Here is a 72,089-nt window from a genome sequence, read left to right as displayed (position 1 = left end):
GCATCAGGATTGTCTGGGAGCGCCCAGCCAGGGCACTCCAAGGCAGACTGGGAGCCTGTGTAGGCTCTCTCTGCTGGGCTGGAGAGAGCCCTGTGCACATATGTGTTTGGCCGGCCAGAGACAGCAGGCCAAACACACATGCGCTCTGAGGTGAGTGCACAGTGCACTACCCTCAGCTCATCACCCCCAATGCCAGCCCCTTTCACATGGAAAGGGTAATAAACAGAGTTTATTATCCTTTCGATGTAAACGGATTTGCAATGGTTGCTGCTGGTGGGGGGGGGCAACGCTTTAAATATTACATGTAGGATGGTGAGAGCAGGCAGAGCTTTTTATTGTGGACTTGGTTTTGCAACGGTGGGTGTGAAAATTGCTGCATCACAGTGTGTGGATTTCAGTGGATTTGAGGGCCAACTTTGAGGTCTGGCTAATGTTCTTGAAAGGCTGTAATGGTGTCACAATGTCGTCAGTGGACAAGGATTTTGAATAATTGGTTTGGATCTACTCAGGGTCAGAATGTTTTGGCCTATTCTGGGGAGGCCTGTAGTGTGCCAAAAAGTGGCTCTGAAATGGAAAGAGGAAAGTAGAAGCATTGCATTTTTTGAGTTCTTCCCTTTGCTAGTGGCGCCTGTGGTATGTGGACAGAAGTTGGCAAATAAGACTGTTACTTTTCATGTGGACAACAAGAAGGTAGTGGACTTGGTGAATGGCCAAAGAGTGAAGAACAAAAAGCTGTTGAAGCTACAGTAGAGGGTCATGTGAGGCTGCTTGATGTGTAACATTGTATTTAGACTCAACCATGTGCCAGGTGTGGACAATAACATCACAGATGATTTGTCTCATTCATAGTGGCAGAGATACCATTGTTTGGCACCCAGAGCGGTTCTGCTGAAAACTCAGTTACCACCGGAGGTTTGGGGTCTAGCAGGCTGAGGGGATAGTTGCTAGGCAAAAGGACGTGGTGAGGTTATGGATAACATTGATAGAGGAATGTCAGCCACCACTGTATTAGGAAAACCAGCAGGAATATGCTTCTTTTTTTTTTTTTTTTTTTTTTTTATTGGAAGGAAACATATAACACTGATATTCTTGAATCATTTTACAATAGATACTTAAAATACTTTTTCAAAAAACAAAACATTGGGTGTAAAGACAAAAGAAAGACGTCACCCTATTAGCTCTTACATAATACAAAAAACACAACTTGACCACCCCTCCACACTTATCTGGAAAAAAAAGCCCATTAATTCGGAAGGGGGTGGCTCTGAGCGTTATTGGCCTGAATCCAAGCCTGGAATGGGGCCCATATTGCCTTCCCTTTCCTCCTAGCCTGTTTCCCCTTTCGTTCATACAGTGCCTTCTCCAAGTGATATACAGACAACAACCTAGCCAACCATTGTTGCCAAGACGGCGGTCGTAAATCCAACCATGATGTTGTTATACAAATTCGAAACACTGCCATGGCTACAAAGATAAATGCTCTATGCGGTTCAGCTATTTCGCCATCAGTTCCAAAGACCATGATCTCTGGTGTTAGAGCAAAATCATATCCCAAAACCTCCTTCAATACCAATTGAATACCTTCCCTTGAGGCCTTTAGTTCCCCACATATAGCCATCATATGTATAATGTCTGCCCCAAACATCCCACATCTTGGACAGTTTATTCCTGACACACATCCCCATTTTGCGAGGTGGGCTGGTGTATGGTACAGATCAAACATAGTCTTGTAGTGTTGCACTTGCAGAGAGGATGATAATAGAATAGTAAATAGAATAGTACACCCCAGTTCAAGTGACCTCATAAAGTTATTACTCACATCTGCCAGCTTCTTGCTCCACCTTTCCTTATTCTTTTCTAGATCATCTAATTGTTCTTCCAATAAAAAGGGATAAATTGACCTAATAGTTATACTGGGATTAGCCAAAATATCATTCATCAATTGATTACTTTTGAATCCCAGGGTCCCCCCTGTTTTTTTCCCTAAAAAATCCCTTATCTGCAGATATTTGAAGAAGTCCCTTTTCTCTAAACCATATTGTTCCTGAAGATCTCGAAACAACTTGACCCCTGAACTATCAAAAAAGTTGCCTAACCTGGTTATACCTAAAGTGTTCCATTTTGCCATATATTTATCATGAAATACTTCGGGGAGCGATGCGTTCTTCTCGATCATGGTATAATGATTATATATACCGAGACCTTGCTTCTTGTACCATAATCGCCAATGTTTATGAGCCGCACCCAAAACTTTATACCTAGTTTTCTTATAATATCCAGGCTCATGATACATTACCAAACACCCATTGGCTGCTGCTCCTATCTGCAACTCATAAATATTGGGGAGGTTCGCTTTTATAGCCCCTTCTTTATTAGACCCCCATAACGGGCGCATGTACTGAAATGCTGCTGCCATTTGATATAGTTTTATATTTGGTAAGGACATCCAACCCCTTTCCCGAGGGAGAGACATGAATTTGCTTGATCTCCTACATTTACCATATGCCCATACAAATCTCATGATTACTCTATCGATCTCTTTAAATTTTAAATTAGTAAATTCTAGTGGTATAGAACGAAATAGATACAACAGCTTAGGTAAGAGAATCATCTTTACCATATTACATCGTCCTACAATAGTTAAATGCAGGTTGTTCCATCTGTTCATATCTTCTCTAGCTTTTGCAAGCATAGGATCTAAATTTAAATTAACAACTTCATCTACCTTTGGTGCAATATTAATACCTAAATATACTGCATGGTCCACCCTCCGTGTATCTTTAGTATTTGTGTATTGATTCGCCAGCAGTTGTGTTTTGGTTCCATTTAGCAAGTATCCAGAAAACCTTCCAAATTTTTTCGTCACTACTTCAATCTCTCTTAGTGCTGAGTCAGGAGAGGGGGTTAATATGGCTATATCATCTGCATATGCCAAGACTTTAGTATCCCATCCCTGCCTATGAATTGGTGGAATCTTACTGTTTCCCTCCAGCTGTCTCAACAAAGGATCTATATAAACAGCAAAAAGGAGGGGGGAGCATGGGCATCCCTGCCTAGTGCCTCTCCTAATTGAAATACTCTCGGATTGTCCTCCCATGAGTTGTACTCTCACAGCCGGGGATCTATATAATGCCCTTACTGCTATGATAAATCTCCTCCCTAGCCCATAATGCTCCATGACGTACCACAGATACTTCCAATTCACCCGATCGAATGCCTTCTCTGCATCCAAGAAAGCAGCCGCCATTGGCTCTTTTGCCACCTCTGTGGAGTCAAAAAGTGCTAAGACTCTCTGGATATGATTAGTTGTATCTCTTCCTGGAACAAACCCATGCTGCCACGGAGAAACCATCTTCTTAATCACCAGTGATAATCGAACTGCCAGGATCTTTGAGTATAATTTAGCATCATTATTCATTAATGTGATCGGGCGATATGAGGCTGGATTCAATGGTGATTTTCCTTTCTTCTGAAACACCACTATATTAGCCAGATCCCAAGATGGGGGGGTTTTCCCTCCATTCTGTATCTGGCTAAACAACTCCAGAATGAGCAGAAGTAATGATAATTTAAAAGTTTTATAAAATTCTAAAGGGATCGCATCAGGGCCAGTGGCTTTCCCTGTGGGTAGGTTATTCATTGCCATTTCTATTTCGGAAATATCTATCTGTTTTCCCAGGGATAACCTGTCACTCTTATCTAGTTTCTCCCTCTTAATGAGATATAAAAATTCAGAGATATCTTTATCCGAGTAAACAGATGTTTCATCATACAATTCTTGATAATATCCATGAAACACTTTCCTGATTCCACCCACTTCTGATACTATCTGTCCTTGTCGGTCGGTGATCTCCCGAATAACCCCAGCCGCTATTTTCTGGGTTGTCCGTGTTGCTAACAGCCGCCCCACTTTTTCACCAAACTCAAACCCTTGTGCATGTTGTGTTAAATATTTATCTGCTATTCTTTGGGCTGTGACCTCATTAACAGCTGCTTTTACTATGGCGACTTTTTCCTGTGCTTTCCTTATATCCACTCCAGTTTCTATAGCTATAGCCAGTTGTCTTTCTGCAGACCACACTTTTGCTTGGGCATCTATTATTTTCTCTCGAGCATCCTTCTGCCTTTTAATACTAAAACTAAATGTTTCTCCACGAATGCCTGCTTTGAGGGTGTCCCAAACTATCTCTACTGAGGCTGACCCTTGATTAAACCCCAAAAATTCAGTTATCCACTTGCTCATGTGCTCACAGTATCCTGGATCTTTTAGAAGTCCCCTTTCGAATGTCCATCTACTAATTCTGGATTCTAACCCAGCCAGCTCCACATCCAAGACTATGGGGTTATGATCTGACACCATCCGTGGATATAACTCGATCCTGGCTTGTTTTAGAAATATAGGAGAAATTAAAAAATAATCGAGTCGCGCTAATTTCGTATGAGGAGCCGAATAATAAGTATATCCGGGGTCGGGTTTACGCAATTTTAGCCAGGCATCCACTCGCCCTAGCTCTTGCTGTATAGCGCCCATTCCTTATATACCCGAGGTTTGCGCCCCTGATACTTCTTAGTCGTAGATGTTAATAGATCCTGTAGTCCCTCCCATGATCCGTTAAAGTTAAAATCACCACACATGATATAAGGGGGGGCCCAGCCTGTTAATTCGATAGCGAGAGTATCAAGAACTATGGGGTCATCCGTGACTAGCCCATATATGGAACATAATGTAAAGCTATTATGACCGTGACTACATTCCACTATTACCCATCTTCCACCTGTATCCGCCTTCTGCCGAGTAAATTTTAATTTAGTAGTCCGATCTAGGATTGCCACTCCTTTTGTTCTAGTTTCTTGTTTGGACCAAGCAACTACATTCATACCAAGTGAGCCGAGGATCCCAGAATTTTTGTGTTCCACATGTGTTTCTTGTAGGCAAAAAATATCTGCCTTAAAAGTTTTTAATTCTTCTGCAACTCTCCTTCTTTTACGGGGATTGTTCAGTCCACATATATTTATGGACACAATTCTAAGTCTAGCCATAGCCCGTTCTTACTGAGATTTCCAATCTTTTCTCTTTGAGATCCCTCAGTTTAGCATATGTAACTGCATTATCTCTTAACTTTTCTTTCCTTCCTTTTCCACCTTTTCGACCCTTATCTCTCACCTCCATTAGTTGTTTCCTTTCCATTTTCTCCCCATGATTTGCCCCTGCCCCTCCCCCCCCACCCCCTCCTCCTTGCCCCTGCCCATCCCCCCTCCTCCCCCCAGGGCCAGTCTACCCTTCACCCTTCCCCAAGCACCTCCCTCCCTTCCTATGACTGGCCCCCCAGCCTGTTGAGCAATCAGACCCTTAGTGGCCTGTATGTTGGTGTCGTGTATGCTTCAACCTGCCCACCCACCGGTATACCAAGCACCACCCTACTGTGTTTCCTTATATTTCTATACTCTATTATTGAGCCCCCATTAGATATTCTTTGGCCTTGATTTCTGAGGTAAAAACTTTTACTTTTCCGTTCATTATTGTTTTAAGCCTGGCAGGAGCCAATAAATAGGCTTCTCCCCCTTTCTCCGAGAATAGCTTAATAAGCTGTCGGAGCCGCCACCGTCGCTCTACCGTGGCGTGACAAAAATCGGGGCGGGTAAAAAAGGTTACCCTGTCAAAAGAATGTGGGGTATTAGGGGGAGTTTTGTCCGATATTGCCTGTCTTAATAAATAATTCCCAAAATATACCAAAATCGCTCTTGGGTATTTAGCATTTCCCCTTTGACCCCCCTCCCGTCGTATTGTCGGGAACCGATGGACCCGCTGCAGCTCGTTTCCCCAGTCCTTGTCCCCCAGTTCTTCAAAAGCCCCACGCAGAAGATTGACCATATATGCCTGTATATTGTTTCCTTCTAATCCTTCTGGTATACCCAGAAATCATAAATTGTTCCTTCTTTGTCTATTTTCCAAATCTTCCATCTTCCACATCACATCTGCCATTTGCCCATCTCTTGCCGCACTCTGCTCCTTGAGAGTATCCATATCCTCCTCGACTGCCACTATCCGATCTTCCATAGAGCTTAGTTTAGCTTCGATTTCAGTACATGACTTTGCTACTTTACGAACCGACCCCTGGAGTTTCTTTGTTGCGATCCTCACACGCCGGCTTTCTATCCTGGGTTCCGTTTGTAGTTCTTTGATAGAGTTGTATATTGACTGCAGGATCCCTGCTTCAGTGCCTTTCTCATGGTTATTAGCCGAATCACCAATATCTCCAGCAGAGGCTCCCATATTCCTCTCATTCCTGTTGTTTACGGAGCCCTGGTTGCCCGAGGTTGATGTGTCTGCTAAGCTGATGCCAGAATAATCCCACCTCAGGGTCCTACCGCTCATTGATGTTGCATTTTCATGACTTTCTTGAGAGTCGGAATGTGGTTTGGCAGATCTCCGTTGCCGGATTTGCCGTACTGTAAATTCACAATTTAGAGATTTGTTGTCAGCCCCATATGACTCACTCTCATCAGAATCGCTATGGCTGTGATCTGCACTGCTGAGGTCGGATTCTTCAGTCAAGGAGTAAAACTTATCACTGTTATCTTTACCCCAGTCCGTAAGCAAAGAGATTTTATCCTGTCTTTTGGGGCTCACTGTAGGATTGATAGAGCCATCAATTTTTACTGCAGATCCTGTTATGCTTATGGTTTCTTCTTCCCTTTGTTCACCCCGATGCTTGCTTCGGTCTGATTGTTGACTTTGAAGCTGCCCATTTCCGGGAGGGCAATACACCTTCTCTCTTACTGCCCTATTGATGTCTTGAGTGTCTGACAAGTTATCTATGTATTGTGTAGGTTTAACAGGAAGGTCTTTATTTTCCAAAGATGGCTCATTGTCGCAAGTGTGTAGAGGAGTGGTTTCTTTTCCTGGCACATTACTTTCAGGGGAGGGGGTTACGAGTGTGAAAGGACTGTCCTGCCCTCCTTCTGAGAGAAAAGCCGTGATAGTAGATTGACTTTTACTTTTCAGATTTATTTCTAGTGGGGGGGCGACATTATCATTCGTCTTGGCATCTTTCGACAGTCCTGAAGTATTCTTCCCGACTGCTTTACCAGTTGTTGAAGCCAGGCGTTTACTTAGCCCGGCTGTCTCTCCTTTATCCTTACCAATACGTGTCATTTTAGCACCCTCGCTTTTATCACCATAATTCCTAATAGTTTTGGGCGCCATACTTATTGTGTGAGGTAACAGTCGGATAAATCTTATTAAACCTACTGCCACAGCCAGTACATCCGATATTGTTTGTTCAATCAAACTCCTCGGTGGCCATAGAAGAGTAGGTAGATGCCAAGATGTATTGCTATACACATCCGGGAGCATTGATACCTCCCAGGGTTCCTCTTTCCCCCTACAGGTGGCCCCTCCCCTCTATTCTGTAACGATAAAAGGAACGAAGGGGGGAACAGATAAAGTTAGCATTTTCAGAGACTGCTAGTCAATAACATTTTTTTCCCCCCCCCGTATTTGAGATATTTCCCAGCTTCCATCTACTGAATGTCGTTCTGTCAATGATCAAAGGGACACCAGGTTCCTTAGCTTTTTCCTCCTCAAAAGAAAGTCAAAGTGAAATTTATTATCCTGCTTTCCTGAGTAGCCACAAGTCTTTGATTCACTAGTATGCCCCCCCCATACCTCCTTACCAGCATGGGTGTTCTTCGTTATATCTCCAGTGTTGCCTGATTCGGCATTCTCTGCTGTAGGGGGGGGGTCTTCCATGCGAGGTGCGTGAGGTTACAGACTGCTAAGATGGTTTATCACCCTGCACCCAGCTTCTACTTCTATTGTCATGTAGGAGAAGGAAGCAATACACCTATGCCTCCCCTATGCTGGCCCTCGGGCTCCCTCTGCGATGTCCGTCGTGAAGAAAGAGGTAGGCGGCAACGGCCGTGGCGTAAATCCTCTGGCGGGCTCCCTCTCCGATGCCCGCCGTAATAGAAAAGCGGCGGCAGCGATAGGAGTCACAGCGCGCGGCGGACGCACAGTTGTAGCTCCACGATGTCGATCCTCGTGTTCCCGCCGTGAAAAGGGAGGCGGCAGCAACAACAGCCGTGGCGTTGAGCCTCAGGCAGGCCCTACACACGGGCCGCCGTGGCAGAAGAGGCAGCGGCAGCAGCGGCCACGGTAGCGGCGGTTAGAGTCCCAGCGCTTAGTTTCCGGTGGGTGTGGCTTGTGGGTCTCACCACTACGCCGACACCATGTTGCTCTGGGAGCAATCCAGGAATATGCTTCTATGGAAATTATTTTTTTGGTGTATGTGACTTTGACAGAAGAGATGGGTAAGAGGATTTTAACAGGTTGGTCATCAGAACTTAAGAGAGGCCAGTTCAGGAGAGAACCCGTATCAATGGAAAAGCTGGTGTTGTTGATCACAGGTTTGGCAAGTTGTTGTTATTCCACGTTTGAAGGTTTACTATTCAAATTCTGCATGTCTTTTACGGCCTTTAGGTATTCAGAGCCACTGGGTAGAAGCAAAGATGGAGGTATAAGAGTTGAGCACATTGAAGCAACTGAACGGTCGGTAAGACTTCTTCTGGCAAGATCAAAGACAGACCAGACTGGGAAATGGGCAAAGATTTTGTTCCACAGGATTGGGGGACCAGTGTGCCCAGTGGAAGCTTGACATGAATTTATGGCAGCGGTGAGGGGGCAACAGATGAACTAGTCTTTCTACTTCTTTCTGGATCCAGGCTGGCAGAAGCACAGTTTCTGGGGGTAATGAGGAAGATACTAGGTCGAATGGAGGAGAACCCAGCAAATTTTGGAACACAGTCTTTCGGGATGAGTGTAGCATCAGCAGCTGCCAGGTTGGGGTTTTTACTACAGGAAGTGAGGAAATTCGGTAGATGGTCCTTGGATTGCTGTTTACACTACATCAGAAATTATGAGTTCTTCAACTTTCTTTTATTCTATGTTGCATGGCAGGACCGGTCCTGGTGGCATTTTCCATTTGGATTGTGGGACGTTCATTCATAAAACAGGCAACTAAGCAAGCAGAGAAGAGGCCTTGTGGAAGTAACCTGGGTTTTCATTATGACAACATAAATATTGAATTGTGGGTAGTGGTGGTATGAAATGGGGTCAATTGCTTCCCTGTCTGTCAGACTTGATGACGGTACAACCGTGTCCAGATGTTTTGGTTGTGCATTTAGGAGAAAATGACTTGGTGCAATTATAGGGCTTGAGACTACCAAAAGAAATTAAGATGAAATTGGGTTTGATTAGGACCTCATGGTCAGGTACATTTCTGGACAGCATTGATTCCTAGAAGGGTCTGGTGTGGCAGTAAAATATTCAGCAATGGAGAAAGCAAGGAGAAAGGTAAATAGAGACATGCAGCATTTCTGTAAGGCAAGGGGAGTAGGTTGGATAGAACACAAAGACATTAGAAAAGAAGATTTTATGTTTTTTAGGCAGGATGCAGATCACCTCTCTTTTATGAGGAATGATCTATACTTATTGGAAGTCACAGAAAGGTTAGTCATGGCAATGTCAAAGAAGAGATGGTGCTGAAAAGCTGTCCTGGGTCAGCCAAGTTTAAGCTGTGTTGGTTTTATCACACTGAAGGCTGTTTTGGTGACTGCCATAGAACTATTAATAATAAACTATCACTGAAAGTCCATAAGCATTAGTGGGGGAGGGGGGGGCAGGAAAATCTTTTTGTCAGGGTATTTTTTTAGTGGCAGAAATAGAGAAGCTCACGACAGGCCAGAAGGGTTGGGAGTCTTGCAGGTAGTCATGGCAGCAGGAATAGAGGGACGCAATGGTTGGGTTGATGGTTAAGAACAGCAAATGGAAGGAAAGGGGATGGCAAGGAATGAATGTTTGGATGATGGCTTGCAGACTGTTATTGGGGTTTATGGGTGGGTGGGTCAGGAAAATGTTTATATTAGGAAGACAGGTTTTGGAAAATGTTTGCATTGTTAAAAGTTCACAATCTGCATGCCTGTCCTTATAAAGCGGGCTTTTACTCTCACTTTGGTCTGGCTATTCTGCGACTTCTCACCCAATGTCTAATCTAATCAAAATATTGCAGCAGCGCAAAAAATGTAGAGAGTGTGCTGCTGCAGCCCATGATAAGTTGCCAATGCCATACTTGACAGTGAATAACCCCGACCCTTTGTATTACCATGACATATGATTCCGTGTCATGGTTTGGTGCATATTATCAATATAACGAAACACTATGTTATCCGTTCTGACTACACCATCTGTCACCATGGCTAATATCTGTGCATAAGTGGGTATTTCTAAGAATATCCGCATCCCTGGCTTACTGTTCTCCATTTTCTAACAGCCAATAACTCACTGTACGAGTTTCTTTTTGTCGTGGGTGACCGTTTGAAGCCACAGAGGGCAAACAACTTTTGAGAGGGTGAGTACATTTTGCAGGGCGAGGCCATTGAATTCTTATGAACGTTTTTGTCTTGGGAGTATAAAAAAGATTGTGAGACGAGGATTGACGGTCACAGCTGAAAGGAAACAATACGTTCCCAGCCCCGCACACCCAGGCCCTGCTTTGCGAAAGCTTGAGGAAGTGCATGTATTGTATAGAGTGACTAGCGAAGCGGACGGTTGCTTGGGAGACACGCACCTGGGTGTGATTGATACTATGTCCTACTGTTACGTGAGTATCAGCACAAACTCATTTTCACTTTTAAAATATACGATTAGCATGTTATTGAGTCAGTGAAAATGTGCTTTAAATGTATTTTAAAAACGATTCTATGACGTCATCATTTCCACTCAATTATAAGCCTAAGGGCTCCTTTAGGTGAGTAAAACATACATGTGCTTGACTGTAGATGAAAGTACTTTGAACTACACTTTCCATAGTTCTCAGTGTAGTCTGTAGTTGATGGTGGTGTATTGATCACTGATTAACAATACGACCCCAGGAGCACCAAGAAACATACAATGATCAGTAACCTCTGAGGTATGCACGGCTGCAGATTATAGCATACTGGTTATCAAAGTGGAGACTCCCTGAAACAATTGCTACCAAGGTAAAAGCATGGTATGTATTACAGGCTTTTCAGATGTAGGCACTTCAAGGTCAGTGCAATCTAGCACTCCCTTCCTTGTACCTAGCACTAAGTTGGTTCACTGCGCACACATTCTTTCTTGGTTGTCTGTATCCTCCCATTTACCCGCACGCACTGTCCTCTTTTGGTTGCCTGTATGTACTTCTCTCCCTTGAGTGTGTCATGTTTACCTGGGCTCCCTACTCTTCTTTTATCTGCTGTAGACACAACTTTCTATTGTTTTTTTCTTGTCTGCACCACTCCCACTAACCTGCATACTCAGCTCTCCATTGTTTGCATCTGCGCACAACTCTCTGTTGGTGACCAGGGCTCGTATAATGACAGGCTCTCCTCCCCTGGTGCACAGCTGAGCATCTGTTTTTATGCATCTGCAGTGCTCAATGGAAATTCATTTACCCCAATGTTTTTCCAAGTTTGTGCATCATTTTTGACAGCTCAAAAACAGAAAGTGAAAATCTTGCTCAGTGTTTCACAGCTGTACTGCCAGAAAATGAAGCTCTAGCTTGGAGAAATATCATGTTAAATACAGTCACGGGTCGTGCTAACTGAAAGGGGTGGGGCGGCGTTCGTGCGAGCAGGGGGGGATAATTAAGTTTAATAAAAAAAAAAAAAACACTTACCCTTCACTCCTGCGCCACACTGCTCCTCTGCCTCCTCCAGTCTCACCGGTGCTGCAGGTACAGGCTCCCAGCCAGCCCTGCACCAATCCTGACGCTGCTTAGAGTAGCGTCAGAATTGCTGGGACGACCTCCCAGGCAGACTGGGAGGCTGTGCAGGCTCTCTCTGTGCGCATGTGTGTTTGGCCGGCCCGAGACGACTGGCCAAACATACATGAACTCTGCAGGGGAGTGCTGAGCACTCCCCCCAGTGCACGTCACCCCCGTGGTCCTGACCCCTTTTCCCAAAAAACGATCATAAACACAGTTTATGATTGTTCTTTGGGAAAAGATTTACAGCTGCCGCTGCAGGCGGAGTGGGGGGAAACGCTCCACATTTGATGACGCTTGATGAAAAGTTGCATCAAATCTAGTTTATTATTGTCCAATCTGTGTTGGTAACAGACTAAATTCCACCACTTTATAAGAGTGACCTTAGTTGAAGATTTCCAATTAGACGTAATAGCAGAAATTGCTATAGAGATCAAAGGATCTACCAGTTTTTAAGTAGTTCGCTTGAATTCCAGATTTGATGTAAGCTACCCAGAAATAACACATCATATGAAAAAGGGAGATGAATCTGGGTAATAGCTCCAATGCTAGACCATATTGAAGACCAGTAAGAAGACAGTGCTGGGCAAGAGAAGAATATGTTAAAAGATGTGCCCTGTTGGGTATGGCAATGCCCGCAATTGTTGTGAGGTTTAAGTTTACGTTTAAAAAGACGAATGGGGGTGTATAAAGAGTCTCTTATAAAACAAATATAAGGTTTAAGTAGGACTGGCTGTGCGTGCTGTCGAATGTATTTTATTCCAAAGTCTTTCCCATAGAGTGGTTGGCTATAAGACACCCAAATCTGATTCCCACATTGTCTTGATATGTATTTTGACCCTGGTTGGATCAGACATTCTCAAACGTTTACATAAATATGCTGCTTTGGGGTGAGTACAAGATGCAATTGGGTGAGGATAGGAACTATGATTAGAAACGTTGTTGAAGACCGTCTTGAGCCATAATACACAGGCCGACAGAAAGGCCCAACCCGCCCATCAAATAATGAACCACTAGTCCGCCGTCAGTTATGGGGCGGGAACTACCGCCACGCAAAGCCAGGCGGAAATGAACCAAATATAAGGAAACACTCACCGGAGGCCCACACAATGCGCCGAAGCAGACATGGACAGAGAGCTACAGATCATGCCAGCCCTGCTACTTGTGATATACCTCCACGACCGAGACCGCTGACAAAGACGACAACGGTAAGTACTGCAACCTACGATACAAGGGAGGAAAGAGCACAGTTACATACCCACCCTCTCCACCCACCCTGCAATGCTCCCACAACCCTTCACAGCAGCACAAGCCATACACCCCACAGCAAGAGGTACTTACCCGACACAAGGCAAATCCAACCTGGCCTTAGTACATACAAATGCCCCACACCCACAAACAATGAAACGAGAGACCAGGGTTCAAGAGTGTGCCGCCACACATAAATATTTATTTCAGCTCACAGAGCTAACTATTCACAACAAGGCCAATGGCCAGTCCATGGTGCCAGACGTGTTTGGGCTACAATGGCCCCAACCTGACTCCCAAAAGTGCACAGCAGTGCTCCACCTAATGGGGCAACAATGGGGCATCCAGGCACCTCAGGGAATAGGGGCAGGGTGTGGTGGGGGTGGGGATTTGCGACGGGTGCGGGGCTTGGACTTGCATTCGGAAGGTGTAGGGGGTTTGGGTTTGGCCTTGGAAGGTTTGGGTGTGTGCTTCTCCGGGTGGAGCCAGATGGACTTGGCTCTGCACGGGGCTTCTTCCTCTCTGGGGAAGGGAAACGGGAATGTGAAGAGTGGACAGGGGCATGCTGTCAAGTGGAAGGAGTGGAAAGGGCAAGGAGGTGCGCATGCTTAGGGACAAGACGGGGTGAGCCAGTGGGTTGTAAGAGGTCAGCATGGGAGAGTTAAAGTTTTTTGGGAGCAATTGGGTTGGGCCTGGAGGAGGGCGTGGGAGTGGAGGCAGAGGGTGTGGACGTAAGTGGTGTAGGGGTGCGTGTTGTGGGTGCAGGTGACTGGACAGTATGCTGAGGTGTGGTGGATGTGTGATGGTTGGGTGTCATGGTGTGTTTGTGTGTTTGTGAAGGAGGGGGAGTGGACACAGTGGGAGAAGACAGGCTGCCAGTGTGGATGTATGTTCTGTGGGTGTCTGCAAGTCTGCTGAGTGTGCTGCAAGTGTTAACTACAGTAGTTGTGGTGAGTGCAGGTGTGGTGTCTGGGGTGCATGTTTGGATGTCTCCTATTGTGGTGAGTGCAGGAATAGGGTCAGCAACAGTGACTGAAGGTGCAGTGCCTGGGGGTGTGCATGTAGAGGGGACAGACAGGGAGGCGGAAGAGGTGGGCACACTTGGGGAAGTGGATGTTGCTCTGTGTGCATGTGTATGTTGGCTGCGTGAACGCTTGTGGTGGGGGTTGTGGTGCTTGTGGTTAGAAGTGTGCTTTTTGTGTGTTGAGGCGCTTGATTGCGTGTCAGATTGTGTGCTTTAGACGGGTGAAGGGAGTGGGGTGCTGGAAGGGGTAGATGAGGTTGGAGGGGGGACGGATTGACCAGGGAAACTGGCTGCCGTCAAAGAGGAGGCCAGAACTTGCAAAAATCACTGTAGGCCAGACACAGCACCATGAATTCCATCCATATAAGGCATTTGTTGGCTTCATCTCTGATGCTAGCCCCTGGATGGCATTGACGATGCTTGTCTGCCCTACAGAGATGGTTCTCAGGAGGTCAATAGCCTCCTCTGTGAGGGCAGCAGGGCTGACTGGGGCAGGGGAGGAGGTGCTTGGGGCGAAGGAGACGCCCACCCTTCTGGGTGAGCGGGCACGGGCAACTCGGTGGGGAGCAAATGGGAGGGCGGTGATGGCATGGGTGTGGCGGAAGATGATACTGTAGGGGTGTTCCCACTACGGTCTGCCACCGCCAGGGAGCCCCGTATCAGAGGAGGTATCGGAGTCACTACCTCCAGTGGTAGTTGTCTCTCCCGTGGTACTCCCCTTGCCCTCCAACCCACTGGCCCCCTTGGCGTCGCATGACTCTGCCTCCGAGGATCTGTGGGCCCCTCCATCCCCACTCGCCGGTGCCTCAGATCCCTCACCAGATGATGCTGATGTACATAAACAACACAAGAGAACAGGGATGGGGAGACAAAACAGGAGAGACACTTGTAAATAGCTGAAAGGAGTGAACATAGTGGCCAGACATACACCCACCCAGAAGACCCCCTCAACAAGCAGCCCCTTCCACTGTGCCCATGGCCATGCCCCTGACTAGTGACCAGAACACTGCTCTACACCCATCCCCTGAACTACCTAAGGACTCGACGTGTAGGAGGCCTGACCCAAACACCCCTATACACTATGGGGGCCAGCATGTAGATGGCCTTCAGTCAGAGTCCCTGCAACTAAGCAGCATAAACCCTAATGCACACACAGACATCCTTCAAGGGTTAGGATTGTGATATGTGTACTCACCTCCTTCTGACTGCTGTGCAGCCTTCAAGCGCCCCTCCAGGTCTGGGTACACTACTGCCAGGATGCGTAGCATGAGGGGGGTCAGTGCCCAACGGGCACCCCTTCCACTTTGGGAGGACTTCCCCAGCTGGGTCCCACAGATTTTTCACGCCCAGCGCCGAAGGTCCTCCCACCTCTTCCTGCAGTTGGTGCTCTGCCGGTTGTAGACCCCCAGGGTCCACACCTCCTTGGCGATGGCATGCCATATTGCCCTCTTCTGGTGGGCGCTGACCTAAAAGGGAGTCACAGAAACAGAGGTCAGGCACTTGGAAATTATGTACAGCTGGCTATACGGCCACTATGGGAAGACAAGTACTAACAGACTTACAGAACATACGCACTCAGCATGGCATGAACCATGGCCCATGGAGGGTCAGAGGTGCACACATATGTACATCCAACACCATGCATTACCCAAACCCCCAACTTACCTGTACCTCTGGCCATCCGTAGAGCTTAGCGTACAGGGCAGGACCTTGTCCACTAGCCTCTCCAATTCCTCCTGGGTGAAGGCCAGGGCCCTTTCCCCTGCAACACGAGCCACTTCCATGACCAGACGCAGGAAACATCAGTACACTCAGTGGAGTACCTGCTTGCACGAGATCAGGCAGTCAAGTGAAGTTGTGGTGACAAATTTGCATACGTACTGCGGCGGTGTGCACCGTCACCACCAGCGATGATCATGATACACCAGGATTCCCCATTAGCATCCCTGTTAACCAATGACTGTGCAAACAACGGTAAACACCGCCCTACGCTGTTACGTCAACCGCTAGCGGTATGAGGTCACTTCCACAACTACAGTTCTGGAATACAGGGGGCAGACATTTTGGCCTTAACTACGCATTAATAAAAATGATATCTGCATAATACAGGCCCTATTGTTCACCGAACACACCTATGCATGTGACCATTAACAATACCACACATAACAAACCCTGTTCACTCATTATGGTTGTAGGAGGCTGGACTGGCTTGTAGTGAGTACCAAGGGGTACTTGCACCTTGCACCAGGCCCAGTTATCCCTTATTAGTGTATAGGGTGTCTAGCAGCTTAGGCTGATAGATAATGGTAGCTTAGCAAAGCAGCTCAGGCTGAACTAGGAGACGTGTGAAGCTACTACAGTACCACTTAGTGTCATATGCACAATATCATAAGAAAACACAATACACAGTTATACTAAAAATAAAGGTACTTTATTTTTATGACAATATGCCAAAGTATCTTAGAGTGTACCCTCAGTAAGAGGATAGGAAATATACACAAGATATATATACACAATAGCAAAAATATGCAGTATAGTCTTAGAAAACAGTGCAAACAATGTATAATTACAATAGGATGCAATGGGGAAACATAGGGATAGGGGCAACACAAACCATATACTCCAAAAGTGGAATGTGAACCACGAATGGACCCCAAACCTATGTGACCTTGTAGAGGGTCGCTGGGACTATTAGAAAATAGTGAGAGTTAGAAAAATAACCCTCCCCAAGACCCTGAAAAGTGAGTGCAAAGTGCACCAAAGTTCCCCTAAGGACAAAATAGTCGTGTTAGAGGGAGAATGCAAGGAAAACACAAATCAGCAATGCAACAACGATGGATTCCTGTCTGAAGGTACCTGTGGAACAAGGGGACCAAGTCCAAAAGTCACAAGCAGCTCGGAGATGGGCAGATGCCCAAGAAATGCCAGCGGTTGGTGCAAAGAAGCTCTTACTAGGCTGAAGAACTGTGAATACTGCAGGAACGACAAGGGCTAGAGACTTCCCCTTTGGAGGATGGATCCCCCACGCCTTGGAGAGTCGTGCAGAAGTGTTTTCCCGCCGGATGGACGCCAACAAGCCTTGCTACACGCAAATCGTGCGTTTGGCGTTTTTGGACGCTGCTGGGGCCCAGGAGGGACCAGGAGGTCGCAAATTGGACCTGCAGAGAGAGGGGACGTCGAGCAAGACAAGGAGCCCTCACTGAAGCAGGTAGCACCCGGAGAAGTGCCAGAAACAGGCACTACGAGGATGCGTGAAACGGTGCTCGCCGAAGTTGCACAAAGGAGTCCCACGTCGCCGGAGACCAACTTAGAAAGTCGTGCAATGCAGGTTAGAGTGCCGTGGACCCAGGCTTGGCTGTGCACGAAGGATTTCCGCCGGAAGTGCACAGGGGCCGGAGAAGCTTGCAAAGTCGCGGTTCCCAGCAATGCAGCCCAGCGAGGTGAGGCAAGGACTTACCTCCACCAAACTTGGGCTGAAGAGTCACTGGACTGTGGGGGTCACTTGGACGGTGTCGCTGGATTCGAGGGACCTCGCTCGTCGTGCTGAGAGGAGACCCAAGGGACCGGAGATGCAGCTTTTTGGTGCCTGCGGTTGCAGGGGGAAGATTCCGTCGACCCACGGGAGATTTCTTCGGAGCTTCTGGTGCAGAGAGGAGGCAGACTACCCCCACAGCATGCACAAGCAGGAAAACAGTCGAGAAGGCGGCAGGATCAGCGTTACAGAGTTGCAGTAGTCGTCTTTGCTACTATGTTGCAGGTTTGCAGGCTTCCAGCGCGGTCAGCGGTCGATTCCTTATCAGAAGGTGAAGAGGGAGATGCAGAGGAACTCGGCTGAGCTCATGCATTCGTTATCTAAAGTTTCCCCAGAGACAGAGACCCTAAATAGCCAGAAAAGAGGGTTTGGCTACCTAGGAGAGAGGAAAGGCTACTAACACCTGAAGGAGCCTATCACAAGGAGTCTCTGACGTCACCTGGTGGCACTGGCCACTCAGAGCAGTCCAGTGTGCCAGCAGCACCTCTGTTTCCAAGATGGCAGAGGTCTGGAGCACACTGGAGGAGCTCTGGACACCTCCCAGGGGAGGTGCAGGTCAGGGGAGTGGTCACTCCCCTTTCCTTTGTCCAGTTTCGCGCCAGAGCAGGGGCTAAGGGGTCCCTGAACCGGTGTAGACTGGCTTATGCAGAATTGGGCACCTCTGTGCCCAACAAAGCATTTCCAGAGGCTGGGGGAGGCTACTCCTCCCCTGCCTTCACACCATTTTCCAAAGGGAGAGGGTGTCACACCCTCTCTCAGAGGAAGTTCTTTGTTCTGCCATCCTGGGCCAGGCCTGGCTGGACCCCAGGAGGGCAGATGCCTGTCTGAGGGGTTGGCAGCAGCAGCAGCTGCAGAGAAACCCCAGGAAGGGCAGTCTGGCAGTACCAGGGTCTGTGCTACAGACCACTGGGATTATGGAATTGTACCAACAATGCCAGGATGGCATAGAGGGGGCAATTCCATGATCATAGACATGTTACATGGCCATATTCGGAGTTACCATGGTGAAGCTACATATAGGTAGTGACCTATATGTAGTGCACGCGTGTAATGGTGTCCCCGTACTCACAAAGTTCAGTGAATTGGCTCTGAACAATGTGGGGGCACCTTGGCTAGTGCCAGGGTGCCCTCACACTAAGTAACTTTGCACCTAACCTTTACCAGGTAAAGGTTAGACATATAGGTGACTTATAAGTTACTTAAGTGCAGTGTAAAATGGCTGTGAAATAACGTGGACGTTATTTCACTCAGGCTGCAGTGGCAGGCCTGTGTAAGAATTGTCAGAGCTCCCTATGGGTGGCAAAAGAAATGCTGCAGCCCATAGGGATCTCCTGGAACCCCAATACCCTGGGTACCTCAGTACCATATACTAGGGGATTATAAGGGTGTTCCAGTAAGCCAATGTAAATTGGTAAAAATGGTCACTAGCCTGTCAGTGACAATTTGGAAAGAAATGAGAGAGCATAACCACTGAGGTTCTGATTAGCAGAGCCTCAGTGAGACAGTTAGTCACTACACAGGTAACACATACAGGCACACTTATGAGCACTGGGGCCCTGGGTTACCAGGGTCCCAGTGACACATACAACTAAAACAACATATATACAGTGAAAAATGGGGGTAACATGCCAGGCAAGATGGTACTTTCCTACACAACCCCCCCCCCAAACGAAGGACAATAAGACTAGCCATTACCTGATGAGTCTTCATTGTCTAAGTGGAAATATCTGGAGAGTCCATCTGCATTGGAGTGGCTACTCCCAGGTCTATGTTCCACTGTATAGTCCATTCCCTGTAGGGATATGGACCACCTCAACAATTTAGGATTTTCCCCTTTCATTTGTTTTAGCCAAAGTAGAGGTTTGTGGTCTGTCTGAACAATGAAGTGAGTGCCAAACAGGTATGGCCTCAACTTTTTCAGAGCCCAGACCACAGCAAAGGCCTCCCTCTCAATGGCAGACCAACGCTTTTCTCTAGGGGTCAACCTTCTACTAATAAAAGCAACAGGTTGATCCTGGCCCTCAGAATTAAGTTGTGATAGGACTGCCCCTACTCCTAATTCAGATGCATCAGTTTGGACATAGAATTTTTTAGAGTAACAAGGGCTTTTCAGGACAGGTGCAGAGCACATGGCCTGCTTCAGCTCCTCAAAAGCTTTCTGACAGTTTGCTGTCCATAATACCTTTTTAGGCATTTTCTTGGATGTGAGGTCATTAAGAGGGGCTGCAATGGAGCCATAGTTCTTAATGAACCTCCTGTAATACCCAGTGAGGCCTAGGAAGGCTCTCACCTGAGTCTGAGTGGTAGGGGGAATCCAATCAATAATAGTTTGGATTTTCCCCTGAAGTGGTGCAATCTGTTCCCCACCAACAAGGTGTCCCAGATAAACCACCTTACCCTGCCCTATCTGGCACTTTGAAGCCTTGATAGTGAGGCCTGCCTTTTGCAGGGCCTCCAAAACTTTCCAAAGGTGGACCAGGTGATCATCCCAGCTGGAGCTAAAGACAGCTATATCATCCAAATATGCTGCACTGAAAGCTTCCAGCCCTTGCAGGACTGTGTTCACCAACCTCTGAAAAGTGGCAGGTGCATTTTTCAAACCAAAAGGCATTACAGTAAACTGGTAATGTCCTCCAATGGTAGAAAATGCAGTCTTAGGTTTAGCATCTTCTGACATTTTGATCTGCCAATACCCTGCAGTCAAATCAAAAGTGCTTAGATACTTGGCAGATGCCAGTGTATCTATTAGCTCATCTGCCCTGGGTATAGGGTGAGCATCTGTTTTGGTTACCAAGTTGAGACCTCTATAGTCTACACAAAACCTCATTTCCTTCTTTCCATCTTTAGAATTGGGTTTTGGTACCAGTACCACAGGAGAAGCCCATGGACTGTCAGAGTGCTCAACCACTCCTAGTTCCAACATCTTCTGAACTTCTTGCTTTATGCAGTCCCTGACATGGTCAGGCTGCCTATAGATCTTACTTTTGACAGGTAAACTGTCTCCAGTATCTATAGTGTGCTCACACCAAGAAGTGGTGCCTGGCACAATGGAGAAGAGTTCTGAAAATTGTCCTAGGAGATTTATGCAATTATCTTTCTGCTCAGCAGTAAGACAATCAGCCAAAACTACCCCTTCCACAAGAGCATCTTGTTCTGTGGAAGAGAAGAGATCAGGTAGAGGATCACTGTCTTCTTCCTGTCCCTCATCTGTTGCCATGAGCAGGGTGAGATCAGCCCTGTCATAGTAGGGTTTCAGGCGGTTGACATGGAGCACCCTAAGGGGACTCCTGGCAGTGCCTAAGTCAACCAAGTAGGTGACTTCACCCTTCTTTTCAACAATTGTGTGTGGACCACTCCATTTATCTTGGAGTGCTCTTGGGGCCACAGGCTCCAAGACCCACACTTTCTGCCCTGGTTGGTACTGAACCAAAACAGCCTTCTGATCATGCCATTGCTTCTGGAGCTCTTGGCTGGCCTGAAGGTTTTTACTGGCCTTTTTCATGTACTCAGCCATCCTTGATCTGAGGCCAAGTACATAGTCCACAATATCCTGCTTAGGAGCTTTTAAAGGTTGTTCCCAACCCTCCTTTACAAGTGTGAGTGGACCCCTAACAGGGTGTCCAAAAAGAAGTTCAAAGGGGCTGAAGCCCACTCCTTTCTGGGGTACCTCCCTGTAGGCAAAAAGGAGGCATGGTAGAAGGATATCCCATCTCCTGCGGAGTTTTTCAGGGAGTCCCATAATCATGCCTTTGAGAGTTTTATTAAATCTCTCCACCAGTCCATTTGTTTGTGGATGATAGGGTGTTGTGAACTTGTAAGTTACACCACACTCCTTCCACATGGCCTTTAAGTATGCAGACATGAAATTGCTTCCTCTGTCTGATACTACTTCCTTTGGGAAGCCCACCCTGGAAAATATTCCCAGGAGGGCCTTTGCCACTGCAGGAGCTGTAGTGGTCCTTAAAGGAATTGCTTCAGGATACCTTGTGGCATGGTCCACTACCACTAAGATAAACCTATTGCCTGAAGCAGTAGGAGGGTCAAGGGGGCCAACTATGTCAACCCCTACCCTTTCAAAGGGAACCCCAACCACAGGCAGTGGGATAAGGGGTGCCTTTGGAGTGCCACCTGTCTTGCCACTGGCTTGACAGGTTTCACAGGACTTACAAAATTCTTTTGTGTCCTCAGACATCCTAGGCCAATGAAACAGTGGTACCAATCTGTCCCAAGTTTTCATTTGACCCAGGTGCCCAGCTAAGGGAATGTCATGTGCCAGTGTTAGGAGGAACTTTCTGTACTCCTGAGGAATCACTAATCTCCTGGCAGCTCCAGGTTTAGGATCCCTATGCTCAGTGTACAAGAGGTTGTCCTCCCAGTAAACTCTGTGTGAGTCACTGACATCCCCATTAGCCTGTTTGACAGCTTGCTGTCTGAGACCCTCTAATGTGGGACAGGTTTGCTGTGCCACACTCAGCTCCTCTCTGGCAGGCCCCCCTTCACCCAAAAGCTCAGCAGTGTCTGCTTCCAGCTCCTCTGGTGTAGGTTCTGCACAGGGAGGGAATTCTTCTTCCTCAGAATTAGAATCCACTGTAGAGGGAGGGATAGTAGGAAGTGGTTTGCTTCTACTAGCCCTAGCTTTAGGGAGCACTTGGTCCATTGTTCCAGGATCCAAGCTTCCCTGTCCTTTTTGCTTTTTGGCCTGAGCCCTTGTCAAAGCAAAAATATGCCCTGGGATGCCCAGCATTGCTGCATGGGCCTCCAACTCCACATCTGACCAAGCTGATGTCTCCAAATCGTTCCCTAATAGACAGTCTACAGGTAAATCTGAAGCTACCACAACTTTCTTTGGACCAGATACCCCCCCCCAGTTGAGATTTACAACAGCCATGGGGTGGCTTTGTGTTATGTTGTGAGCATCGGTTACTTGGTACTGGTGTCCAAGTATGTGTTGTTCAGGGTGCACCAGTTTCTCAATCACCATTGTGACACTGGCACCTGTGTCCCTGTAGGCCTGGACCTCAACACCATTTATTAGGGTTAGTTGCTTGTACTTCTCCAAGTTATGGGGGCAAGCAACCAAAGTGGCTAAGTCAATAGCCCCTTCAGAGACTAAAGTAGCCTCTGTGGTCTCCCTAATCAGACCAACCCCAACTAAATTACCAAAAGTGAGCCCAGCTACTCCCTTGGATTGGCTATTAGTAGGTTTGCTCCCACCACCACTGCTATTAGTAGGGACACTAGGTGTAGCAGTAGGGGTTGTAGTGGTAGGAGCTGTGGTGCCTTTCTTTGGACAACTGGGATCTGTTGTCCAATGGCCTTTTATCTTACATAAATAGCACCATGGTTTCTTTTCCTTGTTCTGATTAGAGGAGGGTTTGGGCCCACCACCCCCACCAGAGTGTTTTTGTGGGCCTGATGAAGACTCATTTTTAGATTTGTCCCCACCCTTGTCAGAAGACTTACCATCCTTCTTTTTGTTGCCATCTTTGTCACCCCCTGTATGAACTTTTCTGTTTACTCTTGTTCTGACCCATTTGTCTGCCTTCTTTCCCAATTCTTGGGGAGAGGTCAGATCAGAGTCCACCAAGTACTGGTGCAACAAATCAGACACACAATTATTAAGAATATGCTCTCTCAGGATTAAGTTATACAGGCTGTCATAATCAGTAACTTTACTGCCATGTAACCACCCCTCCAAGGCCTTCACTGCCTGGTCAATGAAATCAACCCAGTCTTGTGAAGACTCCTTTTTGGTATCTCTGAACTTGATCCTGTACTGTTCAGTGGTTAAGCCATAACCATCCAGGAGTGCATTCTTAAGAACTTGGAAATTGTTAGCATCATTTTCTTTTACAGTAAGGAGCCTATCCCTACCTTTTCCAGTAAATGATAGCCATAGGATAGCAGCCCACTGCCTTTGAGGGACATCCTGTACAGCACAGGCCCTCTCAAGTGCAGCAAACCACTTGTTAATGTCATCCCCCTCCTTGTAAGGGGGAACTATCTTATGCAGATTCCTGGAATCATGCTCTTTTGCAGGATGACTATGGGGAATACTGCTGCTGCCACCATGGGTATCTAAACCCATTTTCTGTCTTTCCCTCTCTATTTCTAAAGACTGTCTATCCAAATCCAGCTGTTGCTTCTTGAGCTTCAGTCTGGTTTGCTCCACTCTCAATCTATTGAGCTCCCTTTCCAACAATCTGTCATCAGGGTGGGTGGGAGGGACATTTCTAGATACAGAGGTATGATGGGAATGAACAGAAGGAGACCTGTCCCTTACAGAGGGCACCCTAACAGCTTGGCTACCAGTATAATGTGAGAGCACATCATCAGTATGATGTGATTCAACCTCTGTACCAACTATGCTAGACTGTCTAGTAATGGGCAGGCTGAGAAGTTTCTTTCCTGAACCTTTTCCTGGGGGAGTCCCTGGATCAGATTGAGAACCATTAGCTACTTTTTCTACAGATTGGGCACTTATGGCCTTATCCTGTACTCTAAGCATATTAATTAACAGTTCTAAAGAAGGATTCTTCCCTACACTCAAACCTCTCTCTATGCAGAGACTCCTTGCTCCTTTCCAGCTAAGGTGATCATATGCAAGTTTGGACAGTTCAACTTTTTGGCCTGTGCCAGACATTTTTTAGAGAGAGTTAAAGTGATAGACAAAGAGAAAAAAGTTTTCAGAACTTTTTGGAAAGACAGAAAAAAACTTTTTAAACTTTTATGAACTTTTTGAAAGTTTAGAAGTACTTTTCAGCACTTAGAAAAGAGTGAAAAGAGGAAATGCAAAACTTTTTGGCTATGTGTATATACACTGACCTTGTTTTGTATATTTTTCTCTTATGAAAAGTACAATGACAAGAGTGGTAAGTAGTCTCAAAGCACTTATCCCACCACTGCACAACCAATGTAGGAGGCTGGACTGGCTTGTAGTGAGTACCAAGGGGTACTTGCACCTTGCACCAGGCCCAGTTATCCCTTATTAGTGTATAGGGTGTCTAGCAGCTTAGGCTGATAGATAATGGTAGCTTAGCAAAGCAGCTCAGGCTGAACTAGGAGACGTGTGAAGCTACTACAGTACCACTTAGTGTCATATGCACAATATCATAAGAAAACACAATACACAGTTATACTAAAAATAAAGGTACTTTATTTTTATGACAATATGCCAAAGTATCTTAGAGTGTACCCTCAGTAAGAGGATAGGAAATATACACAAGATATATATACACAATAGCAAAAATATGCAGTATAGTCTTAGAAAACAGTGCAAACAATGTATAATTACAATAGGATGCAATGGGGAAACATAGGGATAGGGGCAACACAAACCATATACTCCAAAAGTGGAATGTGAACCACGAATGGACCCCAAACCTATGTGACCTTGTAGAGGGTCGCTGGGACTATTAGAAAATAGTGAGAGTTAGAAAAATAACCCTCCCCAAGACCCTGAAAAGTGAGTGCAAAGTGCACCAAAGTTCCCCTAAGGACAAAATAGTCGTGTTAGAGGGAGAATGCAAGGAAAACACAAATCAGCAATGCAACAACGATGGATTCCTGTCTGAAGGTACCTGTGGAACAAGGGGACCAAGTCCAAAAGTCACAAGCAGCTCGGAGATGGGCAGATGCCCAAGAAATGCCAGCGGTTGGTGCAAAGAAGCTCTTACTAGGCTGAAGAACTGTGAATACTGCAGGAACGACAAGGGCTAGAGACTTCCCCTTTGGAGGATGGATCCCCCACGCCTTGGAGAGTCGTGCAGAAGTGTTTTCCCGCCGGATGGACGCCAACAAGCCTTGCTACACGCAAATCGTGCGTTTGGCGTTTTTGGACGCTGCTGGGGCCCAGGAGGGACCAGGAGGTCGCAAATTGGACCTGCAGAGAGAGGGGACGTCGAGCAAGACAAGGAGCCCTCACTGAAGCAGGTAGCACCCGGAGAAGTGCCAGAAACAGGCACTACGAGGATGCGTGAAACGGTGCTCGCCGAAGTTGCACAAAGGAGTCCCACGTCGCCGGAGACCAACTTAGAAAGTCGTGCAATGCAGGTTAGAGTGCCGTGGACCCAGGCTTGGCTGTGCACGAAGGATTTCCGCCGGAAGTGCACAGGGGCCGGAGAAGCTTGCAAAGTCGCGGTTCCCAGCAATGCAGCCCAGCGAGGTGAGGCAAGGACTTACCTCCACCAAACTTGGGCTGAAGATTCACTGGACTGTGGGGGTCACTTGGACGGTGTCGCTGGATTCGAGGGACCTCGCTCGTCGTGCTGAGAGGAGACCCAAGGGACCGGAGATGCAGCTTTTTGGTGCCTGCGGTTGCAGGGGGAAGATTCCGTCGACCCACGGGAGATTTCTTCGGAGCTTCTGGTGCAGAGAGGAGGCAGACTACCCCCACAGCATGCACAAGCAGGAAAACAGTCGAGAAGGCGGCAGGATCAGCGTTACAGAGTTGCAGTAGTCGTCTTTGCTACTATGTTGCAGGTTTGCAGGCTTCCAGCGCGGTCAGCGGTCGATTCCTTATCAGAAGGTGAAGAGGGAGATGCAGAGGAACTCGGCTGAGCTCATGCATTCGTTATCTAAAGTTTCCCCAGAGACAGAGACCCTAAATAGCCAGAAAAGAGGGTTTGGCTACCTAGGAGAGAGGAAAGGCTACTAACACCTGAAGGAGCCTATCACAAGGAGTCTCTGACGTCACCTGGTGGCACTGGCCACTCAGAGCAGTCCAGTGTGCCAGCAGCACCTCTGTTTCCAAGATGGCAGAGGTCTGGAGCACACTGGAGGAGCTCTGGACACCTCCCAGGGGAGGTGCAGGTCAGGGGAGTGGTCACTCCCCTTTCCTTTGTCCAGTTTCGCACCAGAGCAGGGGCTAAGGGGTCCCTGAACCGGTGTAGACTGGCTTATGCAGAATTGGGCACCTCTGTGCCCAACAAAGCATTTCCAGAGGCTGGGGGAGGCTACTCCTCCCCTGCCTTCACACCATTTTCCAAAGGGAGAGGGTGTCACACCCTCTCTCAGAGGAAGTTCTTTGTTCTGCCATCCTGGGCCAGGCCTGGCTGGACCCCAGGAGGGCAGATGCCTGTCTGAGGGGTTGGCAGCAGCAGCAGCTGCAGAGAAACCCCAGGAAGGGCAGTCTGGCAGTACCAGGGTCTGTGCTACAGACCACTGGGATTATGGAATTGTACCAACAATGCCAGGATGGCATAGAGGGGGCAATTCCATGATCATAGACATGTTACATGGCCATATTCGGAGTTACCATGGTGAAGCTACATATAGGTAGTGACCTATATGTAGTGCACGCGTGTAATGGTGTCCCCGTACTCACAAAGTTCAGTGAATTGGCTCTGAACAATGTGGGGGCACCTTGGCTAGTGCCAGGGTGCCCTCACACTAAGTAACTTTGCACCTAACCTTTACCAGGTAAAGGTTAGACATATAGGTGACTTATAAGTTACTTAAGTGCAGTGTAAAATGGCTGTGAAATAACGTGGACGTTATTTCACTCAGGCTGCAGTGGCAGGCCTGTGTAAGAATTGTCAGAGCTCCCTATGGGTGGCAAAAGAAATGCTGCAGCCCATAGGGATCTCCTGGAACCCCAATACCCTGGGTACCTCAGTACCATATACTAGGGGATTATAAGGGTGTTCCAGTAAGCCAATGTAAATTGGTAAAAATGGTCACTAGCCTGTCAGTGACAATTTGGAAAGAAATGAGAGAGCATAACCACTGAGGTTCTGATTAGCAGAGCCTCAGTGAGACAGTTAGTCACTACACAGGTAACACATACAGGCACACTTATGAGCACTGGGGCCCTGGGTTACCAGGGTCCCAGTGACACATACAACTAAAACAACATATATACAGTGAAAAATGGGGGTAACATGCCAGGCAAGATGGTACTTTCCTACAATGGTCTAGATGAAATTCTGTCAAACAGATTTTACATTTGAGTCCCTACAATCAAGTCAGCAGTGCACAATGAATGACAATGTGTGCCTATGTACGTGTGTTCCTCACACGTGTTGCAAATCCCTCCTAGGTACTGATGTTTGCGGCGAGGAAGGGCACCATTGGTGTACAGAACACTTGTTGATTTGCATACCATGATGGAGCGTCACATCATAATCAATTACAGACTCACCCGTACAACTATTCTCAAACTTTGCGCATTACTGGATGCTGCACTGACTCTGGCAAATCGTAATCAGCATGCCATCCCTACTGAAGTGCAGGTGCTCTCTGCACTCCATTTCCTGGCCATGGGCTCCTTTCAAGTGACAGTGGGCATGGGTGCAGGATTTTCACCGCCAGTGTTCAGCAGGATACTGGCAAGATTTCTAAATGCATTTCTACGACACCTGCAGTCCTATGTGAAGTTTCCCCAAAGTACTGACCTCCCTGCCATCAAATCTGAGTTCTATGCGTTTGCCAACATACCCCATGTGATAGGTGCCATCAATGGCACCCACATACCTATAATGCCCCCAAGAGTCAGTGAACAGGTGTACAGAAACAGAAAGAACTTTCACTCCATGAACATCCAATTGGTATGTGCTGAAGACCAGTACATCTCACATGTGAATGCCATGTTCCCCGGTTCAGTCCATGAGTCCTTTGTGCTGAGGAACAGTATGTGCCACACAAGATGGAACAACTACAAGTGGACAGAGGGTGGATCATAAGTAGGTGTTTCTGTCAGTAACTGCCACCTAGTAGACAGCCAGGCTGCTAACTCAGAGCCTTGACAATTACTGCTGTGTTTTGCACATTTTTCTAGGTGATTCTGGCTATCCCAACTTGTGTTGGCTCCTGACACCAGTGAGGAATCTTGGGACAGATGCAGAGAGGAATTACAGTGAGGCCCATGGACGTACTAGGAGGGTGATAGAGCGCACAATAGGTCTCCTGAAGGCTAGATTTCATTGTCTACATATCTCTGGAGGTTCCCTGGCCTATGGGCCTGAAAAGGTGTGTAGAATAGCTGTGGCCTGCTGCATGCTGCACAACGTGGCAGTGAGGAATTCTATCGCCCTCTTGGAGGTGGATGGTGCTGTATATCCTGACCAGCTTCCTCAGAGAGGGGAGGAGAGTGATAGTGATGATGAGGAAGGGGAAGATGTCAATTCCAGGACCCAACTGATACAACTCTACTTCCAGTAACTAAGTGGGACTAAGAGCTGACATTGGTGTTTGTGAAACATACTGTCAGTGTGGTTTGTCATCTGGGGGGGTTTGAATCTACTATTTGCAACTGGGTCCAAGTCTGCATGGTACAAAATACAATTTAGTGGTTCTGTTTTTTTTCAACATTTAGGCACACAGGTGTACTTTCATGCTACGCATTACAAATAAAGTAGTTATCAGCCAGTTGCATCCATACTTACATTTGTTCACACATTATGACAGGGACAGTGTTACAGGTGTGATATGTGTTTTATTTGGGGCAGGGATTGAATAGTGCAAAATACAGTGATGGCAGTTGGTCATGGGTGGTTGTCTTCAATGCCAACATGGTGGCAGCCTTGTTGTAAGTACTGATGGGTCCATCAATGCTTACATGAATTCTTATTGATTGTTAGCACTGTTTGGTGGTTGTTTGTGTGAGATGGTTGGTGGGCAGATTGTTGCAGATTCACTTCTTTGAGGGGGCCTTGTTTTTGGCAGGGGTTCCAGTCCCATATCTTAGTCTGAGGGTCAATTTGGGCGCCTGCTGTTGACCTAGAGGGGATGACATGGTTGTGCCTTGTGTTTCCTATGAGGGTAGTTCGTGGAATGTTGCTGCAGATGCTGTCATTGTCCGGTCTGTCTCCTATGCTGTAGTGGGAGCCTCCTGTCCTGTGTGGGTCTCAGACTGGGTTTGTACCAGCTGCAGCAGTGCTCCTACTATGCTGGCCATTGAGGTGTTGTGCAGTTTCCACTGCTCCATGGCCTCTTGGTGGTGTTCCTGCTGCATTCTCTGACTATGCTCCAGGGTGGATACTATCTGGGCCAATCTGTCATGGGTATGCTGGTAGGACCCAGGACCTCAGAGATCACATCCTAGGATGCAGCATCCATCCTGTGGCATCCCCCCTGGGCCAGTGATGCCCTCCCACTGGGCCTAGCCCCCTGTGCCTGTGTCCCCTGCACAGGTTTGGCGTTCCCACTTGAACTGGGACCATCGTCTTCCTGCCTGTTGGTAGGGGGTGACTGTGGCCTCTGTACCTGTGTTTCACCAGTCTGTGGCCTGGACACACTGGTGTGGGGACAGTTGCCCTGGGCTGATGTTCTTGCCTGGGTGGTAGGGGTGTCAGTGGTATCCTGGATGGGGCTGCTGGATGGTGACAATCCAGGACTGTGTGGGGGGCCAGCCTGCTCATCAGTGTCCAGGGATCCATGCCCAGTGTCCTGTGAGGTGCCTCTGTCTCCCTGGGGGGCACTGCTACTCCTTGTCCTGTCCATCAGGGTGGCATGGGTGGTGGTGCCTGATGGGGGAAATGGACAGGTCTGTTACAAATGCATGATCAGATGGGGTGCACAGGACTGGGCTGTTTTGTGCAGGTGTTACATTTTGGGGCCATGCAGGGTGCCTTTGTGAAGTTTGCACTGCATTTTGCTTAGGATGTGGAGTTGCATTGTGGGTGGTGTAGTGCCATTGTGAATCCTTGCAGAGGTAGGTGGCTGTGCACAGGGGAGGGATTTGGGCCTGTTAGTGGGTTTGTGGGCATGTAGGGGAGTGGATTCAGTGCCTGTGGGCTGGGTGGGGTAATGGTCCTTGTGGGTGTTGGTGGGGTGGGGTGGTGCATGCATTCCAGGTGTGATGGATATGGGGTAAATGTAGATGACTTACCCATGTCCATTCCTCCAGTGAGCCCAGTGAGTCCCTCAGGGTGCAGGATGGCCAGTACCGTTTTCTCCCAATCAGTGTAGTCGGTGGTGCTGGTGGAGGTCCTTCCCCAGTCTTCTGGACTGCAATGTGGTGCCTGGATGCCATGGCCCTGACCTTCCCCTGAAGGTCATTCCAGCTCTTGCGGATGTCGTCCCTGGTGCGTGGATGGTGTCCTACTGCATTGACCCTGTTGACAATGGTCTGCCATAGCTCCATCTTCCTGGCGATGGGTGTGTGCTGCACCTGAGCCCCAAATAGTTGTGGCTCCACCTTCAAGATCTCGTCCACCATGGTACTTAGCTCCCTTTCTGTGAAGCGTGGATGATTGGGGGTGACATGGTGAGTGTGGTGAATGTTGTCAGGGGTGGAATCGCGGTAAGGGTGCTCTTCTGTGGTTCGGTGTGAGTCTCGTGTATAGTGGCGTTCGGTGTCTGCTCCTGGTGGTCTCTGTCTTTGTTGGCCTACTTTGGTTGCAAAGGATTGTGGAGTGTGTCTGTGAGTGTTTTATGGTGTTGTGGATGTGTGTCAGGTGTTTGGGTTTCTAGCTTATGCAATGCGTGCACTTCTTGCTGTTGGGTCCACTTGCCACCTGTGGCGGTCTGCACCTCCAATGGTCGTTCGGCTTCCACTGACCGCCAAGGTGATTTGTGCATCATTATTTGGAGGGCGGGATGTGGGTGTGCTCGGCAGTGGTGGGGTAGGAGGTCCAGCATTTCCGCCAACAGGGTCCTGGCGGTGACTGGAGGACTGGTCATTTTTGGCAGGTTCAGGATTTTGGTTCATTTTATGGCGGGTTTCTATTCACCGCCAACGGCGGTGTTCTGTTTACCGTTGCCACGGGGTCGGCGGTATTTACCACCATGTTCATAATGACCGCCAAAGTCCTGCCGTGTTTTTTTTAGTAAATTGTTGTGCCAAATAGGACTGTTAAGGAATTGTTCAATAGGAGTAAGATGTGTGTGAATTACAGTTTCAATATAGTACATGCATGAGAGACATGAAAAGAATATGTTTGTGAGAGAAGGGTGAAAGAAGAGATTGTTCCAGAGAGAACCATAATTCCTGAGTATGTTATTTAGTGCAGACATGTAAGGTTGTATTATGGTAATAAAGAAGTCTGGAAAATTAACTCCACATAGAGATTTTGGAAGTTTTCATTTCTATAGAGAGATTCAAGATAGTTTACCCTGCCATATAAATTCAGACAAAATCTTGCCTAAAAAAACAAAAAAGGACATGCATAACCTGATAGGAAGCATCATAAGAAAGGAGTAAATAATACAAAGATGAATAATTTTTATGGTATCAAGGCGCGCCCCTCCCCCAGGGGAGATATAATGGAGACCATTGCAGCGAGTGTTGAGAGGTTTTCAGGTAAAACGTCTGAGTTAGTTTTAAGTGTGTTCTTGAGGGTACTGCAGCACCATATACCCTGAGGTTTGGAAGAACTCCGGGATATGCCTCCATCAGCAAAAACAGACTTGGAGCAGTGAGCATTAAGAGGGAGAACTTCAGTTTTATCTACATTAAGGTAATAGCTTGAATCATCTGAATATCTATGGTGTTCGTGAAAAAGGAAGAGAGGGAAAGATCTGGATTTGACATAAATAAAAGAATATTGTCAGCATAAGCTGTAAAGTTGATGTGTGTATTATTAATTTCAAAACCAGTAAATTCCTCTGAAGTCCTTAATGGGGGAAGAAAAGGTTTGAGAGCCAAAACAAATAGTAGAGGAGAGAATGGATGTCTCTGGCGAGTACCCCTATTAAGAGGAAAGAAAGGAGATCTAATACTATTTGCTATGACTGAAGAGCACTATGAAGACTAAAGTATTTATATAAGGTGTCACAAATGTGGGCCAAGACCATTCTAAAGTCCTTGATAAGAAATACCAATTAACTCTATCAAAGGCCTTCTAATGATAAATCGTTCTGAGAGAGAGTGTTGAGAAAGCAGGTTCTTAAAGGCTGTGTGGGAGGCATGGTACCAAATCATGAAGCTGAATGTCTGTCCAAAAAAGGGTCACATTTTTGGTGACAATCCCCTCCTAGTGTTAAATTGTCAGAGGCATGTTCAGAAATGGTGTGTGAAAGGACCAGCCAAAAATTTGGATTTTGGTGAGTCAGGCCAAAAGATTCAGAATAGTAAAGATAGTATTGGCTAATATGAATGTAACTACTCCCCAGCGACCCTCCGTATCTTGATGTGAGAGTGTGGTCAGTTTGAGCGATTTATGACATAGAATAACAACCTCATTTTTATTTGTGATTCAGGGAGAGAAAAAGATGTCACCCACCCATTGTTTTTTAAGCTTGACAGCTTCTGTACCCGTTAGAAGCGTCTCTTGTAATAAAACTATATGAACATTTAAATCTAGCTAAGTGAGATAAAACACACTGACTTTTAATGGTTTTTTTTAGCCCCTTAACATTCCATGTTACTGTACGAAGTTGAATTACAATAAAAATTAATGTACAATTGCTGGATCTTTGAAAATACAAGCCATATCAAGGTAATACAATTGGAGAAAAAGGATAGGAAGAAAATAGTGATTGAAAAGAAGTGGAGGAAGATGACATCCAAAAATTTTATACGGTTTTAGTATTATTATTATTGTATGTGATTTGTAGAGGGCATGGCAACCATCAAGGTTTCCCAGTTCTTGAAGTGAATCTGCACTACAGTATTACAGTATTATTTAATCAAAGAGAACTTTATAACTGAAATTTAGACATGGCAATTCAGGGAACGGAGTACTCAAATGCTGAGAGGAAAAAAAAACGTAAAAGGAAATACCCTGAAGGGAAGAGGGACAGTGGAGCACCTGATAGAGACAGGAAAGCGTATCTTCAGTGCTAATAAAATGATACATTAAAATATTAAAAACAGAGAGAAGCAAGATCCTGTAAGGGAAACAACAATATGTGCATAATAGACATGTATGCTGAACCAATTGACAAATGGGTAACAGTAATCAGATAAATACATGAAGTCGTGGATTTGAAGAAAGGAGAACCAGACTTACCAGTGGAACCATGGAGTGAAACAACTGGGAAAATGGGGAGGTACACAACTATTCCACAAGAGGTGTTGTATCTGAAAAGAGAAAAGGAAAGCAGTCAGTATATGGCACTTAAATAACCATAAACATTAATCTGGAATAAGAAAAATTGACATATAAGGGACTCATTTACGAGGCCCTTGTGCCACCAGAGTGTCACTTTTAGCTCCTGTGGTGCAATGCCATGCGCCATATTTACAAGGCAGCGTTAAGCCCCTTTTTATGGCTTAATGCTGCCTTGTAAATATGGTTTCTTACATGCATCACTAAGCGTGGAGGGGGCCTGCAATGGGTGTTGCTGTAGGGGTTCCACTGCAATACCCATTGCCTTTGAAGCTGCCCTAGATACACGATAAATCATAAACCTGAAGCAGCCCCAAAAACTAACATCACCCCAGGGGTGGTGTTAGCATGGCACAACAAGGAGAAATACTTTTATGTCTCCTCGTTTTTGCTTTTTGTATGTGTGCTGCATTCTACAAAACTCCATCAATGATCGTTTATGTGCAGGAAGTTGTTCCCTCCTGCACATAAACAATCATTCCCTGCAATGCAGGCACCCTTGCACTATGGTGCAAGGGTGCCTGCGTTGGCACCAGGCAGCTAATTTTAGCGCCAGCACAACGGGGAACACAGGGGTGCGCCGTATTTCCATATATACGGCACATCCCTGCGTTTCTGAAATGACGCAGCACAACCAACTTTAGCGCAGTGGTGTGCAGTGTCCCTTTCTTGAAATAAGGCCCTAAGTGTTCAAGTGATGGAGGAAGACACTAATTCCATTGCTTTAATTTTGTGTTAGTTGATGAAGATTCGCAGGTGTGCAGGTTTGACAAAGGAATACTATTTATCCTTAAATGTGATTTTAAAAAGACTTGGAAGTGGTAGTCTATGGTGGTCATTCCAACCCTGGCGGTCGGTGTTAAAGCGGCGGTAAGAACACCAACAGGCCGGCGGTAAAAGATTTGCAATTACGACCATGGCGGAAACCGCCAACAAAGACAGCCACTTTAACACTCCAACCGCCACGGCGGTAAAACAAACAGTGCGGCAGTCACCCCCAACAGACAGGCGGGAGACAATGTACCGCCTACACTATTATGACAGGCCAATCCGCCACCTTTTCCGGGGCGGATTCACAGCGGATAAAAACACGGCGGAAACAGGAATCCCGAAGGAAAAACGCTAACCTCTACACACCCCACGAGGAACGAGGGCGCCATGGATCTGGAACTCCAAATTCTACCTGCAATAATGTTCCTGCTCCTCTACCAGGAGCACGAACGCCGGCGGCGAAGACCACGGTGAGTACTGCACCTACGACACAGGGGAGGGGAGAGGGAAAAAACAGGGACACGCAACACGCAACACCCCCACCCTCACCCACAAAACACACACTAATACATATCAATACATCACAGTTAAACCCCCCCGGAAGAATGCAAAGACAATGGAAAATGAGTGTAACTGTTGTAATATATTCAAAGCAAGTAGGCAGAAACATATATATACACCATGTACAATATATATACCAAGCATAGTAGTCCAGGTAGTGCTCTAATAAAGTCTGTGGAACACTGGGACCACACGGTATGGGCGAGGCCCACACAAGATCCCCGACCATGACGGAGAGAACACTGTAGGGGCATCAGACAGCAACTAAACAGGCACCTCGGGGGAGGGAAAGGGGGGGCACCTCAGCTGCTTGAGTGCACGACGCCAAATCCACGAGGGGGCTACATGCCCACTGTTCAATCCTCGGGAGTGCAAAGCCACAGTCTCACAAGTCTATACAGTGGGTGGGTTGCCCACTGTTCAATCCTGGGGAGTGCAAAGCCACAGTCTCACAAGTCTCTACAGTGGGTGGTTTGCCAACTGTTCAATCCTGGGGAGTGCAAAGCCACAGTCTCTAAAGTCTCTACAGTGGGTGGGTTGCCCACTGTTCAATCCTGGGGAGTGCAAAGCCACAGTCTCACAAGTCTCTACAGTGGGTGTTTTGCTCACTGTTCAATCCTGGGGAGTACAAAGTCACAGTCTCTCAAGTGGATGACAGTCTCCACTGGTTGATGGAGGGGGCCTTGTGCCCAGAGTGCTTCATCCTGCCAAGGACTGAGGTAGTGGATGTGATACTCCACTGGTTCTGGAGGGGGCTTTGTGCCCAGAGTGCTTCATCCTGCCAAGGACTGAGGTAGTGGATGTGATACTTCACTGGTTCTGGAGGGGGCTTTGTGCCCAGGCTGCTTCATCCTGCCAAGGACTGGGGTAGTGGATGACAGTCTCCACTGGTCCTGGAGGGGGCGTGGTGCCCAGAGTGCTTCATCCTGCTAAGGACAGAGGTAGTGGATGACAGTCTCCACTGGTTCTGGAGGGGGCATGGTGCCCAGAGTGCTTCATCCTGCTAAGGACAGAGGTAGTGGATGACAGTATCCACTGGTTCTGGAGGGGGCCTTGTGCCCAGAGTGCTTCATCCTGCCAAGGACTGAGGTAGTGGATGTGATACTCCACTGGTTCTGGAGGGGGCATAGTGCCCAGAGTGCTTCATCCTGCTAAGGACAGAGGTAGTGGTTGACAGTCTCCACTGGTTCTGGAGGGGGCATGGTGCCCAGAGTGCATCATTCACCCTGTGACGGACTCAGTTACGTCAGTGCCCTTGCTGCTCATGGGCCAGCGGTGCTTGAGATGGCAGTGCCCTACTCAGCGGTGCTTGAGATGGCGGTGCCCTGTTCAGCGGTGCTTGAGATGGAGGTGCCCTGTTCAGCGGTGCTTGAGACGGCAGTGCCCTGTTCAGCGGTGCTTGAGACGGCGGTGCCCTGTTCAGCGGTGCTTGAGACGGCGGTGCCCTGATCAGCGGTGCTTGAGGCAGCGGTCTCCATTGCAGGGACTCAGCTGCTGGCGGTCCTTCATGGCCCAGTTGGGCTTTTGCTGGCAGTGGCCTCCTGGGCAGGTGGGCTTGTGCTGGCGGTCCTGTCCTGGGCAGGTGGGCTTGTGCTGGCGGTCCTGTCCTGGGCAGGTGGGCGGGCTTGTGCTGGCGGTCCTGTCCTGGGCAGCTGGGCTTGTGCTGGCGATCCTGTCCTGGGCAGCTGGGCTTGTGCTGCGGTCCTGTCCTGGGCAGCTGGGCTGGTGCTGGCGGTGGCCTCCTGGGCAGCTGGGCTGGTGCTGGAGGTGGCCTCCTGGGCAGCGGGGATGATGGCGGTCTTCTCCGCATTGCTGCTCTTCCCAGACTTTCCTGGTTTCTTGTGCCTCTTCCCTACCTTGGAGGGTGTCACAGCTGAGTCCACACTCCCACTGGGACTCCTGGGAGAGGCTTTGGTGGCTGGAGTCTTCCCCCTCTCCCTCCGTGCACTGGCCAACTTCTGATGCTTCACAGGTGGGGGACTGTCTGTGCTGTGGCTCAGTGCCACACTGGCTGCCCTGGTGGCCTGTGCACTCCAGATTCCGGTGACTACAGGCACCACTGGTCCCAGAGATGTTGTGGCTGAGGTGCTAGTTCGGGCCCTAGGAGATGGACGGGGTGGGGGAGGTGTGGGAAAGAGGACAAGGTTGGACAGGAAAAGTTTTTTGGAGACACTGGGACGGGTAGCTGGAGGGGGGTTTGGGAGTGGAGGAAGAGGTGGTGGTTGTAGGAGGTGTTCGTTTGGTGACTTTGGGTGAAGGTTCATGTGCTGGAGGCTGTCGTGAGGTGGATGGCTGTTGGGTGGGTGTGTGCCTGCATTTGTGTATCTTAGGAGGGGGCGTCACAGACACACTGGGAGAGGACACAGGGGATGTGTGAATGGTAGTGGGGGTGGTGACTGCACGTGAGCGTGGTGTGTTGGTGGGTGTGCTGGAGAGGGACGGAGTGGCTGTAGAGGTAGTGCATGCAGGTGTGAGTGTAGACAAGACTGGGAGGGATGAGGGAAACAAGAAGGAGGGGGACACAGTGGAGGCAGTGGATGTTGGTGTGTCTGCATGTGTGTGATTCTTGCGTGAGTGCCTGTGGGATGTGTGGAGCTTATGTTTGCCTGAGCTTCCCTTGTTTGTTGAGGTGTGTGCATGCTGGTCTGTAGGTGTGCTTGGGATAGGCTGAGGTACAGGGGATTGGGTCGGGTGGAGGAAGTTGGAGGGGGGAGGCTAGAGACAGGGACAATGCCTGCCATCAGTGCTGAGGCCAGAGTCTGAAAAGCTCGCTGAAGGGCCACCTGACCAGAATGAATGCCCTCCAGGAATGCATTTGTTTGTTGCAACTGCCTTTCTACACCCTGGATGGCATTCAAAATGGTAGACTGCCCAACAGTGAGGGACCTGAGGAGGTCAATGGCCTCCTCACTGAGGGCAGCAGGGGTGACTGGGGCAGGGCCTGAGGTGCCTGGGGCGAAGGTGATGCCCACCCTCCCGGGTGAGCGGGCACGGGGCTAAGGCTGATGGGCTGCTGCGAGGGCGGTGCTGGAAGGGGGGTGGCGGCTGTAGATGGGGGGGCACAGATGTTGCCACCACACAAGGGAGCTCCCATCAGAGGACGAGTCCGTGTCACTGGTCTCAGCTCCTGTCCCCGCTGTGGAGCTCCCCTCGCCCTACGTCCCACTGGTGAAGTCCGAGTCCGTAGTGTGGCCCTCCATGGCCATGTGGGAGGCAGCCCCCTGGTGCTCCGGTGCCACTGCTCCTCCGCCTGATGATGCTAATGCACACAAGAACAGGGAGACCACAAAAAGGGGGGGGAACGACAGAAAAAAGACATGTTGAGTGCATGCATTACCGGTACCGTTGGCGGACACAACAGACACAGAAGCCCCCTGCACTATGCCGCGCTCTTGGGCTCCACTGTTCAATTCCTGGGAAATGCCCTACAAGGCTATGGACGACATCTGCACACATAGATGACACAGGGGCATGACTAGGTGTACTTGGCACTCTACAGAGGTGTGGTGGGGTGCCACATGGCCTGCCTGTCGGAGGGACCTTGCCTACGGAACTCGCCCTGGCCTAGAGAAACCCACAGCCCCCCCACCTAGACCCCTCCACTGTGCACAAAGTCAGCAGAATGAGAGTGTACTCACCCTCTTGTTGCTGCTGTGATGCCCTCAAGCGCCCATCCAACTCCGGGTAGGCCACCGCCAGTATCCTGAACATTAGGGGGGGGTCATGGTGCACATTGGGAGGCCATCCCCAGCTGAGCCTCTGCCGTCTTCTTGCTCCAGCAGCGAATGTCCTCCCATCTTTTCCGGCAGTGGGTGCTCCGTCTGTGGTAGACCCCCAGGGTCCGGACGTCCTTGGTGATGGCACGCCAAATATGTTTTTTCTGGTGGGCGCTGACCTACATGAAATGTACAGGGGGAAGAGTAAGTTATTACCAACTGCACCGTCAAAGTAATTGGCCCCCATCCCTACCCTTGCCATGTGGCACATGCATTCACCGTCGTTTCATGCACGCCGCACTCTCCCCCCCTTCCTTCTTACATCTAGCCCTCTCCACACAGGCATAGCCCATACAGCATGCTCCCAGTGTACTTACCTGTTTGTCTGGAGGACCGTAGAGTAGCGTGTACTGGGGGAGGACCCCATCCACGAGTTTCTCCAACTCCTCCGATGTGAAGGTAGGGGCCCTTTCCCCAGACACTTGAGCGATTGTCTCTTCCAGACCGAGGTCACAGCAGCACTTGCAGTGTAGGTCCTCTCCTGTCGAAGATCAGGTATCAAGTGATTGAACAGATAGAAAATGGCGGTCACGTCCGCGGCGGTGCGTACAGTCACCGCCGGCGTACATCGTCATTGGCTCCTGGGACCCATAGGGTCCAATGCTAACCAATGCAGCATTGCGCCGCGTTCTTCGACCGCCTACAGCGATGGTGTACAATGCCAGCGCAGTTACCTCACATCCCATTGTCCCACTTTAGAGGTCAGGCAGCCGCCATTTCAGGGGCCCACATGGATTAATTTTTAACTGCATCACACATACCTAGGCCTAGACTCGACACACATACAGGCCACCTTTTGTGTATGAATGTTGTTCTGTGTAAAGTGTGGGTACGTACCTCTGAGTTGTTTGACTTTGTGCTCGCTGTTGTCCTTCATATGCACCGTCCGCTGGGACATGTGAGGAGATGGCGGCATCCTCCGGTGTACCGACCGTTGGTGGACCTGTCGACAATGGAGGAGCAACATGTGATTATCACATGCAGGCTTGACTGTGCCACAATCCAGGAACTGTGTACCCAGTTGGAGCCAAACCTGATGTCAGCAATCCGCCATCCCACAGGAATCCCCCCTCAAGTGCAGGTGCTGCCAGTGCTCCATTTCCTTGTAAGTGGGTCATTTCAAACAACAGTGGCCATAGCATCAGGGATGTCCCACCCTATGTTTTCCAACGTGTTGTCCAGAGTGTTGTCTGCCCTTCTGAAACACATGCAGAGCTACATCATTTTCCCTCAGGTGGAGGATTTGCCTACAGTGAAAGGTGATTTCTATGCCCTGGGACATATCCCCAACATCATAGGTGCCATTGGTGGGACCCATGTGTCTTTGGTCCCCCCACCACAGGAGTGAACAGGTGTACAGAAACAATGAATGTACAGATGGTATGTTTGGCCGACCAGTACATCTCCCATGTGAATGCCATGTTCCCTGGCTCAGTGCATGATGCCTACATCCTGTGGAATAGCAGCATCCCTTATGTGATGGGGCAACTCCAGAGGCACCGTGTGTGGCTATTAGGTGAGTACCTGGAAGCAAGACAGTGGGAATGGTTGTCTGGGTCTGGGGATATCCCTACAGGTTAGTGTGTGTCTAACAGTTGTCCCTCGCCATTTTCAGGTGACTCTGGTTACCCCAACCTGTCATGACTACTGACCCCAGTGAGGAATCCCAGGACAAGGACAGAGGAACGCTACAATGAGGCCCATGGGCGAACTAGGAGGGTGATCGAGGGGACCTTCGGCCTCCTGAAGGCCAGGTTCAGGTGCCTCCATATGACAGGTGGATCCCTATTCTACTCACCAAAGAAGGTGTGCCAGATCATCGTGGCCTGCTGTATGCTTCACAACTTGGCTTTGCGACGACAGGTGCCTTTTCTGCAGGAGGATGGTCCAGATGGCGGAGTTGTAGCAACTGTGGAGCCTGTGGACAGTGAAGACGAGGAAGCAGAGGAAGAAGACATGAACAACAGGGACTCAGTGATCCAGCAATATTTCCAGTGAGACACAGGTAAGAGTACAGACCTGCTTACTACATGTAATTTGACACTACTACCTCTCTACTCTCTGTCCTTTTCACCCAGTGTGTTGGCACTGAGTTGTCACTTTCCCTTACGATTTCACAGATGTGGGTCCCACTGTGTGACATCTGCTTAGATTCCTCATGGACTAGAGCTGTGTGACATAGGTATGTTGACATTACAATTGTAAGAGCATTTTGTCACTGTAATTGCTAATACACTATTTCGAAATCACAAAGAGACTCCAGATTGTTTTGTGCTTTAAGTGTGTTTATTTAAGTGCTCAATATTGGAGGGGTTGTAAAATTGTGAGGGGTGATGGTGGAGGAAAGTCCATGGCAGAGTCCAGTCTATTAGTCTCACAGGTGCATTGCCCATATGGGCATAGGAAGTGGAGCTGGGGCAGTTTAAGTATGGACAGGGTGACAAAGTGGGACAGTAGGATGACAATCAGGGTGGTCTCATTTCTTGGCCGGGGTCTTGGCACCGTGCTCTGTCTTTGTCCTGGATCTCAGGGTCCGTTTGCGTGGTGGTTCTCTCTCTGCAGGGGGTGGGGTGCTGGTGTGATGGTCCTGTGGCGGGGCGTCCTGTCCACTAGCGCCGGCGGAGGTGGTGGGCAGTTCATCGTCCATGCTAGTGTCAGGGGCCCCTTGTAGTGCCACAGTTTCCTCCTGGTGTTGACAAGTTCCTTCGGCACCCCTACAATGGTGCCCAGGGTGGAGCTGATGGTTCTGAGTTCCTCCCTGAAGCCCATATACTGTTCCTCCTGCAGGCGCTGGGTCTCCTGAAACTTGGCCAGTACCGTTGCCATCGTATCCTGGGAGTGGTGGTAGGCTCCCATGATGGAGGAGAGGGCCTCGTGGAGAGTGGGTTCCCTTGGCCTGTCCGCCCCCTGTCGCACAGCAGCCCTCCCAGTTCCCGTGTTCCTGGGCCTCCATCCCCTGGACCGTGTGCCCACTGCCCCCAGGTCCCTGTTGTTGTTGGGGTGATGGGTTAGCCTGGGTTCCCTGGAGTGGTGGACACACTGCTGATTGACGTGTCCTGGGGACGGAGGTATGGGCTTGCTGGGTGGGTGCTCTGCTGGTGTTTCCAGAGGGGGGAAGGTCTGTAGTGGCCTGTGACTGCGTGAGGGGAACCGTCTGTCCAGAGGTCCCGGATGGGCCGGGCTTCTCATCTAGATCCAGTTGGACAGAGCTGCTGTCATCACTGTGGGCCTCTTCTGTTGGTGGTGTGGACATGTGTGGACCCTCCTGCAGGGGTATAAAAGGATGGTTATTACATCTGTGTGTGGCATGGTGTGCAATGGGTGGGTGACCGTGTACCCCAGTGCTTGCATTCCTGTGTGGGACCTTATGTGATGATGGTTTAGGGGGTTGTTTGGGTATGTGCAGTGGGCATGCTTTGGTGATGGGTGTCCATGCTTTGTTGTTGCATGCAGGGCTTGGTGTTAGGATGTGGGGGCATTTGTGAGGAATTAGAGTGATGGGGGTGAGGGTGAGAATGGGAGTATGTGCTGGCATGCAAGTAGGGTGGGGGATGTAATAGTTAAGATTTGACTTACCAGAGTCGATTTCCTCCACCTACTAATGCGAGGCCCTCAGGATGCGGAATAGCCAAAACCTGCTCCTCCCATGTTGTTAGTTGTGGGGGAGGAGGTGGGGGTCCGCCCCCAGTCCGCTGAACCGCCAGGTGGTGTCTAGAGACCATGGAACACACCTTTCCCCGTAGGTCGTTCCATCTCTTCCTGATGTCCTCCTGATTTCTTGGGTGCTGTCCCACTGTGTTGACCCTGTCCACTATTCTTCGTCATAGCTCCATCTTCCTTGCAATGGAGGTGTGCTGCACCTGTGATCTGAATAGCTGTGGCTCTACCCGGACAGTTTTCTCCACCATGACCCTGAGCTCCTCCTCTGAGAACCTGGGGTGTCTTTGCCGTGCCATGGGGTGGTGTAGGTGATGTGTGGGGCGGAGTGTGTGGTGATAAGTGTGCTGATATGTAGTGGTGTGTTGTGTGAGGTGCGTGGAAGTTCTGTGGGTGATGGTGTTGTGTGCCTGTGGATGCTGTTGTTCTTGCTGGTGCTGTCTCTCTCTGGCCTTCTTTCGGAATTTTTGGTAGTAGGGGTTTGTGGGTGATGTGGGTGTGTGTTTTATATTGTATTGGGTGTGTGGGAGTGGTGTGTGTATGTGTATCAGGTGTGTGTATTTAGAATTGTCCAATGTGGCGGTGTTTTGGAGATGTGTGTGTATTTTGAGCACAGCGGTGTGTACCGCCAATAGAATACCGCGGTTGAAAGACCGCCGCCTGGATTCGTGTGTCGTGATAGTGTGGGCATATTTCTGTTGGCGTGACGGTGGAGGTTTTGTTTTTGCCAGTTTATCACTGACCTTTGGTGTGGTGGACTTGTGTGGGTGTCTGAATTTTGGCGGATTCCGAACTGTGGGTCGTAATAGCTGTGGCGGAATTCCGCGGCCGCGGCGGTGTGTTGGTGGTCTTCTGCACGCCGGTAAGCGGCTTTTACCGCCAATGTTGTAATGAGGGCCTATATCTACTATTTAAGGATTTTAGTTGTGGGAATAGGTCCGGAAATTGTTTTCGTAGAGCTGCTGTGGCCGGAGTAAGATCTTGTGGAAAAAACACCTTATGTCCTGATCATTGAGCAGGGCCCATCTTTTTGGCCTCTGTCAATATCTGCATCAGATCAGTGAATAGAAGATAAAGAGTGATAATTTTCACTGGGCCAAGCATGTGATCCAGTTAAGGTCCATGGACTCAGATGGTGCACACTGAATACAGAAAGGTGAAGCAGAAGGCAAACGTAGAATTGAAGGAATCGCCATTTGCCGGACTGTAATCATGTTAGAGCCTTCTGATCGCTCTGGAATCCCAAAAACAAGAAGGCTATTTCTCTGGTTTCTGTTTTCTACGTTTTTGGTAAGCCTTTTAAGTTGAGCTATGTCCATGGAGATTTTTAGAGTGGTCAGTGGTGGAATCCTTAATGTTGCTGATTCGTTGTTTCAGAGTTAGACCGTTAGACTGTTTCTGGTCAATACGTTGTAATGAAGCGTTGGTGTCCATCATAAAAGGGTTTGAGGCCTGTAGTTCCTCAATGACATCATCAAGCATCAGGTATCAGGTATGTATGTGATTTTGAGGGGGATTTTTTGCTTAACGGTGTTGGACGATTGTTTCGCAATAGTGTTGGCAGCCTGGAATGGATGCGCACTATCTCTTAAGAATTTCGAAGCGTTTTCCATTGTGACAGTTAATGGCAGGAAAGATTTAGTTGAGTGAGCGTGCAAGACCCAGAGGGAATTTACAGGCATGGAAAAAGGAGAGGACTGACTGTTACTTTGAGGCTTGTGAGTTCTCCCCATGTAAAGCCAGAAGGGACAAATTTATGAAAAAGAAGCAACACTGGTAAGTCTTTTAGAGGCGGAGTGTAAACAGGAGGCAGAACAATTGGGCAGAAAATTAGTTGCAGTATTAGTATTAGTGAAATAGTCTCTGCCTCGTTTAAAAAAAGGTTCAGTTTAGCAGAGAAAACAGAAAAAAGACAAAAAGAAAAAAAAAAACAAATCAGCAATATTGCATAAATGAATTGCAATGGCATGTAGAAATGAATTGTATGCCAAATGCAACTGGTGGCTGAAAGCCTGAAGGTACTAATACGTGCTAGATGCTTGACGTATGGTAAAACAACTTACATTAGGTACATTGCTAGACATCAAAATGGTGAATTGCTGGTATAATACAGGCATAATGCTGGAAAAAGTCACCAGAGCAAAACAAAGTCACTGGATAAACAACAGGCATGGTGTGCAAGCCTCCATGTTCTGACTCGCAAAACCCGTCTGTGAGTGGTAAAAGACGGGTCACAACCACTTTTCTCCACTAAATTCGCTAAAGCCGCACGGAGCCCTCCAGAGCTGCAGCCATCTTGTGTGCATCCAGTCACGCCTCCCACCATTTTTCAGCTATTATGAAATAGTACACACTGTCTCCTATTCAACAGAATGTAAAACTGTCACTGTTCACTAATAGGTACGTAGTGCAATGCAGCAAAGCAAGTTGCTTCGCTGGGTTACAAGAATGAGAAAGAGGTGATTAGCTCCATATTTACCAAAATATGGCACTGTTCAGCTCCTTCTTTGTGCTAACGCAAATGTGGTTGCCTAGTGCTAATGCAAGCACCTACTGTTTTTGTACCAGAAGGAATACCTTCCTGCACAAAAAACATTCCTTAGAGGCATATTCCTCTTTCTATGTGTGCGGCAGAATGATAGTGTCGAGGAGATAAGATATTTCTCTTCTTTACGCCTCTGTAAAATAGGCCCACCAATCTGGTGCAAACCCAGGTTTACAAGGCTTTGCAAATCTGAATTTGTATCAAAATACATGGGTGGATGCATGGGTATGCCCTTGCTCCACTCATGGAACACCTACTCAATGCAAAGTAAGGCAAGGCAGTGCTGTGTAGTTTGAATTTACTAAACCATGCGAATTGACTTTGAGTGACTTAGTAAATAATAAAATTGATTTTGGGTCAGACTGCACCACAAAAGTGAAACAACCCCAATGTAAAATCTTAGTACTTTAGGACCCAAGTTTGCTTTCACAAAAACCTCAAACACTTCTGTAACTACTACTACCCTGCGCTTAGTAATCAGATATTAAGGGGCATATTTATAAGCCCCTAGTGCCACCTTGCTCCACATTAGCATAATCTTATTATGCTAATGTGGCCCAACGAGGCCAAAATCCTAGTGCCACATTTATAAAGTGGCGATGCATTGCGCCACTTTGTAACCCTTTGTAACCCTTTGTGCTACATCATGCCTCCGCTTGGCATAATGTATGCAAAGGGGGCGTTACCCTATCAGGGGGACAGAAAAAATGGCGCAAGGAAATCTAACAGATTGTCTTGTGTAATTTTTTACTTCACTTTAAACAAATGCTCAGAGCAGGCATTAAAAGGGGGCTTCTGTTATTTATAATGGCCCCCTATGTACTCTGCAGGAGTAGCGCCAATATTTTTGTGCTACTCCTGCAGAGTATATCAATAGCATCATGAAAAATGACGCCGTTGCCCCCTACCCTGCACCATGGTGCGCCGTATTTTAAATACATAGCACACATGGTGGCAGTAGGGGGTTCGTAAAGGGTGCAAGAAAAGTGGTGCTACACACAGTGCAGCGCCAATTTTCTTAAATATGCCCTAAATTGTAGACCTGCTATTGTCCTGGACTTTGATGTTGATCTGAATTTTGTTACCTTTGTGATCCTTGACAAGTCATATTATTACCTTACTGTGCTTTAGGCTGTAGGCATGGGAAACATATTTATTAGGGGATGTTAGATGCTAAAGTAAACGGAAGCACCTGTATATTTAGGTATATTCTGAGTATATACAAGTCAGCACTACTGAAGCAAAAGCTAGTTGCATTAGAGACGTGAGCTGTCTTACTGAGATTAGAATTTGTGACCTGCAATTTACAAAGAGAGATTAGCAGTAGGTGTGTGAAACTCCTGATTTATTTTACAACAATGTTGTACCTGTTTTTTGCCAGAAGGCATGCTGGAAGGCATGTTGCTATCTTGCGGTCCCTAGGCTGAATACCTCTGTTTGGCCCTACCTTGAGTTCCTCAGTGGACTGGTCTAGCTTTTGTATTGTACTGTAATTGCATTTATATAGCACTCAATCAACTGACAAGGGGTTTATTTGTGCTCTAAGGAAACTGAAAACGTCTCTCCATTTTCAAGTGTTGATGTATAAGTTAATAGGGGGGAAGTGTTATTGTTAGAGAGGGGTGATGTAAGTGGAAAAAGATACGTGAGGAAATAGGGTGGAGGAAGTTCGATATTGTGAGATGTCAAGGAGAGGTTAAACAGAATGAGAGGTAATTTATGAGAGGAGGATGAGAAAATGTGTTGGAGAGGTTTTGGTCTTGATGGAATGTAAACTCAGAAGTAGAGTTAGGATTTGTATGGAGGGGTATGGTTAGTTTACTCAGATTAAGTGGAGAGTACAGCCATAGGAAAGGGTAGGATAACCTAATTCACTAATGTAGGCAGAGGGTTGCATGAAAGGAGAGTATCTTTCAAGTAGAAAGGCAGGAAAGAGAATAATTGCTAGCCATACATTAGGTTATTCTCATACAGGATGTTTTGCTATGTTTAGGTAGTATGACATCTGAGGAAGTATACAAAAATTGAAAGAAAGGCTGAAAGTTGATTACCTATGGGCAAGTGATGATATAGTTGTGTTGTATTAGTTTGTTCTGTTTCGTTGTTGATGGTGTTGACCTTTTCGGTCCTTTAGATACATCTTAAAATTGTTTGACTTTGTACCTATGTTTTAATGTGTTAATATTAAAAAATAATGTATGTATTAAAAGTAATGTGGAGTGTCTGGATACTAGTTTGTTAGGTATGTCTCTTGAGATTTCGAAGCAGCACTTCCTTTTTGTTTCATAAAGATGCACATGTGCTGAGTTTCAAGAGGAATGTGGTTCTCACTGGTATTAGGGGTTGTTTCTAGAGGGATTCTGCTGATTTCGCATTTTCCTAATCCTAGAGTGTCCTGGACGGTATCTGTCTGTGGGCAGGAAATCAGAATTTGTGGATTAATTGTTGGACCACATTGGGAATAACCAGGTCTTAACCATCTTTACGAATTCCAAGTGATTTTAGAGGCTTTGATCTTTACAGGTAGGAAATTCCAAATTTTTGTCACAAGCACGGACAAAGTAGTGCCACCAATGTCTTCTTTTTATAAGGAGGAATTCTTCAGCACTGAGCCGGTCTGGAATGTAGGTTTCTGGGCTGGGGATGTTTCGTGAATTTTGCTTGAATGAAGTTTGGTCCTTTACCTTTAATAGCTCTGTGAGAGATGCACACTAGTTTGAAAAACTGCCTTCTTACAGTTGGGAGCCTTCGGGACCAGAGGAATGCGGGTCTATATATTTGGAAGTAGCCTTGCTGCTGAAGCATGGATTTGTTTAAGCCTTCTGATAGTTAAGAGCGAAGTGCTGTGGTATAGTCTATTAGCATAGCATAGCACGGGGATAAGTAATGCTATTGCTTGTGCCTTTTCAGGAAATCCAAGATGTAGAAAGATGATTTTAAGTGTTTTCATTGTATAGAAGGATGACTGGGACAGTCTGTCCACTTGAGTATTATTAGAAAGTATAGGAAAGGAAATTTCTAAGGTTTATGGTGAACATGGGTTTTTGGGTGGTTGGAGAATTTTTAGGGTTTAGGACGGGTAGGGGTTTTTGAGTGGCAAGGCAAGTTTTAGGGTTTAGGGAGGGTAAGGGTTTTTGGGTGGTAGGTGGATTTTTAGGGTTTTGAGTGGGTGTGGGTTTTTGGGTGGTAGGTGGATTTGTAGGCTTTAGGGTGAGTATGGGTTTTTGGATGGCAAGGAAACTTTTAGAGCTTAGGGTGGGTTTGGGTTTTTGGATGGTAAGGGTTTTTTTTATGTTGGGCATGGGTTTTTGAGTAGTAAGAGAATTTTTAGGCTTTATGGTCGGTATGGGTTTTTGAGTTTTTGGGTGGTAGGTTAATTTTGTGGGGTTTAGATGGGTATGGGTTTTTCAGTGGCAAGGGAATTTTTAGGGTTTTAGGGTGGGTGTTTTTTGGTAGCAAGGGAATTTTTGGGGCCAATTAAGTTTTAGGCTTTGGGGATTGTGGGTTTATATATATATATATATTGCTATATATATATATATATATATATATATATATATATATATATATATATATATTAATTTGAAAGACCAAGGTTACAGGGGCATTATATTTAGGCTCACATTTTAAACATACAAAACCATAGAAATTCACCTGTTATAGCTAGTGATCTCACACCCTAAGGTAACTCTAACTTGTGTCCTCGCCATGCACAGTTTTTTCGTAAAATGTTTTACTGCAAATATTACATTGATATTATCAATGATGTTATCAAAGATGTCATGAGTGCTGTAATTTGAATGGTAATTAGCTATGAGGCATGTGTTAAGGTTTGATTGTTCCTAGGTCCTTAGGGTTTTCCAGTTTGAGAATTACTTGTGTGTCGTCTGCATAGTTGTAGCAGATGGGTTTGAAAGTATTAAGGCTTTGTAGTGGTTTCATGTATCTGTTAAAGAGTAGAGGTGATATGATAGAGCCTTGTAGAACTTCTGTTTTTATGCAGTAAGGATTTGAAGAGAAAGGCAGTGTGTGGATCTGGTATGATCAGTTGTTTAGGTGAGAGGAAATCCAGTTAAGAGTGATGCCATCTATACCAGGGTCTTTCAGCTTAAGAAGTAATGTGTCATGACGTACCATGTCAAAAGCTGTGGAAAGTTTCAGGAGTAGTAATGCAGCCACATCTTGTTTGTCAACTTTGTTTTTGAAGTTGTCCCAAATTGTGATTAGGGCCAGTTTGCTCCCTCTCCCTGGTCAGTACCCTGTTTGCCAAAATGAGAGCAATTAGTTGCCTTCAATGAACTCTGAGATATAGCAAAAGGCTATTCTTCCCATATGTTTGCTAAGGAAATGCATGTTGGAAATGGGTCTGCAGCTGCTGGGGTCTTAAGGGCCTAGGCTGTCCTTTTTAAGTAGGGTGTCTACATACCGTATTTAATATATATGGGAAAGTTACAATTTTTAAGGAGATTGTAATAATATGGCTGAGTGGGAAGGATGCCAAAGGTGATTGAAGGATCTTTTTGAAAACGTGTGGAGGGCAGGGGCTGGAATGGCAGCTGGCTGGGCTGCTAGCTTTTAGTTGGTCTGCAAATGTTGTGGTTGTAATTTCATGGAAAGTGGATACAGATGGAGAATGAGAAACTGCTGTGATTGTTGTTGACTGTTTAGAATAGGAGCTGTTTCCCTTGGTTGTTAGATAAGAGTCTAGTGTGTCATCTTTGTTTCGGTAATAAGTTGCTATTTAATTGCACAAGTGGTGTGAGGGTTTGGCATCTGCCTAGATTGTGAAATTGCAATAGACGTTTATGGAGTTCCTTAGCTGGACATTTGGCACTGTTTAATAACAAATACAAACTTGTATAGTTATCGCTTCCAACCTGATGATTGTTATGATATCCATGAATACAATGGCAAGTCCAACTCTTTTTTTTCCTTTACAGTTACATCTAATGGCTTTATAGCCCAATAGCAGTACAGGGGCCATGTCTTTTCCCAATTAGATTTCAGTGATAAACAGTATGTCTGGTTATGTATCTGTCAGTAGGTCAAAGATGCTGTATTTGTTTTTGCTCCTTGAACAGGCATAAATAAGCAAAGACTTTAGGTGTGATACTTTTCTTTTGTGGAAGTGAGGGTGTCTTCATTATTATTTGTCTTTTGCCTTGTGCTCTGTGTGGATATGTGGTTACTGTTGGTTATGATTTGTTCTTTGTGTGTATGAGAAGGTGAGGAAGTAGGAAGTGCTGCTGGAATGATCGTGCTTGGATTTAGGGATTTGTCACCTTCGCTGTCCAGCTCAAATAGTTTGTTAGAGGTTTGTTGGGGTTTTTATGGGAATGAGAGTATGATTTGGATTGTGCTTGTGAGGTAGCTGTGGGTGTACAAGTTCTTTCAGTGATGTGCTAAAATAGAGTTGAGATTTCTTGTGATGTAGTATGGGGGGTATAAACCTTTGATGGATGATAGTGTTTGTCTTTCTTATTTGATTGTTGAAAGTGGAAGAGGAATGAGAAATGTGTGGTGTGGAGTGTGGTGGTCTAGTTTTAGTGCTATAAAATTAGTTATTGATTGTAGCCATTGATTTTTGCGTTTGAAAATTGTGTGGTGTTGAGTAGTGTTGGGTTGTGCTAAGTGATTAAAGTGTTAGATGAAGAGGAAGATTGTGAGGATGGGGTTTGCAAAAGACGAAGGTGTGGAGGTCTGTAATTATTTCTGCTGGTAAGGTTGGTTATGCTATTAGATAAGGATTATTGGTGAATAGTATTACATGTGGAATGTGTTTTGAGTGTGAGATTGTGTAATGGGGTGCGGTGTTGAGACTTGAGGCAGCATTGTGTATAATTGAGGTAGTTTTGTATTTCTAAAAGTAGAGTCGTATCACACATATGTCAAACCCTGGTGTGTGGAGAGCTCTTGAGGTGGAGATGGGTAAGAGCATTCCAGGAATAAAGTCCCTTTCTTGCTTCATGGCACAGTTGGCAGAAGAGAAGGAAATGGAGCTATTGGCAATTATTGAATAATAAATTAATGAATGAATGAAAAAATGATTGACTGCATGGATATACAATTGCAAAAATGGCTATGAACGGATGGATGCATGATTCAATGCAATAATTAATAGGTGATTGTGAGTTTTTTTGTGTATTTTATGGTGTGGCTATGCAGCCTTACCGTGGATACCTTCACAAAAACTGTTGTGGGTCCAGTCATGATCATCTGAACAACCTTAAGCTTCACACTGGGTAGCTATGGCTTTGAACAGCAAGGCTTGCTCAATGGAACTTTGGGGCAGATTTAAGGAAAATAGTACTGCATCCAGTGCAGCGCCACTTTCCTTGTTCCCCTTAATGCCCCCCTACTGCCACCATATGTGCACCATGGTGCGGGTTAGGGGGCAGTAGCGTCAGAATGTTCGACATTATTTGTTGAACCTGGTCCTTTTAACATGGTCATCCCCCAAACTTTTCGCCTTCCTCCTCCTATATTTTTCCTGACCTTTTTTGCTGACGTTAGGACTCTGGGCACTTTACCACTGCTGGTCAGTGCTAAAGTACATGTGCTTTCCCTTCTGAACTTAGTATGATTGGCTTTCATCTGATTAGCAAATTTAATTTACCTGTAAGTCCCTTATACAGTGGTATCCCTATACCAGATTCCTGCAAATTAAATGCTACTAGTGGGCCTGCAGCACAGCTTGCACCACCCTCAGAATTAGCCTTTCAAACCTGTCTCAGGCCTGCTAGCGTAGGGCCTGGGTGTGCAGTTACTGCCACAGGGACCTGGCATCTAAATTTACTTGCCAGGCCTGGAACTCTACTTTTACCACAAAAGAGTTACCCCTAAGGTACGCACTAGCTAGCCCTAGGGGCAGGGTGCCATCTATGTAAAAGGCAGGACATGTGCCTAGTTGTGTGGCCAGTCCTGGTAGTGACAAACACCTATTTGGTTTCTCACTGATGTGAGTGCTGCCTTTCCCATAGGATTGCATTGGAAATGCACTACCTTATGTCTAGGGGGTATTGTCAAATCCGTGAGGTGTAGCATAGGCATGTTTGGTACGGCTGTAATGGTAGTGAGAAATGCTGCTTACTGGTGTAGGTGGATGTTTTATTACCATTATAGAAATGCCACTTCTAGAAAGTGGACATTTCTCTGTGCTTATTACTCTGGTGTTCTGCAGCTTGACTCCAATCCCTGTATGGGTCAGAGAGACAGCTGGGCTTTGTTCATACTTTTCAGACAGCCTGTACACAGGAAGGGTGGAGGTATCACAGAGGCGCATCTGCATATTGAATGGTCTTCCTGGACTGAGAGATGGAGAGGCAGAACACACCTGCATTTGTAAGGGCTGTGCCCTTGCCTCACACAAAGGGCTCCTTTACCCACAACTGATGTCTGGAGCCTGTGCTGGAGGAGGGACGGGACACTCCTTGAACTATTTAGGACTGGTTGGGACCCCTTCTTCCCCTTTAGTGGAGACTGCGCAAAATGAGTAGAAGTACAGGTTTTCCCTCACATTTTGAGACACTAATGGACTGACCTGGATGCTGCTGGCAGGACTCACCAGGAACTGCACTGGGACTGCTTCTGTTGTGCTGAGCTATGACCTGCTAGGTCATTGAAAGAGACTGCCACTGCTTCTGGAACCTGGTACTGGTCTGATTGCTGGGGCCCTGCCGCACAATGCCCCCTTCTGCTGTCTCCAGGGGCTGGGTGATGTGCCCTCCTGTCCCCTGAAGCTTGTGCTTCACTACACAAATGAGTGCTGCTAGTTATTAGCACCAGGAGAAGCGATTTATTTCAGGAGGGAGCGCCCGGAGAGCGATCTTTGGTGGCTTGTTTGATCACGTGAGGAGTGCCACCTGGGCCCCTGGCCCCAAATGCTGGAAGGGCGCAGCTGGGTGTGATGGCTGTGCCCCCCCCATCAGGAGCTGTGGAAGTGCCCCGGGGGCACAGGATCCCAGTGAGGAGTGCCCCCGGGGCACAGGCAAGCACCTGCATAAGTGCATTCTCTACAGTGGCCCCGGAAGCAGAAGGCTCGTGCACCAGGTCGGGTGCGGGCATGTCGGGCCAGTGGAGAAGCAGCTGAGGGGGAACCTCATCGGAGGTCCCCTTGTTCCCGCCAGGCCCCCTACCTGTTGTTTTGGCTCGCTGGCTGGGTAACAACCTCATCGGAGTTCTCCCGTTCCTGCTGGGCCCCCTACACATTGTTGGAGCAGCCTTTGCAGGCTGGGCTGGCGACCCTCGACAGAGGTCCCCAGTCCAGCCAATGGTAACCCTGCATTGTCACAGGAATCGGAGCGCAGGAGCTCTGATCTTGGGACACGCACAAATGTCCCCGTTTTTACCCCGGGCATTCTTGCCCGTGGTGCCTGGGGTGAGCGTCAGACTGAACTCGCTGGTTCAGATGAGAAAAGCATATAATAGTATTCACATGCATTTTTTGTGCCTTTTGAGCCATGTGCATTCTTGGTGATGTGTCATGTTCTGCTCATCCATGAAGATGTTTTGGCAGTTATGATAATATGTGTTACTATGATACGTGCTTTCTAATGACAATGTTTACCTGACTACTGCTTGTGTTGCAGGACAATCCCTACCTACCCACAGACTTGGTGTGTGGGTTAAAAAAGTGGGAAGACACACGTCAGTGGCCGAGGGAGTATGAAGAAGCTCTGGTTGCACAGGATCCCTGAGAAGGACTGGGGGACTGGCCGGAGGGCTATATTCCCGAGGAAGGGAAGGATGCCCTACTGGCCCTATAAGGAGTAACAGACAGGAGTATCTCCTCATAAAGGAGGCCCTGATAAAGAGGTATAGCTTCACCTCTGAAAACTACAGGTTGCGGTTTAGAGGTAGCAGGAAGCGGCCTCACCAGTCTTGGGAGGAATTTGTGGTGGATTGCTGCATGACACTAGAAGATTGTTATGGAACACCATGGAATAAGCCCAGAGGTGCCCTCCCTAGGCCCTAGGGGCACCCCCACCCACACTAGAGGGACTGCGAGGATGGGGACCCCATCCCAGGTAAGTACAGGTAAGTGCATTTTATTTTTGAAAGTGCCATAGGGGGGCATGAAATGGGCCCCCATACATGGCACAGGGTGCAATGGCCATGCCCAGGGGACCCCTGTTTTCTGTGCTGGCCACTGGGGTGGTGGGCATGACTCCTGCCTTTTCTAAGGCAGGAGTCATGTGGCATGGTAGGTTTAGCACCATAAAATGACGCTAATCTGGTTAGAGTCATTTTTTTTACTCTAACCTGCCTAAAGCCATTTTTAGGTGCTAAACCCTCTTCTTCTATACTGCCAGCCCCACCCGACTAAAGTCATTTTTTAAAACTCTAGCCTACCCTTTGCACCGGCTTGCACCATTCCATAAATATGGTGCCCGGCTGGTGCACAGAAATGGTGCAAGCCGGTGCTAAACAATTTGGTGCAAAACTGAGTTAGTGCAGTTTTGCAGCAAAAAGTATAAATAAGGGCCAATATTTTGTAAGTTTGCGCCACTTTTGCATCATAAAATGACGTTAAAGCGGTGCAAAAAAAGTTTAAATCAGGGCCTTGGTGCTAGATGGGTCTAGCACCAAAGTATAAATATGGAGTTAGTTTTGCACCGAATTAGAGTAAAAGAAAATGACACTAATTCGGTGCAAACAGAGTATAAATATGCCGCAGAGTATAAATATGCCCCTAAATATGGCGTTAAGGCCATAGAGTCATTTTTTGCACGGGAACGCCTACCTTGCATCTCATTAAGGCAAAGTAGGTCTCCACTTTAAAAAAATGACTTTAACTCCATAAATTTGGTGCTAGAGGGGTCTAGCACCAAAGTATAAATATGGAGTTAGTTTTGCACCGAATTAGAGTAAAAAAAAATGACACTAATTCGGTGCAAACAGAGTATAAATATGCCCCTATGTGTGGGCCTCTAACTGGTCTGCTTCACCGACTGGCCGCTTCCAAACTGGCTGATGAAAAGAGGAACGCCAAGTCAGCAGTTTCTGCTTTGATTTCCGGATTCTTTCTGGGTTGCACTGCAAATGCCCTGGGGAAGATTGCAGTGCTCATGCGTGGAGTCGGCTTCTGGTTTTCCAGTGTATTATTGGGGAAGTACTTAAGAAGTTGGCAGCAAGGTAAGGGAGCATAGCGAATTTTGACTTGGATGCAGTTATTGGTGATTCCTTTGGACTGCCTTGTGATTTTTAATTATGAGGAAGCATTCTATGAAGAGGAGGCATGTGGAGCCTCTTCTTCTGACACATCGTATTCTTCTTCTCCTCCCCATTCCAAGAAGCACAGGAAGAACGATAATGCGAGGCTCCAGCGGCTAATTGGAGGGAGGCATAAAGAGAAATATATTTCATGGAACAGGTGGCCTGAATTTGTTCTGCATGTTAAGGCAAATATGGGGTTTCCAGAGGAGGAATTACAAGAAGAATCCTTAGCTTCCCTTCAGCAGTTTCATAGTGCAGCTCCCCTGGATGTTTTCCAGTACACACCTATATCACTGAGGTAATAAAGAGAGAATGGAAGGTCCCAGATAAGATAATTCTCCCACATTTTATGGCAAAGTTATATCCACTTGAGGATATGTAGCAGAACTTACCAGACTCAATCCTGATGGACTCTTTTGTGGCTAGTTTGCCGGATGGGACTTCTTTGGCAGAGGATGCAGTTACACAAGACTCTGTTAATAAGAATATTGATGCTGCATTGGAAAGGGTTTATTCTGGTTCTCATTTGGCTCTTAGGGCAGGCATTTATGGAACTTATGTGGCGCAGTCTTTGATTTCTGACAATAAGTCATTGTTTGGGTCCATGGATGATGCTTCAGATTGTTCTGCCCTTCTGGAAAATATTTAGCAACTAGTGGAATACATGTCCAATATTTCTTTTGACATGGTGAGAGCATCTGCGCTTTCTGGAGAGACATGTATAGCTGCTAGGAGAAATCTGGTTTTAAAGAACTGGCACACAGACTCTGCAAAAAAAGTATCTACTCTTAGGCTTCCTTTTCAGGGTAATCAGTTGTTTGGGGTGAAGTAAGAGGACAAGTTTCACAAATTGTTTAAGGAGGAAAAGCACTCTTTTTCTCTGAAGCACTCGTCTTCCGATGCGCCAGTCAAGCATAAGTCTCTTTTTCATCAGCCCTCTCGCAGGCAACCTCCACAGTTTCAAGGTAGATACCAGGCAAGGAGTGGAAGAGACAAAAAGGCAAAATCTCCCCCTAAGCCTCACTCCTGACTATGTGACAGATGGACAGGAGTTTGTAGTTGGAGGCAGGATTCAAATATGCCTCCACAATGGGAAGTGGCTACTTTTGACGCCTGGATTCTGGGGATTGTGTGAGAAGGTTACAGGATAGTGTTTTTCTCTCTGCCGGGGGACTCGGGGAGCAGACCAACTTAATGGCCCACAAACAAGGGAAAGAGATTGGCCCTTTCTTAAGGAGTAGAGTCTCTTCTCCAGATGGATGCTATCTTGGTGGTGCTTCTGGCCAATAGGGGAAGGTGATTTTATTCCCTTGTGTTTCTGGCGAAGAAAGTGTTGTTTTATTTTTAGGTGGCTATAGATCTGACGGCCCTCAAAAAGGGTATCCAGACCATTCACTTCCGGATGGAGACCCTTCAGCTGGAGATCCTGTTGGTGATCAAGGGGCACGTGATATGTACCTTGGATCTCCAGCATGCCTCCTATCATGTCCAGATCTACCCTCAACACCAAAAGTACCTCAGGTTTTGCATAAATGCGAGAAACTTCCAGTTCCGGGTGTTGCCTTTCGGTCTCAAGTCTGCTTCAGGGTATTCACGAAGGTGGTGGAACCTTTAGTGCCAATGCTCCATTTGCAAAGGGATCCACCTATATCACTGCTTGGATGATTGGTTTATGCATGTCCCCTACAAAGGAACAGTTGCTTCAAGATCTGGCTATGGGATCCTCTTGTATCCAGGCCCATGGTTTTCTCCTCAACATAGCAAAGTGCCAAATGTCTCGATCACAGGATTTGACTTTCATTGGGGGCCTTTTCACACAGATCCGAAAAGAGTCTTTCTTCCAGAAGCCAGGGCTACTGTGTTGAGATCGATATCTCTTCAAGTGATGGACTTCGGGTCTCTTCCTGTCTGGCAGTGGGCAACACTATTGGGGACAATGGCTGCAGCAGTCTTCACCGTACCCTGGACTCATTTTGATCTTAGTTGCCTGTAGTACTATCTTCACCCATTTTGGGATCTCAAATTAGTAGACATCGAGTGTGTGGTTCCCGTGATGGCTGGACAATCATAGCCCTGAGTTGGTGGACTCTGCCGGATAACCTTTCTAGGGGCATGTCCTTGCAGCAGAAACCACCATTGGTTCTAGCAACAAATGCCAGCTCCTTTTGTTAGGGAGCCACTCTGCAGAATAGTCTCTGCAGGCTCAATGGACCAGGATGGAGGGCAGGCGCTACTCCAACTGGAAGGAATTCATGACTTTGTACTGTATAACTGTGGGTTTTTAGCACATTCTTGTAGGTTGCAATCTGGTGGTCAGGTCAGACAACCAGGTCATGGTGGCTTACCTGAATAATCAAGGGGGGATTTTAGGACAAGGTAAACAGGAACAGGAGTAATGAAGATTAGTGGTAAGTAATGAAGTATTGTGTGAGAGGAGTTAGTTTCTTCCAGCGTGAACAAGAAACAATACAATTTTGTTTGTTCACGTTCTCTCCCATTTCAAAGTTGAACAGGTGGACAGTTAAAGCTATTCCTGATAGGTGCAGGTCACCAACAACTAAGTGACTTGTCAATTATGATAGGGGTGATCCCAGGAGTATTCAAAATATTAATCTGTTTCCTACAATGTGTTTACTAGCCCCCACTTCCAAAATAGCCATGTAAATATAGTTTTTCTCTTTCCCTGTGCTGGTTGTGACAAAGAATATATAATTATCCACAAAACATATAGCATCAGAAACATTGATTAATATCTGTAAAGTGGGAGCCCTAAGGGAAAATACATTGTGTGTATATGTTGACTGCGCATTATTTTGTGTGAGAAACACAGTTCTGTCAAGGCACCTCCAGGAAGGCCTGCAGTGCCTAAGCGAGTAGAAGAGGAAAATAAGAATTTGTATTTAAACAAGGAGTCTCCTGCCTGAATCAGTGGTCTTGGCATTTATGAGAAAGTCCATATTTGGGTTGCATAAAACAATTTTCTCAGACTGTGGCGGAGGAAGGTCATTGTGCCTAATCCAGTCCCACTTCTGAAAGCCTGTAAGTTCTCACTGAGGTCTGGATCGGAAAGCAGCTGTATGGTTGGAACCCCTGCAAACAGAGTAGTTCATGAGCGTTGCAAGCCTGGCCCAGTTTGTATATAAAGCCTCAGTGTTAAGAAACTGGGCCTTGATTGCAGTTGATCTGGATAAAGACAATTCCCTGATCAGCAGCTGAGGACTGGGCAGTCTCCTCATGCCTTAACCTGTTCAGCCCATAAACACAGCACCCATATCTATCCCAAATGCATCCACCTCTACAGCACCGGTTTATTGGGATGTCTTTAGGGCTCTAACACTTCCCATACCAAGGTGCAATGCACCTTTAGTGACTGCCTCTATGGTATCAATCAAGAGTTGCACATCATTATCGCTCCTATTGTGTAAGGTTTGTCCACTTTCACTGATACTAATTGCACATGAATGATGAAGTGTCAGCTTCCCTCTGCACCTGATGGGAAGAGCACTGAAAAAGTCTCCAATACCGATCAGGAATTAGGCACTTTTGAAAGCACAGACTAGCCCCCCCACCCTCATCCTTTCATAATGCTCCCTACAAGTAGTTTACACATCTTTTCCTCCTGGCATAGGGGCTTTGCATTGGCCACAGGTATTTTGGCCATCGTGGATTAATCTTGATCTTTCTCATTCTTGTTTCCAAGAGGCCCTGTTCTTGTTATGCCTATACAGTTGTGCGCAAGTGCAATATATACGTGCTGAATAAATGAATGCAATTCAGGTGAATCTAGAACATTATTTGGACAGCTTTTGTTTAAGCTCCAGTTCATAATTAGGTGGTAAAAACTATGCAGAGTTTGTTCAACCTCAAATTAAAGATACACAGGTTCTTCCGTTCCTTTTTTCCAAAGAACTACTTCTCTCTTTTTGACTGTCTACATGCCTCGATGATTCTCTGAGTGTGTCTGTCCTTATTTGGTCTTTTAATATTTAATTCATAAGGGGACGTGTTAGAGGTTTGATGGAACTTTTGCCAATGCCTAGAGTGATTCCACCATAAATCTCAAATTCAATGCAGATACATCCTCAAAACCAATAAACATCATCAAATACCTTTAAAGTCAGAAATCTTCACACACCACGACCCATTTGGCCACGAATAACCACACCTTCATGTAAAAGTTAGAAAGTTTATTTCCCTATATTAACAATGCTAATGTCATGTAAATTAGTCTCAAAACGAACTGATAAACATACAAGAACAACACCAGTTGACCAAATCTTCTCAAGAATCTCAATTTAGCCAGTGCCTTGATTACTGAGCATTCGAGAGTCACAGTACAAATTAAAAGCAAGAACAATTGTGCAACAGAAATAGCATGCATCGAGATTTCAACAAATGAACAACATCAACTCTTTGTTAATAATTTGTCTGCATTTCTGAGTCTCCCTAACTAACCTTCAGATTAGAATAGCGTGTGTGCTTCATGCTAAACAATTTTAATCAAAGTTAATTTTGAAAACATCTAGCTGTGGCTCTATCAAAGAACAAACAAAGAACAGAACCTGCAACAAGAACAATAGCATTTTGTTATACCTCTCCTCATATGGATCAGCAAGCTGCGATAATCTTATCAGTTGAACATCTGTTTCGGTCAGCTTCAGCAACGGGCAGTGAAAGGGAATGGTTCAGACACAGAGATCTTTAGGCAATCACTGAACCATTTCAGAAGCAATGCCTAAGGGATCAGCATTCTGCATCCGAAATTTAAGCAATAAAGTTAAAGATAGAAATAAATCATCGGGAACTGTTTAGCTCCTCAAACAGAATAGGATAAGCCTCTACGGAGGAAACCCAAGTAGGAAAAATCGCGTACCCTCTCTGTGCAGTTGGGCTAAGTTAAAATCATCTAAAGCAGTGGTTCCAAACCTTTTGACTTCTCTGGACCCCCACTTTTTCAGTACTTGAACCCGGGGACCCCCGCTGAATCATCATTGTAATCTGGGGCCCCCCCCAATGAGCCATTACTGAAACCTGGGGACCTAATCTGTTAGTATTAATAAAATGTCTAAGCAGTCAGGGACCCCCTAAGGAGGCTTCGCGGACCCCTATGGGTCCCCAGACCACAGGTTGGGAACCACTGATCTAAAGAACTTCCCATGTTATCATTGGTCAGGAAATTTGGACATTCTCTTCCAGGGGATCCTCATCAATAGTCATAAACATTGAATATTCCCGCCCTTGTGCGGGGACCCCGGAGCATATATAAAATACACACATATAAAGTATGAAATATGCACGAAAAAAATATATATATAGCATTTTTAGTAGACAAATTTTTCATACTCAACTTATAAATACATGTGTAAAACAGCAATGCAGGCTATAATCATAAACAGGCTAAAATGCTTTATTTCCATGGAGTTTTTTTTTTTTTAAATCTTTACAAAATTACAATAAGGGAATAAATATCTACCAAAGCCCCAAAACTGGGCTTAGGGAAATAAGCAGCAGTAATCATTAGAGAAAAAATAGAAAAAACTACATTGAAAAACAATGGAGCATTATTAGCCAATAGGCTGCATGCAGGTTAACACAGGAGAACCATAAAAACTTTGGCACCATGCCTTTAAGACCCTGAGCACCTCCAGTATCCCACCATGCCTCAGGGGTGAAGGAGAGGTGACAGTTGGTTCACAGTTAGGTCAGTTCTTTTTTCCGGCTTCTTCTGTGAGGATCCCGGAGCATTGAGCTCTCAGTTTTTCTGAGTTTTTCTCAGAAAAATACTTTAGAACAGCGTTTTTTCCTACTTTACTCGACATCTAACATCATTGTCTGAGTTTGGAAGTTTTTTCCTGACAGAAAAATGCCTTCACTTTTTGTGAAATGCCGTTCCTGTGGAAAGAAGAAGGCCCAGTAAGATCCACACACTCTTTGTATTGTGTGCCTGCCTCAGAGTCACTGCCCTGACACTTGCAAACACTGCAAGAACATGTCAAAGAGGACACTGAAGGACAGAGAAAAGATCAGGCTTCATGGGCTTCACGAGAGGCAGAAAACATCATCCTCTTTGCTTCCCAGGCAGCCAACAAGCCACTCTCAGGAGAGAATGGCTAGGTCGACGTCAGCAGGTAGGAAAGTACCTGTTTGTTCACCGTCGACGTCATCGCTGCCACCATCTCACCGCCATAGATCGCCGGTGACGGCGACCCGACCGACGTCGAAGGATACGGCGTCAAGAGAACATGGCCACCGCAGGGGTATATCTCCGTCGACGGCAACCCGCCGATCGACGTCGAGCCACCACCGGCGTGCCCATTTGCCGCCGAAGGCCTCGCACCCCTCGACGTCAAGAGAGACGGCGTTGAAATCGCCACAGCGGCGAGAGCGAGGACATCCGCCGTCGGCCACCCACCGCTCCACGTCGAGGCACACAACGGCGAGCCGGTCGAGGTCCAGAGATCGCGTTCGACGTCAAGACACTCAACGTCGAGGCACTCAACGTCGAGGCAGGAAAACCGGCGGCGCTCCCTTCGACGTCATTACGGCTGTCGACGTCGACACAGGTTTTACCTGTCTTGCAGGGAGCAGAACATCGGCTTCCGCCAGCAGCTGCTCCATCTCCATTGGTCTCCATAAAGAGTGGTTCATCTCGTTCGAGAGCGGCATCGTCGGGGCATGTCTCACCCATCAAATTGTCACCAAGATGGTTGGAGAGCCTTAACAGACCAACGGCCTCCCCCGATTCGCAGTATTCACGGATGTACTCTCCTACTGCCTCTCTCCCGAGAACACCATCACCGACAGTGCGGGCAGGACGGGCTCGTTCTGCTTCTCGCCAAACGACCACAAGGCCTGGGCGCTCTGTTACAGCGTCTCACAGCAGGTCACGTTCCCAGCGACGATCTAGGTCACGATCAAGACATAGAAGATCGCCCTCTTGGTCATCGTCAGGGTCATCCGTCAGATGATACTCCCCCCCCTTAACAGATTCTCCGCCAGCTAGAGTTTCACCGGTGGATGACATCACTACTTTTAATGAGGTGCTTTTAAGGGGAGCACAGAAGTTAAATATAGAGGTTCCAGAACCAACAACCTCCTCATCAGTCATTTTTGAGACTCTACAGCATAGAGCAGTTTCGAAAAAGATACTGCCGCTAGTGCCTGGTTTGTTGCAGCCAACCATGGACACCTTTTTGGCGCCAGCCACCCTCAAATCTACTCCTGCTAGGATTTTGAAAAAATATAAAGCGTCTGAACAAGATCCTTTATTCCTAAGAACGGATCCGCCGCCGGACTCAGTCATATTGGCCGCAGCCCGAAAAACTCACTCAGTGGCATCATCCTCCACGGTCCCGCCGGACAAAGAGAGCAGACATCTAGACTCTCTGGGGAGAAAAATGTGCGGCACGGCGGCATCTATGATGAAGGTCTCCAGCGCGTCTGCACTCCTAGGCAGATATGACCGTTCTCTGTGGGACTCTCTCAACAGGTTCACAGAAAAATTACCTAGAGAAGACAGACAGGACTTCCAAGAGATCCTTCAAGAGGGATGTCTGGTATCCAACCAAGTCATCAGCGCAGCAGCAGATGGGGCAGACTTAGCTGCACATGGGTACGCACATGGAATCTGTGCAAGAAGGTCTTCCTGGTTGAGGTTGACTGGTTTAAAACAGGAAGCACAACAGCGCATCTTAAATCTTCCATTCAATGGGAACTCGCTGTTTGGTACCCATACGGACGAAGAAATGGCGCGCATGAAAACTGAAGTGGACACCATGAGGGCAGTAGGCCTGGAAAGAAAGAAGGACTTCAGGCGGAGGTATAGGCCTTATGACAGGCGCCCTTTCCAGCAGAGGGTTCAAACCCCTCACTGGTCCCAGAGACCACAGCAAAGGCAGGGACGGCCTCTTTTTCAGGTTCGCAAGGCCACAAGGGAACAAGGGTCAAGTAGATCACAACAGTCCGCACCCAAAGCGCCGGCCAAGCAATGAAAACTCGCTTCACTCAATACTGTGCAAAACTCCGGTGGGGGGAAGTATCACAGATTTTCTTCACGAGTGGCGCTCTATCACAAAAGACAAATGGGTTCTCAACATTGTCGAAAATGGCTACTCGCTTCTTTTCCGGCAACCTTCACCACTGTTGCCACCAACCAAATGCAATCCGTCTCACGTCAGCCTATTGCGCAAAGAGGCTGTCGCCCTTTTACGAAAGAAGGCAATAGAAAAAGTTCCACTTACGCACAGAGGGAAGGGGGTTTACTCCCGTTATTTTCTGGTGGCGAAAAAAGGCCGAGAGGGCGTTTTCAGACCAATTCTGGACTTACGGCTTCTGAACAAGTACATAAGTAAGCAAAAGTTCAGGATGCTGGCTCTTCACCTTATTTTCCCTCAGCTACATCAGGGAGACTGGATGTACTCCATCGACCTGCAGGATGCTTACTTTCACATCCCGATAGTTCCCAAGCATCGGAAATTCCTGCGCTTCCAGATAGCCTCGCAGCACTATCAGTTCAAAGTGCTACCATTCGGCCTGAAATCTGCCCCCCGCATCTTCTCGAAATGCGTGGCAGTGGTAGCGGCACATCTTCGAAAACAACAAATCTTCATTTACCCATACCTAGACGACTGGCTACTGAAAGCCTCCTCTCCGGAGCAGGCGAGAACCCATCGGGACATTGTGCTCAAGGTTTTCGAGTCTCTAGGTCTTCAAGTCAACTACCAAAAGTCCACCTTGATTCCAACGCAGAACCTCCACTACCTGGGAGCAATACTAGACACAGAGCTCCAAAGAGTGTATCCTTCGGAGGAACGACAATTCTCAATAAAGAAAAAGTGTCAAGACCTGTTAAGATCCGACGCACCTACGGCCCGTCAGGTGACATCTCTGCTGGGCTCCATGGCATCATGCATTTTCATTGTCCCGAATGCCAGGCTCCATATGAGGCCCCTCAAGAGGCGTTGGAAAACAACTGGAACCAAAGGACAGGTCGCTGGGAGGACAGAGTGTGGTTACCGATAGCAGCACGTCAGTCATTGCAATGGTGGATGCACAAACCTCACCTATCAGTAGGGGCTCCGTTTCACCAGGCAATTCCATCAGACACTCTGGTAACGGATGCGTCTCTTCAAGGATGGGGGGCTCATCTAGGTCCCCTTCAAGCTCAGGGCCTGTGGTCCGACAACGAAAGGAAGTACCACATCAATCTGCTGGAGCTCAGAGTGGTCCATCTGGCTCTCAAGTCTTTTGCTCCATCGGTTCAGGGGAAATCTCTCCTAGTACAAACGGACAATACAACCGCAATGTATTACTTGAACAGACAAGGGGGAACAAGATCCCTACCCCTATCTCAGGAGTCCCAAACAATCTGGCATTGGCTCCTGGCCAGAGGAATGTCGCTTACAGCGATTCACCTACCAGGTCAACAAAACGTGGAAGCAGATTTTCTGAGCAGACACCTAGAGGACACCCACGATTGGGTCCTACACGGCGAAGTCGTCGAAGACATCTTTGCTCATTGGGGTTGGCCTCAATTGGATCTCTTCGCAGACGAGGTAAACAAGAAATGCCCAGACTTCGCATCCAGGTTCTACCGTCCGGGATCTCGAGGGAATGCCCTGTTGATCGACTGGTCAGGGATATTTCTCTACGCCTTTCCACCGATTCCCCTCATACCGGCAGTGATCAATAAACTTTACAGATCCAGCACCAGAATGATTCTCATAGCTCCACAATGGCCCCGTCAATTCTGGTACACAGATCTCCTCAACCTATCGGAACAACCTCACAGGAGGCTGCCGTGCAGACCGGATCTTCTGAGCAGGATGGAGGGCAGGGTCCTGCCCCCCAACCTACCCTCTCTGATCTTGACAGCATGGCTCCTGAATTCCTGCAGTATGGGCACCTAGGGCTCTCGCAGGAGGGCATGAACATCTTGAAAGAGTCAAGACGACCTTCCACGCGGCGTTCTTACGCGTTTAAGTGGAAGAGATTCTACATATGGTGCTGTCAACAAGGTCAGAATCCCATACAGGCTCAGGAAGACGTCATACTGTCTTACTTACTCCATCTGGCAAAGTCCTGTCTGCAGGTATCATCTATTAAGGTACATCTGTCTGCCATTACAGCCTATCGTAAGTCACCTTCTCAGGAATCCTTCTTTACGAAACCAGTAGTCAAGGATTTCTTGGAAGGTTTGAAAAAAGTTTTTCCGCCCATTCGGAAACCCTCCCCTCCATGGGAACAGAACATAGTGCTGTCAAAACTTATGGGCCCTCCTTTCGAACCTATACACAAAGCCTCTTTGCAACACCTTACGTGGAAGACGTCTTTTTTGGTAGCCATTACTTCCGCAAGGAGGGTCAGTGAGATTCAGTCTTTGTCTTCCAAAGAACCGTACACAGTCTTTCATGACAATAGAGTAGTTCTGCAAACTCACCCATCATTCCTACCGAAGGTGGTGTCGGAATTTCACATCAATCAGACTATTTCTCTACCAACTTTCTTCCCCAATCCGGAGACTCCGGCGGAGAAAGCGTTGCACTCCCTAGATCTAAAAAGAGTGCTCAAATTTTATTTGGATAAAACAAAATTGATTAGACATTCCAACCACTTGTTTATAAATTATGGTCATTTGAGAACAGGAGAGGCAGCATCTAAACGAACCATTTCAAGATGGATAGTTTCTTGTATTGTTCATGCATACCAGTTGGCTAACAAACAACTACTTGCTAGACCTAAAGCGCATTCCACAAGAGGAAAAGCGGCTACTGCTGCCCTCCTTAATAATGTTCCAATATCTGAAATTTGTAAGGCTGCTACATGGAAGTCTGTACATACATTTACTAGACATTACTGTTTGGACTCAGATGCAAGAGCAGACGCCCAAGTTGGGCAAGCCTCTCTAAGAAATTTGTTTGCATGATACATATCTATTCCTGCACTTCTATCGGACAGTCCGCAGAGTCAAGGGATGGGCTTGCTAATCTGTTCAATGTTTATGACAATTGATGAGGATCCCCTGGAAGAGAAGGATAAGTTACTTACCTGTAAATCCTAGTTTTCTTCCAGGGGTATCCTCATCAAAGTCATAAACAACCCACCCTCCTCCCCGGACGCACGTCTCCTAGAAGTGCAGGACAGACTATCTTTTGAATCGGCTACACAGATTGTCACCGTAAAAAAGTACTGACCTAACTGTGAACCAACTGTCACCTCTCCTTCACCCCTGAGGCATGGTGGGATACTGGAGGTGCTCAGGGTCTTAAAGGCACGGTGCCAAAGTTTTTATGGTTCTCCTGTGTTAACCTGCATGCAGCCTATTGGCTCAGAATGCTCCATTGTTTTTCAATGTAGTTTTTTCTCTTTTTTCTCTAATGATTACTGCTGCTTATTTCCCTAAGCCCAGTTTTGGGGCTTTGGTAGATATTTATTCCCTTATTGTAATTTTGTAAAGATTTAAAAAAGAAAAAAAAAAACTCCATGGAAATAAAGCATTTTAGCCTGTTTATGATTATAGCCTGCATTGCTGTTTTACACATGTATATATGAGTTGAGTATGAAAAAGTTGTCTACTAAAAATGCTACATATATATTTTTCGTGCATATTTCATACTTTATATGTGTGTATTTTATATATGCTCCGGGGTCCCCGCACAAGGGCTGTAATATTCAATGTTTATGACTTTGATGAGGATACCCCTGGAAGAGAACTAGGATTTACAGGTAAGTAACTTATCCTTTACCGTTACTTCAATAAGGATTAATCCCCAAATCTAAGATATAACTAAACTGTCTTTCACATGTCGATGATTAGCTCCTCTTCTTCTGTTCCCATCGTCAGACCCGTCAGGTAACTTTTTTGTATCCATCCGTACTCCAGTCAGTGCATCCATTGTTAGCTCCTGGGATCATCACTGTCTCACGCATCAAACTATATAAAATAGCAATTTCTACTACGAGACATTCTAGCAGGGAGCACTCATGAGAAGGTTAAAGACATCTGCTAACATTTGGTCAACACAGTATGAGCAATACATGAATTGATTTCTCTGGACATACATTCCCACAATTTTATTAAACAGTGCAGCTTAATATGAGGCTGTGCAGACTAGGCCCAAACCTCGCTAACTCAAGGCCTATCATTAATAAGCAAATACATAACAGATAATCATTTATACAACACATTACTGCAACTTTCTTAATACATATACTTCAATTAGTACTAACATGCAGTTAATAAAAGCATTACGTATTTTTATGGAGCCCACTCAAGTGGACACACTTTCCAAGTCGCACATTGTTTTCTATATTGGTCAACTTCTATTTTTAACCCATAAAACATCAAATCAAATAAGCTTTATCCGACAGATGTTGTCATAAAAGCATACATACTCAAAACAAGAGTAATGCATTAACCACAAACAAAACATTAAAAAACATTTAAGACTCAAGTAGAATACATGATGATAGGACCATATAAAACTGTAAAATACTGGATTTTGTAGTTAAAAGCTATTCTAAAGTTTTTCTAAAGATATATTCTGTTCAATATAAAATCATAAAAGCACAAAATTAAAACAGTAATAAAATATTTTAAATCACCCAACAGGTCTCATACGTCTAGAGATATAGAATTTACCTCTGAGTCGTTAATAAAATGTATTAATTTCCTGTGTCTAACAATAGCCCATAAAAATGTAGACATGATGTCACAAATGTAAACTGTTGGCAAGGACTGTAAGAACACATAAGCTGGTCGACATTGTATCAAGTCTATGGATCTCAATAATGGCAGCAGAAATATATTTCTTGGTGAATTATACAATGAACAAAATAGGACCGTATGGAAAGTACGTAGCTCAGTAGCCATGTCACACGAGCATTTAGCCATAGGCCTTGACCAGTCATTCGTGGTTGGAAAACTCACCAAGTGATGGAAAAAATGTAGCCTAAACCTGGTTTAAAAAAATGTATGCTGTTCATTGCTCACCTCCTTTAGGTATAGTTGCATGCCAGGTGAGGTTAAGATCAACTTGTTTTTAAGAAAGCACAGTGCTTAAGCAGTTCAGCACATAGACTTAGTTCTTCTAAATGTGACAAGCAGTCTTTTTTCAGGTTTTTTCTTGTGGCAGCTCATAGTGTTTCTGGTTTATAGTAATAATCTGGATGTCCTAGATCACTCTTAAAGTGTTTACGTATCCCAACCATTGTACTCTTCCTACATGAGAGGACCTAAGGCAGTCCCTTATAATCTCTTGGTTCAGGTTAGTGTACTCAGAAGTCCATATCTTGTGCCATAGCAGAATCATTTGAGTTTTAACTAGGTTTGAAATGAGCGAGAACCCTTAATTCGGAGTGGCATACATAAGATGGACTACTCTGTGGGAGAGAAAGAAGATACTTCAAGAAGGCATTCACTATCTGCTGCAAGGAGTCATGATTTACATGCCCCCAAATGCCTGCCCCAAACTGTTGACACACATTTGGCCTTATACACTGTTAGTATCTCCCTAAGGAGTTTCTTACTAACCTTGCAAGCAAAGCTGCACAAGGCTGCAACGGTTTTCTAAAAGTGTAGCCCTCTAGTTCTAATTGGCATCTGCCATGTCCCTTTTACATCGAACATGATCCCCAGGTAGAAAAAGGATGTAACTTAAACAATTCTGGTATCTTTTATCATGAGGCTGTGGTTTTTCGGTAACACTTTCCCACACCTCATATCAAATATCTTGCTTTTAATAACTAATAGCACCCATTTCTCCATATAGGACACAATGTATGTTAGTTGCTGTTGCAGTGCAAGGGGGGTTCGTGCCATAAGAACAGCATCATCAGCATATAAAAAGGCGGGAACGGGCCGGGACCCTACTTGGGGAAGGTTGTTACAATTAGCAGATAATGCATTACCCAGACCATTAATGTATAAGAAAAAGAGGAAGGGTGCCAAAACACAACCCTGCCTTACGCCCCTTTCTATACTAAAAGACTGGCTACAGTCACCCATTAGAATATATCGCACTCTGGCACTTCACCCATGATATGTTTCCCTGACAAATTGTATGATCGGTTGGTCTACCCCCATTTTCCCCTACAATTTACTATGGATTACGCAGACAAAGGCAGCAGTTAAATCAACAAAGACCAATTACAATCTCCCTTGTTTGATAGTGGTGTGTTTCTCGATCACTATGCTTAGGTTCAGACTCTGTTCCATGGTTCCAACTCCCTCCTGGAACCCATACTGTAAGTCTGATAAGATATTCTTCTCATCGACCCTTTCTTGCAATCTGTTCAAAATAACTCGACCTCCCACTTACAGCATCAAATCTAGAAGAGCGATAGGACAATAACAAGTGGGGCTGTGTCTATCTCCCTTTTTAAAAATTGGGACAATAATTGATTCCCTCGAATACTTCAGTAGGCCATGTTGACAACATGCATTCAGGACCTGAGTAAGCTGTGGCTCCCAGAGGGTCATGTTGACTCTTTAAACAGACCTACAGAGATGAAGTGTGGACCCGGCGCCGTGCTGGCTTTACTTGAGTTTAGGGAAACAATGATCTCTTCCAAGGTAAATGCAAGCTTGATAGGGAAAATAACAGGGGCAAAAGTGTTGCTGTCGGTCGCATCATCTACTGTCAGCCTTAACCTGTTGGTAGGATTAGAATAAATGGCAGAGAAGTGAGTAATTCAGTCTCCCTCGCTAACAGCCATTTCAAGGCGTGGTCCTGTGTCAGACTGGAGATAGAGCGAATTAATTACCCGCCAAAAAGCTGCAGGGTCCTTACTTGTGTTTGCTTCATGCAATTTGTCCCATAGTTCTTTTTTAATATTGCTTTCCTCTGCATTAAAACATACTTCTAGTTTCTTCTAGCAGCCCTGAGTTCATTCACACAGTGTGGTCATTTGTGCAGGGCTAATTTCAGCATGCTATGGGCCTTGGTACAAAGTTCATCAAACCACCCTCTGTTCCTGTTGTTGCTTCTTTCCCTACCTGTGATCACTAGTCCCTCCTTGACATCCCCAGAAATCTTTTGAAAACTCTCAATGATATCCTCGGGGTCAGAACCCAGGTCTGAACAACTTTCGAAAGCCTGCGTACATCCACAAACCAACTTTTTTAGAAACTCTTGGGGATCAATCTTTGACCAGCACAGGGTAAACCTGTTAAGCCTATTAATGTCCATGAAACCCACCGTGCAATAGTTGGGGAGTGGCGCGTGAGATTAAAAAAATCCCTTGATGCCACATCCAAATCTATGCTCAGAGGGAAGTGATCGCTGCATGCAATTGTGTGGGTGATAAAATTTCCAACCCTTGCGGCGTGTCTAGTTGTGACCAATATGTAATCTGTCACTGAGTTTTTATCTTGCCCATTGAATGTAGTTACAAATGGGAATGAAGGGCAGCAAATCTTGTTACAGAATGCAAGGTCAGTGCTAAATATAAGTTCATTCAATTGATCCCCAAAGATGGAGTATGTAAAGTGTGAGTACCGAGCATTCCCCCTTTCACTTAAACCGCAGATCTTCTCTGAGCCCCTAGTGCAAACTTCAGTATTAAAATCTCCCCCTCCCTATAGAACTACTTAGGCCCATATTTATACTTTTTTAGCGCCGCATTTGCGTCATTTTGTGACGCAAAAGCGGTGCAAACTTACAAAATACAATTGTATTTTATAAGTTTGCGCCACTTTTGCGTTAAAAAGCGGTGCAAGTGCGGTGCTAAAAAAGTATAAATATGGGCCTTAGTCCTGGAATTTCTTATTCCTGAGAGCTTCGCACATCCCTTTTTAGTAGAGTCAAGGCTGTTTTTAGCTCAGCTTTTGGATGTTGTTTTAAAAGTTGATTAATGCCATCACCCATGTAGCTGATGTTTCAACGACAACGATCTGGTGTTAGGGTTGCGGTGCCAGCATAGTTATACTAAATGCCCTCTGGTGTTTGATACGTAGGTACAGATCCCCCCCTTTGCTCTCCCTGAGTTGGATGGTTCCACATGGGTATGATAGGTTCTAAAACCATTTAGGTGGGTTCAGTTTATTGCCCATGTTTCTTGTGCACAGACTTCAGTAAAGCTATTAACAAAATCACACCAGTCTGGTATTATCACCTTAGACAGTAAGCCTGCCGCATTCCAGAATGCTATCCTTGTCTTCCCCTCAGGAATTGTATTTTCACAATTGACCAATTGGTCCTGGGTAGGTAGGTGGGATCTGTCCAAAAGGGGGAGGGTGTTTTTAAAGTCAGCAATAGGAGAAGCAGTCAAACCAGGGGTAGTTATATCATTTGGGAGGGATGGTAAATCAGCAGGGATTTCAGGTGGTACACCGACTCAGTCATTCGAATCTAGGGTAGAGGAAATGCCTGCTGAGTGGTTGATGAACCTGGCCCTGTCACGCGGGGGAGTCTGGGATACTTAAACTGAATGTGCGAGTACCTTGGTGCACTTGTCCTTGCATCTAAGGCTACCAAATTGTCAACCATGCTCCTATCCCTAAGTGTCAGCTCAGTTGTGTCAAGACAGGTGTCCGGATCTGGCCTTCTAACTGCATCTATTTTCTCCTCACGTATTATGGAATAACAGCCCCTCACAAGTCAGATTCAATAGATCGCCTTATTTCTAACAGATTCTCCCCCTTCCTTTTTGGCTGGTAGGAGTAATTTAGGGACATTAACTGTTAGGATAGTGTTGTTAGAAATGGACCAATTAGCAACAGACTGTCCAGCACAATTTGGAACATTGTCTTTCATTGGTCTAGGAAATTGGTGGCAAAGTCGTGGTTTGTCGCCCCTGTTTAGACTATCGTATATGGGAGTCTGACAAGAGTTCCTAGTCCGCCCGCCTTCTGAAGGATGGCCAGCACGGGGCTTCAGACTAGTAGCAGCGAGGGGAGGATCGCAATTGCAGATCTTGTTACTGATGTTCAAGGGCAATTTGGTCGAACATGTTGGGAGACCTGGGAGATTGAGCGTGGAGCT

Source organism: Pleurodeles waltl, chromosome 12 (genome assembly GCF_031143425.1).
Source record: "Pleurodeles waltl isolate 20211129_DDA chromosome 12, aPleWal1.hap1.20221129, whole genome shotgun sequence".
NCBI lineage: Eukaryota > Metazoa > Chordata > Amphibia > Caudata > Salamandridae > Pleurodeles > Pleurodeles waltl.
The sequence above is the reverse complement of the archived record's forward strand: the minus strand, read 5'-3'. Positions refer to the sequence as shown.